Raw genomic sequence first — 70,499 nt, forward strand, 5'->3', positions numbered from 1 at the left:
GAACAGGAGGATAGTATGGATTAGTAGTTGCTCCTGCTGCTAAGTCGCTTCAGTCATGTCTGACTCTCTGATGCCATAGACTGCAGCCCACCAGGCTCCCCCATCTCTCAGATTCTCCAGGCAAGAATACTGGAATGGGTTGCCATTTCCTTCTCCAATGCATGAATGTGAAAAGTGAAAGTGAAGTCACTCAGTTGTTTCCAGCTCTTAGCAACCCCATGGACTGCAGCCCACCAGGCTCTTCCATCCATGGGATTTTCCAGGCGAGAGTACTGGAGTGGGGTGCCATTGCCTTCTCTGGGATTAGTAGTTGGGAGGTTGCAATGTTAAATTGGTGGCCCAGATAGGGCTTCATGACAGGGTGACAACTGAGTTAAAGAAGTGGAGGTGAGGAAGTGAGCCACTTGGGTATCTCTCAAGAGCATTCCAGAGAGAGGACAGCAAAGGGGAAATTGGAATCCTCACTCATTGCTGATGTAACGCAAAATGATTTGGGCAGTTTGGTGGTTTCTCAAAAAGCTAAACAGAATTACCGTACAACCTAGTAATTCCATTCCTAGGTGTGTATCCGAAAGACTCAAAAGCAGTGACTCAGTAGTACATGCATGTTCATAGCACTATGAGAAATAGATGGGGAAACAGTGGAAACAGTGTCAGACTATTTTTTTGGGCTCCAAAATCACTGCAGATGGTGATTGCAGCCATGAAATTAAGACACTTACTCCTTGGAAGAAAAGTTATGAGCAACCTAGATAGCATATTCAAAAGCAGAGACATTACTTTGCCAACTAAGGTCCGTCTGGTCAAGGCTATGGTTTTCCCAGTGGTCATGTATGGATGTGAGAGTTGGACTGTGAAGAAGGCAGAGTGCCGAAGAATTGATGCTTTTGAACTGTGGTTTTGGAGAAGCCTCTTGAGAGTCCCTTGGACTGCAAGGAGATCCAACCAGTCCATTCTGAAGGAGATCAGCCCTGGGATTTCTTTGGAAGGAATGATGCTAAAGCTGAAACTCCAGTACTTTGGCCACCTCATGCGAAGAGTGGACTCATTGGAAAAGACTCTGATGCTGGGAGGGATTGGGGGCAGGAGGAGAAGGGGACGACCGAGGATTAGATGGCTGGATGGCATCACTGACTCGATGGACATGAGTCTGAGTGAAGTCTGGGAGTTGGTGATGGACAGGGAGGCCTGGCATGCTGTGATTCATGGGGTCGCAAAGAGTCGGACACGACTGAGCGACTGAATCGAACCGAAAGAGGGAAACCGGCAAAATGTCATCAGGTGAAAGGATAAATTCTAATATATTCATAGTGGTGGTTTAGTTGCTAAGTTCTGTCCAACTCTGTAACCCCCAGGCTCCTCTGTCCATGGGATTCTTCAGGCAAGAATACTAGAGTGGGTTGCCATTTGCTTCTCCAGGGGATCTTCCTGACCCAGGAATCCAACTTGTGTCTCCTGCATTGGAGGCAGATTCTTTACTGACTGAGCTACGAGGGAAGATTAGTTCGAGATTAAAAAAAAGTGATGGATATGTTTATTACCTTGATTGTGATGATGGTTTCACTGAGTATGTGCATATGTCCAAACTCATCAAATTGTATAAAGTCAATATGTTCAGTTTTTATGTATCATCATTACACCTCAAATTTTTCTTTTAGTAGCCTTTCTAGTTCCAGGTGTCCAAGTGCCCACACTGGGACCAGGATTCACTCCTTCTGTATGGGCTTCCACACCAGGACATGGTCAGCACCCATCAGACATTAAAGAATACGCCTGCAATGCATGGGACCTGGGTTGGAAAGATTCCCTGAAGGGAGGCATGGCAACCCATTCCAGTATTCTTGCCTGGAGAATCCCATGGACAGAGGAGCCTGGCTGGGTCCAATACACAGGGTTGCAAAGAGTTAGACACGACTGAATGACTAAGCACAGCACAGCAAGCACTTTCCAGCCTTCACTAATTTTACCAGCAGAGGGCACACAGCAGACATGCAATCTCTATTGAATTATCAGTCTTGCTTCCAGAGTGGTCCTCATAGCGTTGAGCTGTTAATGCTCCGAATTAGTTCTTCACTTTCCTCTCATGGTTAAGAGGCTCTTGTCTTCTATTTCAGACGAACAGCCCAAGGATATTCGCTATGTCTGGAACAGTTTCATTTATGCTAGGAAAGGATCACCAGGCTGGATTCTGTGGTTACCTAGATCACTAATTTTGAAGGCATGGCTCAGGAAAGGTAGTTGTAGACTAGGGTTTATCAGGATGCCTGCGGGGGTGGAGGGGGCGAGAGACACAGAGACCTGGAGGTACATCAGAATCAACTGCATATTTTTTAAAAATTCTTGGGTGTGGCTTGCAGATCTAATACATCAGAATGTCTAAGCTGGTGCCCCAGGAATCCATACTGTAACATGTTGCCAAGGGATTTCATGCAGTCAGCTCTGAACCAGCACTGGGGACTTACTAATCCAGGGCAATCTCTGGTGGTCCCATCTCAGTCCTGCTACTGCGGCAACAGCCCGTAGGGCCATGAGCAGTCATGGAGTCAGAAGTAGGTGTAAAGCACTGGGGCCTGGACCAGCCCTTCCTAAGGGAGCAAGGCCCCTCCCACTGAGGGGATGTGGAGGGTAGCTTCTAAGGTTAAGGTAGCAACTCTGTCCCCTCTGAGGGATTTTTTAATATTTATTTATTTGCACCGAGTCAGTTACTGCATGCGAGATCTTTAATCTTTGTTGCAGCATGCAGGATCTGTTAGTCACGGAATTCAAACCCTTAGTTGTGGCTGCTGCTGCTAAGTCGTTTCAGTCGTGTCCGACTGTGTGCGACCCCATAGACGGCAGCCCACCAGGCTTCCCCGTCCCTGGGATTCTCCAGGCAAGAATACTGGAGTGGGTTGCCATTTCAAATCCCCTGACCAGGGATTGAACCTGGGCCCCCTGCATTGGGAGCGTGGAGTCTTAGCCACTGGACCAGCAGGAATGTCTCCTGTACTCTCAGATGTGATCAGAGAATAGCCACTGCATTTGCCACTCAGTGACAGGAGAAGCTGAACCTTGCTTCCCAGGGAGCTCTCAGCTTGTCTCCAAGCCCTCCATCCCCACTCTACATACAGGCAGGGTGGGCTGCAGGCAGCTACACTTGGGGACCCGGTCTCCTCCCCAGCATGGCTCCAGATGGCGGTGCTTAGAGCAGCTTCTATCTCTCTGACTGAAGGGTCTTCCTGACAGAGTTCTCAGTCACACTGAGCTCAGCCAGAGCCCGTCATCAGGCTGAGTCGGGAGCTGAGCACATGCTCAGATATTGGTGGGGAGTGGTCCTAGGGGTCCCAGTGACAAGATTCTACAGACCCAAAGGCTGAGCTGCAGAGTCCAGGCCAGCTGTGTGGTTCCCAGTTACTGTCCAAGCCAAAGGCATCTTAGAGACTCCTTTGGCCCGGAGCTGATGCTTCTGTCTGGCACTAGGATTTCCTGGAGCATCTGGTCAGGGCTGTCTCACTCAGGGAGGGAAGTCTCTCTCTGGCCTCCTGGATACTGAATGGCCTCCTGTTCAGGCCTCTCTGGGTTGGGGGACTGACCAGAGGGAAGCTGCCCATCCCCACAAGGGGAGAAATCCTGGAGCTTGGAAGGGACTTCAAAGATGGTGTAACATCATAGAGGCTAGACATGAAGTAAGACAATACTACCTCAGACAGGTCAGCACCCATATTCTTATCTGTAAAATGGAAGGTATTATCCCTATCTCATAGGGTTGAAGGAACATTAAATGAGCTACTGAAAGAATATAAAGTGTTTCAGCACAGCGCCTGGTATCTAGTCAGTATTGGAATGTTGGCAGTGACTTTTCCAGGTCCTGTCTCTGTAGCACAGGTGAAGACTCAAGGGTACAGTTCTGGAAAATGAAGGGGAACTGTAGAGGGGAGATGCTGGCCGTCATGGATTGTTTCAGACCCTCACTGGGGCTGAACGAGAAGCCTGCATCCCTTGAAGCCCCCTGTTCCTTATCACCCTCACAGCAACAAGGGTGTCACCATTCTCTGGATTCCTGTGTCCCCTTTCCTCTGGGTGCACCCTGGTAACACCCATTCACACGTCCTCTTGCTCAATCTGTGGGAGACCTGGGGACCACCAGGCCGGCCTGCTGCTGCCAGCAGGAAGTTCTGAGGCTGGAAGACTGGGTGGAGCCTGGGGCTTCTCAGGATTCCTGGGGCCACTGTGGGGAGCCCCTGGACTTCTTGGCTGTCTCCAGGTCTCCAGGCCGGAGCAACATCATTCTGTGTGAAGGGCTGGGATGGGGCAGGTGAGCTGCAGAGGATACAGGCAAGTAGGAGTGGAGAGGGCCTGCTTTGGGCAGCAAAACTCTCAGAGCCTTGGAAGGACCAAAAAGTAAATGGGGGCAGTTTTCAGAGTCTGACTTTTAAGTTCAGGCCCAACCAGTGTGAAAGTGGCAGCCACACCCTCCTCCTTTTTGTTCCTCAAATGCACAAAGTAACTCAGACAGTAAAGAATCTGCCTGCAATGCAGGAGACCCAGGTTTGATCACTGGGTTGGGAAGATCCCCCTGGAGAAGGGAATGGCTACCCACTTCACTATTCTTGCCTGGAGAATCCCATGGACAGAGGAGCCTGGCAGGCTACAGTCCATGGGGTTGCAAAGTCAGAAACGACTGAGCAACTAACACTTTCACTTTCACTAACTCCTGCCTCAGGGCCTTGGCATTCATTAGCTTCTTTCTCCGGTTGAGGTTCTCTTCACTCATGGCTGGTTGCTTTCTTTCATTTAGGTTTCATCTCAGGTGCCCTCTCTTCAAAGATGCCTCTTGTAAGCACTCTAATATGTCGCTCTCCCCCAACTCCCACACTTTCTGTCCATTTACCCCGTTTTATTGCCCTTAGAGTCCTTATCACTCTGTCAAACGATCTCACTTATATATCTCATTTCTTGTTTAGTGTCTGTCTCCTTTATGAAAGTAGGATTTTATTTCGTTCACCTATCTATCCCCAGGGCTAAGAACAGAAGCACATAGTAGGTACTCAGTAAACGTTTGTTGAGTGCTGGAAAGGTGTTGGGTCTAAGAGAGGCAATCCTGACGGTGAGAGAGGTTTTGGAATATTCTCATCTTGACCTTGCTAAAGCAGAAAGGGGCGTGATCGAGGTGGGCCAGGACTCAGACTAAAATGCACCCATTAGGGTGAATGGATAAGTGTCCTCGCAGCCACTGAGAGGTGGCCTGTCTCTGCAGCCAGGTCACAAGAGCCAAAAGACATCAGAGCAGTCGTCCCTTGCTGGGAGCCAGCACGGGAGATCCCACCCATGACAAGGTCACGCAGGACTCGAGGGACTCCCTGGGCCATCCCACCCATGACAAGGTCATGCAGAAGAGTCCTGGTAAGCAAGGCCTCAGGACTCGACAGACTCCCCTGGACCTGCTCAAGCATCTACCCCAAAACCAGAATCTTACTATTTTATGTCTTTCACCAACTCTTCTGACATTAACAGGGGGCTGTCCCTGACCACCTTTCTCTGGAAAGAGTTAACTTAGGGCTCTAGTTGATAAATCTGGGCATGAAAGGAGTGTTTCAAACCCCCTGTTAGCATTCTAGCTTACTTGGCAGGTTTATCCAGACTCTTGCAACACTGTTGAGCCAATGCTTGCTGCCAAGTTCTCACATCCCTTATCCATTGTGTTCCTGGGAGTGCATATAGTTAAGATATAGAAATAACAAGCAGTAGTTTTAGCATTAGCAACATTAGACTGAGTTAATAAGTTCTTTCTTTGCTGTAACCCGCTGAATCTTTGCTCCATAAAAGTGTAACTCTCTACTTTAAGGGTGATGCAGGCTAGGAATTTAAGAAGAAACACTTTAAGGGAAAATTATTGTTCCGGCTGACCATTATCAAAAAGAGGTCATAAAATATCAACAGGCCTCCAGGCCAGAAGATGATGTACAAAAAATAAGACTCTTGCAGGAAGGAACCTGATATCAATAAGTTTTTACTGATGGAATGTTGAGTTGACTCTGTATTTTTCACCTTGCTGTATGTATAACTCAGGGTATAAAAGCCCTAAGGAAAATAAACGGGCCTCGCTCACCGAAGAAGCTTGGTCACCCCGTGTCATTCTTTCCTTATCTCTTTCTCTATCTTCATTCACCGACGTCGTCCATCCTGAGGATATCTCTGGACTCTGCTGAGGCTGGACCTCGGTAGTCCCTATCATGGATGAGGAATTGGCGTCTGAAGTCTGAGACAAGGTCCTGGGGTGTTCCACTGGGGAGAAGCACAGTGACGAGGGTTCAGCAGGCAGTTCACCCATAGACAACAGGACCCCAGCTCCTCAGGTGAGATTCAGGGGCAAAATGTTAGGTAGCAACAACTGGACAGAAAACACAACCTTAACCAAGGTTACTAGGAAGACTCCAAAAACCAGAATCCAGGCAGAAACCAAGTCATGAGAACCAGAGTGGGAGCTGGGCTGAGCCTGAGGTCAAGTGGGAATTGGGCTAGCTGGGGAATTAGCCAGTGAAAGAGGAAGGACCGGACAGGCAGTTTGGTTGGGAAACACATCTGTGGCCCTTTGCTGTCGGGGCAGGGGGCAGAGCTGCATTTGCCTACCAAAGACAGTGCTCAGCGGCTGTCTGTCTTCAACCCTCTCCCCTCCTCTTGGGCTTCCAACAAGAGAGCTGCCTTCAGCAGCACCCCTAAGCCAGAAAATCTCCCTGGGGCTGTTGTGGATATGCCTTCAGAGAGACTTTTATTTTAGCCATTGAACGAGGAGCTGTCATATCCACAGGACCAGACAAGAAATACCTATAGGACTTCTGCTGGAGAGTGACCAAAAGTTCCCATTGGCTCAAAAAGCAATAAACTGCCCTGCCTGGGGCGTGGGCCTCTCCAACCCTGGCTCCCCATGAGGGCTGCTCAGCTGTCAGTAGGCCAGACTCCTAGTTGCCCTCCTGCTCAAGCCACAGGCTCACTCCTGCCTCCCTACTTCTGCCCACTCCCCTCTTCTTTACCAATCCAAACATTACACTTTCTTCAACAACCAAAATAAGTTCAGTGATTTTTTTTTTTTGGTGACCCCTCCATGATGTTGAATACATAATGCTGTCAATTTCCATAGCACAGTCTTACACTTGGTAATACTCTGGACTAATTTTTGTTCCCAAGTAGTTTCAGCATGTACCTTGTTCTCCTAACTAGATCAGAGGGTTCTTGAACATAGAGGATGGATCCTCCTGCTATATTTCTTCCAGAGCACCCAGCAAAGAGCTGGGGTGGGGGCATCATAGATCAATGTTAACTTGAACCCTGCCTTCTTCAAGAAAGGGCAGGGGGAAAGAAATATTTTTGGTACCTGGGGCTGCTTGGTGAAAAATGGAGAGCAGGAGCTAAGGGCATGGGAAAGAACTGGGCCTACTGGGTAACCTACACTTTGTAGTTTTAAATTTTGGAAATAAAAGGAGAGCAGCCTAGTCTCAACATCCAGGGAACCTAGGAAGTAATAATGAGTCAATGTCTCCTTTTAGAACTTCTCTATCCCTCCCCCTGCATTGGCTCTCAAGAACCACATACCTAGCCTGTATTCCACCCACTCTGGGTGCTTCTGCCCACTGATGACACCATATGAGAGAATGAATTAGTCCTGAAGAAGTGACTCAAAGGATGAGCATTTCAGGTGGCATAGAAAGGGTGCCTATCTAGTAGGGTGAGCTGCCTCTTCTGCTCATCACAGTCAGAAATGTCTTCACGGAAGAAAGCAAGACATGAAGGCATGTGATAATCTATACAAATTTTATTTTAGTATCAATTTGTATGGAAACGAGCAGGTGTCAGTGTTACGCAGGCATGGAAAAAAGGGAAAGAAAAAACCCTCCAGTGATAATTGCTCTTATATTTATACCATTTGGCTTCAACAGGGACAGGAAGTTTTACTGTTAGCTTCCTGTGGGAACTCCAGTTTCTGCACCTTTCCCTGCTGCCTCTCAGCATCACGATAGAGCAGGGATTTCTGAGCCTTCAATCGGCAAGCCAGGCACATGAAAATTGACTCCACATTCTGGCTCTCTTTGGGGTCCTTGGCTGACGTCTCAAATAAGAGCATGTTGTGGGCATCAGCAAATTTCAGGGCTAAGTTGGAGGGCACCTGGATCTGTTCCCTCAAGTCACACTTGTTGCCCACAAGCACTTTCGGGACTAGTGGGGGCACAGCATGCCCATTGCATTCTTGGATCCACATTTTGAGGTTGGTGAAGGAGGTCATCTTCGTGACGTCGTAGACAAAGACCACAGCATGCACGTTGCGGTAGTAGTGCTCCACCATGCTCTTCCGGAAGCGTTCCTGGCCCGCTGTGTCCCACACCTGAACCTGGAAGATACAAAAGACCGATATTTGGAGTCAGAAAAGGAAACATGAAATAGAGATAGGAGAAAACATGGTTCTGTGGCATTATAAAAATGAGGTGACAAGCCCTGACACAGGAAGTGGTTCTTTGACAAATTGGCAGAATGGGCTTTTCCAAAGTAGAGAAGTTTCTTCCAGCATTTATTAAGTCTTTCTTAAGATTTTGAGTTGAAAATCTTAAAGTTTTTTAGTTGAAAATCTGGAGTGTAAATTGGTCAACTTTCCTGGGGGGCAATTTGGCAATATTATCAAAAGCTTAAAGGTGCAAAATTTTTAGAGCCTAGAATCCCATCCAGAAATCTATACAAAAGAAATAGCAGATAATGTAAATAAGTAGTTGAGATATAATATACAGCATGATGCCCATATTTACCACTGCTGTATGATATATATGGAAGTTGTTAAGAGAATAAACCTGAAAATTCTCATCACAAGGAAAAACTTTCTCTTTTCTTGCTTTTTCTTTTTATTGTATTTGTATAAGATGATGGGTGTTCACTAAAGTTACTGCGATAATCATTTCACAACATATGTAACTAAAACTATTATGCTGTATACCTTAACCTTATACAGTGATGTACATCAATTACATCTCAATAAAACTAGAGGGGGAAGCAAAAAGAGAAAGATGTGGTCAAAATTCTGTACAAAGATCTTAATCAATTTTTACAAAACAGGAAATAACCTAAATGTTCACCAGGAGATAAACAGCTAAAAGGCATGTGTGCGTCTATACAGGTGGGCTCTTCACCAGCTGAGCCACAAGGGAAACCCGTCTACACAATGGGCTATTATGCAGCCATTAAAATACTCTTTGCAAAGAATAAATTGTGTGTGGGAATTCCCTGGCAGTCCAGTGGTGAGGACTGTGCTCTTTCACTGCCAAGCCCCCAGGTTTGATTCCTGGTCAGGGAACTAAGATCTCACAAGCTGCACAGCATAGCCAAAAAAAAAAAAAGAATTAAATGGTGCAAAAATGCTCACAAAACACGAGCTTAAAAAGGAGGATACAAAGTATTTTGTACACTATGGTCCCAATATTAAAAAAAAAAAATTAAACATAGACACAGACATAGGAAAGATCAGAAGTGTACAAAACTATAATATTAATGGTTATTTATGAACAGTGGGATTTTAGGTGATATTTATTTCCTTTTTTGTATTTTCCAAATTTTCTACTGTAAGCATACATCACTTCGGGGTTTAAAATTTTTTTTGTATGACTGTTTAAAGAAAATAAAGTCAGTGTTAAAATCTCACTTTGTGGCTCAATTTATTTTAAATTCACTTTCTTATGTAAAAGGTAAATTAGCTCATTGGAATTTTCTTCTGCATCTTAGCTTTTGGGATAAAGGACAACTAGCAACATACATATAGTTCCCAGGGGATGCTCCAGAGTCTACACACATTCAGCCCAATCTAGTTTCCTTTATATATCCAAAGTCTTGGACAAGGGAAATCATGCTGAGAGCAATTGTCCCAAGGCCGTGTACAATTCTAAGTTATGAAAGAGAATGTGGTTATAGTCACTAATTGACTACTACAGTTCTTAAAATGAAGTATAGCCTTTATTTGGAATTAGCAGTCAGTAAGTATAATCTGAGGGCTTCCCTGCTGGTGCAGAGGTTAAAGTGTCTGCCTGCAATGTGGGAAACCTGGGTTCGATCCCTGGGTCGGGAAGATCCTCTGGAGAAGGAAATGGCAAGCCACTCCAGTATTCTTGCCTGGAGAATGCCATGGACGGAGGAGCTTCGTGGGCTATAGTCCACGGGTCGCAAACAGTCAGACACGACTGAGCGACTTCACTTCACTTTAAGTATAATCTAGTAAATACAATTAAATCTTTTTGCTGGATAAACACCTTACAGGGCACTAGAGTCATCATTCTGAGCATCAATTTTCATCATCCAGGCTTTCCTTCATCTCCTTTATGGAGATGGGTGCCATGTTCCTTTGGCACGATCTTAAGTCATCGTCTTCTTCTATTCAGATTTCCATGTATTTTGGTCAGATTCTCCTCTCCTCACTTCTGGACTACAGCAAAGGCTTTTGGATTCTAGATGCCTTCACCCCAGTGGCTCTTGCATACTGCTTTCAAATCAGCCTTCCTAAATCCCTGCTTGTATCAGCGTGTCGTCCTCCTCTTCAGCCAATTCCAACAGCCCTCTATTGCATATGGCATCAAAATAGAAACATTTCTGTCTGCCATAATTCGACCCCACCCAACCTAGTTTCCAGCTACTCAGCTACACCTGGTTCATTCTGTCCTTTGTACCTTTGGTCCTACTAGTCCACCCTCCCCTATATAAGTGGATGCCCCCAAACTGCTCTATCCAAATCCTACCCATTCTTCCAGGCTCAGCTCATATTCCACCTTCTTCCTAAAACCTTCTCCAGTTTTTCAGTTCTCTTTCCTTAGGAATGTTTATTGTACTTTGAGTCTCTACCACACCATTTAGAATATATTTATTTGTTCTCTGGGCTTCCCAGATGGCTCAGTGGTAAAGAATGCAGGAGGCTTGATTGGGTTCAGTCCCTGGGTCGGGAAGATCCCCTGGAGAAGGAAAAGGCAACACATTCCAGTATTCTTGCCTGGAGGATTCCATGGACAGAGGAGCCTGGCAGGGTGCAATCTGTGGGATCACAGAGTCGGACATGACTGAAGTGACTGAGCACACACGCCTGCTTGTTCTCTAGTCGGTTCATCAGTGTTCTTGGCATCCCTCCAGATGGACTGTAAGCAGTCTTTTTCTGCGTCAGGTCCCTCATCATCAAGCTTGTCATTAATATTGTCGTCTTGATCAAAAAGCAGTATTGGCCTGAGTCAGCAAAACTACAATCCATCTGACATCCTAGGTATCTGCCAAGGATTTCAGAGACAACATTCAACTTTGGTTACCCAGAAAAACGTAAGTCCTCAAAGGCTGATTTGCTTTGGCAAGCAGAGACAGAAGGGATTCTCATTTCTTCCACCTCTCTGGTGCTCTGAGCAGGAAGACAGAGGAGAGCAGGCCGGGAGAGGAATGGAGGTCAGTGGAAAGAGGGCAAGTATCGCCAGAGAATATCCTTACCACTTGGCTCCTGGTTTCCCCATCCCTACCCTCTGGTAGTCATAACTCTTGCCTCTGAATAAGGCTGAATCCCTACCAGCTCTCAGGCGTGTGGCAGATGCTTTAACACCATGAGCTCAGGACTCTAAAAATACCTGCCACTAGCAGGAACACGGGTGGGAGTGTGTGAGGTGTTTGGGGCTGAGTAGGTTGGCTGTTTGGCTTTTCTAAGGTAGGGCTTCAGAATGATGCACGCCACCCAAGCCTGTGGAGACTTGAACCTTTGATTTGGGGGGCTTGGAATTTCAACTTCTCTCTGTGGTGAGAGGGGAGCCAGGAAGCAGACTGCTCACAGCAGAAAATCACAAGAACCAGTGCTGTGGCTTCAAAAGCCATCACAAAGGGAGAGTGCGACAGTCAGGCTCTCTGAAACAGGAATGACCTTGTTTTGTTTCAGGGTTTGGTGTCCCAGTCCTTCTCGGCACCCTCATAAACCCCCGGCCTCTGTTGGACAGTGAAAGCAGCTCCTCCCCCTTTGGCAGCTGGCATTCCCTCACTCAGTCCCCCTCTCCCACCGTGGGCACAGCATCCATACGGTAGCCAGCACTGGTGCCTGCCCCTAAGCCACACACATGCCCCCAGGACCTTTTTTTCTCTCCAAGGACCAGTGGGGTTTAGTGGAGTCAAACAAACAAAGGTGCAAATCCCAGCCCAATCACATCCTACTAGTTAGGTGTCCTCAGGCAAGTTACTTTATCTTCAGTGTCCTCCTCTGGAGACTAAGGATAAACACAGCAATCCTGTAGGGATGCTATGAGGATTAGCATCCTCATAAGTATAGGACACACTGCCCAATACAGTCCCCCTTCATCCCTGGCCCGAAACCACCACCACCAAGTCTGGCCAGACAGCTCATTGAGCGGGCACCCTTGGAAATGCAGCAGTGGATATGGAATTGGGAGACACGGGTTCCAGTCCCTCCTTTCACTAACTGAGTCAATGACTAGGCAAAGGAAATTACATGCGAGAAAGATCTTTGCACAATACAAAGTGTTCTGCAAATATTAGTTGTTGCCATTGTCTCAGGGGGCCCATAAGCCCTGTCCTAGTAGCATTGCTCCTTTAATCCATTGGTTCTCATCTTGGAAAGCAAGATGAGATAGCTTGGCTTCTTCTTCTTCTTCTTCTTCTTCTTTTTTTTAGCTTGGCTTCTTGATGATGAGCTAGAGCCAAGGCAGAGGCAACCAGTGAGGAGGGGGAAGAGAGAGGAAGGCCAGCAACATGTCCTGGTGGCTGGGGTCGGGCCCAAAGTGACGGGGACACTGGAGGAGCATCAAGGGGCACAGGGGAACTGCCAAAGATACCTCTAGCCTTGTAAACCATTTTCCTGGGGCTACGGCTGCCTGAGCAAGTCCCTCACCCCCTGCACGTGCTCTTAGGTGACTCAGGTATTTCTTCTCCCTAGAGAAGATATCTGGTATCTTTCTACACATGAGGTATGAGGTTTGAATATCCTTCTGTTGGAGGCCGGTGGGGGAGGGTAGAAATGGAGAAAGGGAAAAAGTATATATCTGTAATCTTTGGAGGATGCCCGAGGGGGTCACGGGGAAAGTTTAAGACAAGTCTTTCTTCAGTGAGCTGCTGCTGCTGCTAAGCTGGACCATCCCATCTGCCTGTAAGATACAACCAGCTTCACACGCCAGGCTGACACAGAGAATGGCAAAGGAGGACGGAGAGACAAAGAGAAACTCACACACAGCAAGAGAAGCAGCAGTGGAGACAGAGAAACAACCAAACTAATGGCTAATTAACCATTAAGCTAACTGGCAGAAGATGGAAGCTCAGAAGCCCTAAGGAAGACATGATGTCATTCTGACTGCAGGCAGCTTCTGAGGGAACACTTAGTTCAGCCTCCATCCACTCGGTAATGTAACACACATGAGGGTGTTTTTCCAAGTGAGTGCAGAGGAAGAGAAATCCACAGTCTTGAGCGACACCTGCCCCCAGCCACGGCTGACCGCAGGATGCCTGGTCCAGAGGCTAGGGCAGAGGGTGTGCCTGGGGTGTAGGAGGAACCCAACTGGACAGGAGAAGATGCTTCCATGAAAATCTACAAAGAGGGGCTCAAAAATTAGAACTGAGCCCCCCTTCTACTACCTCCCCACCCCCAAACACCCAGTCCTGTTCGGCATTTTCCGATACTTTGAGACTGAGACAGGCGCGATATGATTTAGCTAAACCTGTAAGATGACAGACACTTAATGTTCTTTCAAGGAAGTTCCACCCTTCCCTTGGGGGTTGGGGGAGGCCTCCATCCTTCCTAGGCTGATGTCAAGAAGGCCTGTCAGTTTTCCCCTATGATGTCTCACCGTATCCCTGTCCCAGGTAACTTTGTGGGTTGGATGGACCACAGGGCTGGCCCAGTGTGGGGATTTACAGACTCTTCTAAGCCAGGCAGCACAGTGTGTGGAAAGAGCACCAACAAGGGAATTAGGAGACCTGAGTTGTAGGCCGGGGCCTGGGTGATCTTGGGCAAGTCACTTTCCCTCTCTCAGTCTGAGTTTCCTCTCTGTAAAACAAGGAAGTTGGACTAGAGATGCTCTAAGGTCTCTTCCATCTCTGAATATTCTCTGATTCTTACACTCAAGGTAAGACAGTCCAGGGACAGAAAGGAAAACCTAGGTACTCAGCACAACATCTGCAGTGCAGCTGAAGGGGGCATTCTTGAAGGCTCATGAGTCCAGGGGCTGAAACCCTGGGCCCCCGGGATCCCATAAGGCTGGCTGCCTGGCATGCCACCTCCCCCCGTGCACAATCCCTCCCAGCCAGATATTGCCCGACTGGAGGAGAGAGCAGTGACAAAACGCGTGGGCTCTGAATTGAGGCTGAATGCTGGCCCTATCTCAGGGAAGGCAGGACAGTGAGATGGGGCAGTGCTGGGGCTCCAGGGTTGAAGACCGAAGCTCAGATCCATGTGCCTTGGGGCAAATTATTTCATCTCTCTAACTTTGGTCTCCTTATCTATAAAACAAGAACAGTAATAATAGTCCTAATTTCATAGGGCTGCTGAGAAGATCAAATAAGATAGTGCATGGAAAGCGCCTAGCCTGGGCTCTTTGTTTCTTCAATAAATAGAAGTTGCTGTTGTTGTTATTATGATTATTGCTGACTCGCTGCAGGCTTTTCTTGATGTTCTTGTGAATCAGGAAATACTGGATTATAAATGTCGTGAGGGGGTGGCAGACACATAGATTGCCGACACCAAATGGGGCTTCAAGGCCCTACAGATGGCACTGGCATTTTGTTTGGTGTTGTAGTTTGTTTGTTTTTTGGCCATGCCTTATGCCATGCAGGATCTTAGTTCCCCCACCAGGGACTGAGCCTGGGCCCCCTGCATTGCGAGCAGAGTCTTAACCATTGGACCACCAGGGAAGTCCCAGCACTGCCATTTTAGAGCCTGACAGCCTTCTCCTGCTGAAACTGTCGTCTAGGGCTGCCTCAGTTTGGGGACTTTTCTCTCTCTCCCCAAAAGAGAAGCCTTTGACAGTCACCTCCTAGCATGGGTTTGGTACTCGTTCCTTGAGACATTTCAGGCCAGCCAGAGAATGGGGCAAAACTGCCTCCCCTGGAGTGCCTGCGCTAGCTGCTGTGCTCTGCCATCTCCTCAAAGACACGCTGGTCTCACCTGCCAGCTTGGGCTCTGGGCTTGCAGCAGCCTTGCTGGAGGCAGGGCCCCCATCCCGCTGCTCCCACACCCTACCCTGAGCCCCTGCAGAATCTGTACTCAGAGGGCTCGCCCGTGAGCAGTGTCACAAGATTTTGTCCTCTTGAAAATATCATCTTCCCAAAAAAGCCTGTATTAAGCACTTATGTGCACGTGGTGCTGTGCTGGGCTCCATCTCTTGTGAGTCACACTGTCACAGGCTCTGCCCTCTGGGAAAAGGTCCAGAATCTTTGGTGGACACTGTAAAATCCAGTTTGACTAAGTACTGGATGTTAGAAGGGAAGGAATCTTTGCAAAATTTTCCCCAAGGCCATTGGGCAGTGACCCTCTTCCACTCGTTTTCACCTTCCACTTTTGGCTTCCTCCTCTCCTCTCCCCCTCTTCTCCTTTCCTAGACTCCCAAACATTTCCTTTTTCTTTCATCTAAATTTCAAGTGGACTTCTTTCCCCCTCTCTTAAATGTAAACGACTCTTTGGCTCAATGTGACATGATGTTAAACAAGCGATAGCATTAAATTCGAAAGGTTTTGAGGGTTTAAGAACACATTCATAAGTATATTTCTATTTTGGATTTTAAAAGGCATGTTTTAGAAATTCCAGTCTTACAACCTTACATTAAAGAAGTCCTAGCCAAACAGACATTGAAATAAGAGCCCTAGGAAAAGATGGAGACAGATACCTACTTTGACATTTAAAAGGAAATGTAGCAATGCCCCCCCGCCCCCCGCCCCCACCACCGCCTGGCAAAATGAGAGGGGCAAAAAAGATCACTATTTCCAAACAGTACCCTATGTTCCTGATCCTGGGGTCAGTTGTTCTCAAGAGCACTCCCTTATCGGTACTGAGCTCCCCATCTTCCTGACATCAAGTGCCTTGGACCAGTCTCTGAAGCCATTTTAAAACCTGTTCATTTTAATAACGAAGGAGTCAGGAATCTTGCACAGTTTAGAGCATTTCATCACCCTCCCCAGTTACTCAGCCCTTCTCTCTACATCACTCAGAAGAGAGGTCCTGTGGTCATTTGGGCTGTTTGCCCAATGGAAAGGGAGGGTTAACTTCACCTGACAGTGTCTGACCACAGGCTTGAGAAAAGGCCAGCTGTGGCTCTAGAGGAGTTGGTCTTTAGTGCCCAGTGCCTTTTGAGGTGTCTTTTCTGCCCATAACCCTGCCCCCTCTGCTCCCCCAGCACATAAAGCTGCCCTTGCCAGGTCCTCCCTCCCCGCATCTTCTGCACATTGAAATATTCCTGTCCTCTTGAGTTTCTGCCTTTTCTGATCTGAAAGTGAGCACAAATGGTCAGACAAGAATATCTGTACTTATTGACAAACTAATGAGAGGAGGGCACCAAGACACTTTCCTTAGGCCTCAAACAAGTTGCTCTGCATCTTTACAAAGGCCCACTGAAGACAATACCAACAGAATGAGTAACAGGCATTAGGTACACCAGACAAATAAAGAAGCTATCATTTGAGGGGTGCTATTCCAAAAGAACTAGTTTTATCTGTTATGAAGTGCTGGCAGGTAACCCTATGTCAATTTCTTTAAAGGGGCTAATGGCTTTGTGCCAGAACTACTGCACACCACTCCTATTCCAAACCAGCCCTAATCTCAACTATACATTTTAATTTAAAATACAGCACTTTTCATTCTCTATGGATTTCCGTCCTCCCCCCACCACCCCGCCTGCCCACTGTCAAGGCCTGAGGGCTTAGCCAAAGCAGGTTTGTGCAACCTATTGGCACTCACGAGGTAGAAGAGACCTCAAGATACGTGAAGTGCTTTGGGATCCATTCCACAGACCAGGACGGAGATCCCTCATACCTCCCTCTGCCCACAGGTGCCGCTGCTCCCGGCTCAGGGTCGAGGATGGGTTTGAACCGGCTTTTCCTGGCAGGAGCTGTCAGGCAAGGGCAAAGGGCATGAATGCAACCACTCCCTCCAGCCCTCAAAAAAAAAAGTGGGGTGGTTGAGGTTGGAACTGGGCCACTGAGAGAGGCGAAAGGGGATGAGGACTTGCGGAGGGTCTTGGGCTCAGCAAGCGACGACACAGCCACACGCTGGACATTTACAACCACAGGAGAGATACCTCTGGCAAGACCCCCTCCCAGATCCCTCCCTTTCTGGACCTGACCGTCTGAATCACCTTGATCTTCTCGCCCTCGATTTCCACCGTCTTCTCCCTGAAGTCAACGCCGATGGTGGCTTCAGTCTTGTCCGGGAAGGTACCCCCGCAGAAGCGGAAGGTCAGGCAGGTTTTGCCCACGTTGGAGTCCCCGATCACGATGATTTTGAAGATGCGAATCTGCACGTACTGGTCCAGCGACGAGTCCAGCTCCAGGGAGGCCAGGCCAGCGGCCGAGGCGGGCTGCAGATTCCCATGGCCCAGGATGGGCTGCGCCATCTCCCCCGGACCAGACCGGGGCCCCAACCCCCCTCGAGGGCTCCACACAAAGAAAACGGCCACGTTAGTGCGCTCGAGGCGAGCGAGCTTTGTGCGTGTGTATGTGTGTGCGTACGTGTCTGTGAGTGTGTACCCGCGCGTGTATGCGTGCGCCGGCAACGTGTGTGCGCGCGCGCGCGCGTGAAGGGGGTGCCTCTCACCCCAGCCCCCCTCCTCCAGCGCACCCTCCTAGCAGCTCAGAGACAGCGACACAAAAGCCAGGGAGGGGAGGAGAGATGGAGGAGAGCCGGCAAACCTTCTCCTTGGGCCTGTGCCCTCGGGCTTGGGATCCTACGGCGCTCCCCAGGCCGCCTCTGCCGCCACCGCGCCTTTGCATAAACCCTCCCCTGCCGGGACCCCAGGGACACACCGGAGGGAAGAAGCCTAAGGAGGATAGGGTGGGTGGGGAGATCCGCACACGCCAGCTCGGGATGGCCTTCCTTTTTCCTTGCACCCATTTATTTTATAGCTTTCGGGCTCCCCACTCCCACTTTCTCAGAGCGCTCGGGGTCAGCGGGCTGGGAGCACAACTGGGGAGGACAAAGAAAGCTGCACCCTCGGGCGTCTCTAGAGCACTTTGGCCCTGGAGCGACACTACTCGGCGGGGGTGGGATGTGGGGCGGAGACACCTCTTTCACCTCTCCTGCGGCGGGCAGCTGCGCCCCGCCTCCGCGGCCCCCTCCCAAGCCTTAAGATAAAGGGATGCTCTGTCTTATTGAGAAAGCAGGTGCGCTCGCGCGCCCCAGGGAGCCGGGGAGGGCGCTGCCAAGACACGCCACGGGTTGTGGGGCCCGCGCAGCTGAGAGGAGGAAGGCAGGGGCACGGGTGTGCGTGTGTAGGGCGAGTTACTGTTTCTGTCACAGACTTGCCAGATGTAGGGGGGCGCGTGCCAGGCGCCAACCGCCCCTCATCACACCACGAGCACCCATCCTCTGAATGTTCAGGAGAGTGGCTCCCATTGGCTGCTGCAGTCGGTTGTGTTTGGCTGGCCAATGGGGAAGGCCCGCCGCGGCAGAGGGCCGGTGTGTGGGCTAAGAGAAGGGGGAAGCTAGTGCTGGCAGCTTCAGCAAAAGGGGACTTTGTTTCCGGGGCTAACCGTGACAGGTCCAGGTGGAGGGATCCTGAGACATGGCGTAAACCTCACAGTGTCTTGCACTTCTGGGCTCTCCATACAATCACAAATCCTTGCAGAATGGTGGAGTTTCAAAAGGAAGTGGAAACCCCTAGGAGCGTTCACCCCTCTGCAACTGAATGTAGAACAAAGTGGTTGGGTCTAATTTGCCAGAAGCCTAGATTATGCTTGGAAGATGATAAATGAACAGAACTTTTCTTACGGTATTAGGGGACAGCTTCCCAAGGCTTAATAAGCACTACACATCTCGGTCAAGACCAATTCCTTCTGCCAAAAGTGATTTGCAGGTTCAGAATTTGTTCGAAATCAACTCTACTGAGGTACAACTTACATACAATAAAATGTGCCCATTTACATTTCCTTTTAAGACTTTATCCCTCCTCCTAAATATTTCATATGCTGAGATATTAATGACACATACCAAGAGCACTGACTTTCGAGTTATTTGCTAATGCCATCAAGGTCAGGGATTCCAGCAGCACACGTGAGTTATCATCTTATTTGGGTGTGAGGTTGAGCTGCAGAAGAGACAACAGGACTAAATCCATTCCCATCATAAGGAAAACAATTCAGAGCATCAGTGACAGATCTGTAAGCAAATTGGAATGTGACTGCTCAGCCATTTCCACGTTACTCAAAATGGCTGGGAAAATGGAGTCTTCTAGTTAGTAAACTTTTTAAGCTGAGTTAGCAGATATATTTATAGCTAACTCTTTTAGCACATATGTAGGTCACCCATTTCTAAAACCCTAGATTATACTATTCAATGTTAAAACCATTTCGAGAAAGACTTAATCTTCATTGACTAATCCAAGGTCATCATTATGAATACCTATTATCATTGTATCGTGTGAATAGCAATCCTCATTATATTTTGTTTTTGATTGGTTGATGTCTAAATAGCTTGCCAGATAATTCTCCTCTGTATTTGAAGCTAATGCTCCTGGTGATTATTATCTACAGAAGAGTAGCTATTTTAAAAAAGAGAGAGAGATAACTATTAACTAGGCTTCCCAGGTGGTACAGTGGTAAAAGAATCCACCTGCCAATGCAGGAGACCTGGCATCCATCCCTGGGTCAGGAAGATCCCCTGGAGAAAGAAATGGCAACCCATTCCAGTATTCTTGCCTGGAAAATCCCATGGACAGAAAAGCCTAACGGGGTGCAGTCCATGGGGTCGCAAAGAGTCAGACACAACTGAGGATGCACGCGCGCACACACACACAAATATGCAGGAGGTAAGAGTGAAAGTAAGTTTTGCTCATTATAGCCATAATTAATGCTATCTTTCTGAGAGATATAAAAAATATTACATCCACATAAGCTTATTTAGACGCATGCTTCCAGCAAAAACTTGTCACTGAGTCTGAGAGCTCTCATTATATTTGTAAGGTAGAAACATTGATTTCTGGGAATGTGGTATATCAAAATGGGCCCATGCCCTGATAAAAAGTCTGTGGAGTGAGATTTTGAGGAACTTTCACTCGTATTTTTGGAGTTACTCATATGTGTACATTGTTTTTGCCCCCCACCAAAATGATAAAATATCATTTTTTATTAAGAGACCAAGAAAAGTACCTCATTGCACTTATTGCAAAAGTATGAATAACTATGCTGTACAATGCCTTTTTAAAGATAATTTTATTTATTTTTGGCTGTGCTGGGCCTTCCTTGCTTCCTGGGCTTTTCTCTAGTTGTTGTGAGTGGAGGCTATGCTCTAGTTGTGGTGCACAGGCTTCTTATGGCTGTGGCTTCTCTTGTTGCAGAGCACGGCTCTAGGGCACGTGGACTTCAGCAGTTGCAGCACAAGGGCTCAGTGGTTGTGGCTCGTGGGCTCTAGAGCACAGGCTCAACAGTTGTGGCACACGGCTTAGTTGCTCCCGGCATGTGGGCTCTTCCTGGATCAGGGATCAAACCCCTGTCTGCTGCATTGGCAGGCAGACTCTACCACTGAGCCACCAGGGAAGCCTTGTACAATGTCTTTTTTGTGTTAATGTTGCATCATTAAATGACTGTCTTTCAAATACACTCAATTGTTTTCATAGATACCTGATTGTCAAGATTTTGAGTGTTTTCCAAAGTTTCTTTCACCACCAGATAGGATTAACTTTGTATTTAATCAATCCTTGTTCATTACTGACTTTTAGAAATAGTAATAAATGTCAATGTCTGCAAGGCCTTTAAATATGAAATAAATAGAAATTTTTTACCTTATTGTGGAATTGATATTTTCAATATTTATCCCTCTCAAACAGCCCTACTTTAAAAGAAAACTATTACCTGCACTTCTGGACATTAATCTATTCTTAATGAGTATGGGGACCCTGAATCATTTTCTCCCAATAAATATTGTTTCCTGGGTTAAATTTCCTAAAACGACATTGTAATTTCATTCTCGATCCCTAATTCCACTAAAAGTAATAACTTCATCACCTACAATATTAGGGCCAAACTTTTTTGCCTGTTTGAATCTGGCCCCACCACATTCACCTATCCTTATTTACTTCCTAGTATGTACTCAAGCCATTGTCCCATGAAAATGTGGTGGGTTTTGTTTGTTTTATTCTTCCAAGCATTTTAAACAACATGGTGCTTCCTCTAAGATACTTTACAAATATTAGCTCATTTAATCTTCACAACAACCCTATGGGATTGGTAGATGAGGAAAGGGAGGCATAAGTGACTTGCCCCAAGTGGCAGAGCCAGGATTCAGCCTGGAGCAGACTGGATCCAAATTCAATGATGCTTAACCACTGAAAATATTACTTTTGGTCCAAAGTATTCACCATCTGAAACATCATTTCTTCTCCTCCACTGTCTATGTTAATTTTACTATTCATTCTTCAAGACAGAGCTCAAGTAACACTTTTTACATGAAGTCCTTCCTTAGCTATTCCATCCCATACTATTTTCTCTTGCTCTGGCACTACATCAGATGTTATTATTTAAATGACCAATATCTCTCATCTCCCAACTAGACAGTGACCACTTCCTATACTTTTCATATCCCCCAGAGCTCCTTTCATGGCACAGTCCAAGTGGCAAGTGCTCAATAAATACTTGTTAAATGAACATGTAACTCAAGGGAGTGGGGAGGGAGGCTCAAGAGGTCAGGAAGATATATATATAGAGAGAGAGCTGATTTAAGTTGTACAGCAGAAACTAACAACACTGTAAAGCAATATTTGCAGCACATTATATTCCAATGTTATATTTATATAATAAATTTAATTTATTATATTTAATTATTTATAATATTTCATTATTAAATTCATTATATTTATTTATATCATAAAGCAATTATATTTCCAATTATATGCCAATTAAAAATATGTAACTCAAAACTTTGAAAAAGGCGTATGTTTTGCATACTGCTAAAAATATATTTTTACATTTGGTGGAGTCAAAAACACCTATTTACACTCAGTCCCTCATCCTACTCCTCCCATAATTCTTAAAATCCTGCTTAGGATTTCTCTCACAGAAAGTTTGTGAAACACGAACTCTTTGCCAGCATCCTGCTCTCAAGCACGGAAGCCATAAGAGCAGGAGACTATCCGCAGCACCTGGGACAGCGTCTAAGACACAGAACTGCACGACGACAGATTTGGGAAAGAGAGCCCGTAATGATTCCTCCTCCAGGAAACAGGGGCTGGGTGGGAAAGCGCCAGCAACTTGTAAAAGAAGGAAGTCCCCTCCGAATCTGCATAGCCAGGTGCCCCGGCCGGACCTCCGGAAAAACTGGAAGTGGACTACCGTCAGAGAATCCGGAAGGAGTAGGACCTAGTAATCAGTGGCTTAAACATAAGAACAAACTGTGCTGGGGCCACGCTTTGTGAGGTGCCGTTACAGGTTCCCGCCATCGACGCAGCGGCAGCACCGGCCACCACCTCCCAGCAAAGCGGCTTCACCGGTCCCTCCTCAGACAGCTTTCTGAGCTCGCTTAGCGGAACACGGTGCCCCCAGCCCTTGGAAACTTGCAAGCAACTCCGCCTGGGGACTTGCCAAGTGTTCGGACAGCTGGACGCCTGCGCCCAGCTTCTCCCCGTGCGGGCCAATTGCAATGCTGCGCCGAGCGCCACGCCTGCGCAGTAAGCCTCCAGTCGCGCGTCCCCTTCTCCAGCTCTGGCAGGCCGGCTTAGCTGTCCAATGCACACCCGGGGCTGGGAGGAGGAGCCTGCGTAGAGTGCGTGTGAAGGGAGCTGGGGGAGCGGGTCAGGGCCCAGGGTGTTTGACCCGTTGGTACGTGCGTAAGAAGAAAGGAGAGGAGGAGGAGGTCCAGGGTAGCGGTTGCCGAAATGTTCCGGTGTGGAGGCCTGGCAGCGGGTGCTTTGAAGCAGAAGCTGGCGCCCTTGGTGCGGACAGTGTGCGTCCGAGGCCCGAGGCAGAGGAACCGTCTCCCAGGTGACTGACCCATCCCGGGCAACCCCCACCTTGAAGAAGGGCCTGGGTTCCACAGGCTCCCTATGCCGCTCAGGGCTCCCCCCACCCTACCCTCATCCCTGGGGAAAAAAACTAAACACCCTCACGATCGATCCTGTGAATTCCGAATTGGCGGGATCCAAACTGTGAGTTTCGCAAGCCGTGCCGACCTGACCTTCAAAGGATCTGAGCCCGGTAGTCGGCTTGAGGCCTCTTCCTGTGAGGGTTTGCTGTTCAGGGATAACAGAAGAGCTGGCTGTCTTGTATTGTCCAGTGCCACCTCCTGGCCACCCCCAGTTCGCCTTTTTAGAGCAATGAGGTCAAGTAGACTTTGTCATTTATTGATTGTGAGACTTGAAGCAGGACACAAGCCCTACGCCTCAGTTCTTTCTGTAAATGAGCATGTAACCTGCTTACCTTCCAAACCCCAGATGAGATTCACAGATTTGAGTCCCTTGGGAAACAGAAATAGTGCAATGCAAGTAAGAAGTCTGTCCGCTGTGCGCCAGCCACCAGAAAGAGTTGGCCCAGAATTAATTTGAGTTGAGTTGGCCTGGTCAGTGTAATTCTTGATGGTCCCTAATGTTTCAAAGAAACAGTTTGCAGAACACATTGTATTTGCCCCCCGCCCATGAACTTGTTTTAGCAAATTTTAGAGCTGTAAGGGATTTCATGGTAAAATTCAACCCGCTCATTTTATAGATAATAAACCGAGGCACAGAGAGGTGAAATTACTTGCTCAAGGTCATATTCCTAATTAATAGGTAGAGCAGAGGATAGTTTGCCTGTCTCTAGGTCCCTAATCCTCTCGCCCCAACTCCACACTGTTTGCTAAAGTTTGATCTCAAAAGGTTAAGGATAAATCTGGTTCCCCTTTAAGCCCATTGGGCATCAGATATCCTTGAATTTATCTAAACATGTCTTGAACCTGCCAGTTTTCAGCCTGCACAACTTCAAGGGGGTAAAGAATTATCCACCAGTACAGGGTGCTTGGTTTTGTTGGGGTTTTTTTTTTAATCAATAATCTTTGAATGGTCACCCAAGAATATTCATATTAGCAGTGTCAATATAGAACTGCCTTGAGGCCTTTTCAACGTGGAACTGCTTGCTGGGTGCTTTTTAAAAAGTGGAAAATATTTCCCTTAGATTGTGAGAGCTTTATAAATGTACATTTGAATAGTTTTTCCAGTTGCTATCCCTCAAGAAATTATTTCCTGATGGGTGTACCTTAGGTATGTCGTAAGGTGTGTTGCTCTTGAAACTTAACACTTCTGCCTTTGCAGAAGTTTGAAAAACTAGATTAGGTTTGAAAAACTAACATCCTGTCTATGATGTCATCTGTATGGGTTTTGTGCATTGAATTGAGGATGCTGTATGTAAGTTGGACAGAAATTTACACAGAAATTTAGGTAAGCTGACAATTTTCATCCACACTGGGCTTTCAAACTTTGTGTACTTACTTTGCCTAAAACTCACAACTTTTGCCAGCATTCTGAAGTCTAAACAAACGTTCTCATCAATTAAGTGTGGATTTGCAAAGGTGAATTGATTTAAGAGACGTTTGAGATGGTTGGTGATATTAGAACTACTGAAATATACTCACTAAAAGTGTTCTTTTCCATTGTATGACTTTGTTTTAAGGCAGTCTGCTGTAGAGTATATACTGACTTCTTGACAGATCCATCCATCTCTTTGTATACAGTTATTTGTCCTTTGGCCAAGCACCAGAGGATAACCTTATTATCTTTAGCAATGGGTGGGGGTGGGGTTACAATTTCAAAAATAAATGATTCTGTCGTTTTAGGAACCAACCTTGTTTTGTGGCTTGATGACTAATTGTTCTTAATCTGAATTATTTCGCCCATAGTATCCATAGTTCACCATATGTTTTTACATACATCAGGGAGAGGCATGTTTGTAGATAGGCCATTTCCCCTTCCTGTTTTCCCCTCCCTCCCCACTAGTTCTTTGCCAGGATTATAGCAAACTTTAAACCTACTTTGGAACATCTCATCCATACCTGTCACTATTGTAGAGTTCATTTGCATTATATGTTGCCTTTTGCCTTAAAACGATAATTGCTACTATCTGGTTATTTACTATATTTGGATGCTCTGCCTCTTTCCAGAAATGATTGAAGGTAATTTATAGTAACCATTTTGTGTCGGCATTCAGAATTGAGGAGCATATGGGTTAGATAGGTAATAGATGTTTTCTGTTCTGTAGTTTTTTATTTCGTTATCAAACATTGTGCTACCGATGTGATCAAACTCGTCACTGACCCCTGACCTGAGGGTCAGATGTTTGAACATTTTGCTCTGTTCAGAACCTTTTTCACTGTCTTAAAAAAGAAACTGAATTCCTTGTGGGCAACGATCCAGACTTCCTGGACACTGCCAAATGACACTTTCTTGAAGCTTAGAAGACAAGCCTTTACCCACTCCTTTTGCTGGGACAGAACTTTCCAGAAGAAAATTTTAGCAAGTCAACCTTTTTTTCTAGATGTTTGCTAATATTTTAAGGGAGTTGCTGTATATTGTAACTTTTGTGTTTCCAAAACTTGCCTGGTCGAATAAGTTAAAGTAGAGGGCCAGCCAACCCCAACTGTACCAAATGAGAATCTTTGGAAGAGAGTCGTGGGAATTTATATTTAACAAGGCTGCTGATGTAATTCGAATGATAGGGAAAGTTTGGAAGCTGCTATTCTGAATGAATAATGACTCCCTTCTGTGCCACTGACCTAAAGATTAAAAAGCCAAACTGAGCAACCTTGAATCTCTTGTGATTTGCGTCAAGCCCATTTTTCTGATATTCAGAATAGTTACAGCCATTCTCCCCTCCTAAACTAGGCACTACCCGAGGACACAAATTGTGTCACATTTAGTTTTGTGTCCTCAGCATTTTGTACAGTCTGGTACATGGTAAATTCTCAGTGACTGAACCCTAGTACTATGAAGGACTTAACTTTGCAGAATACAGTTAGATTTTTTGTGTGTCACCAAAATCATTTTTCTTCACCTTTCTTCGGAGTGTTTCATTTAGCTGCAATGGACACATCACCTAGGCTTGTCCGATCTTGTGTTTTAGACATGTCAGAAGAATAAGTTTGATGTTCAGAAAACAAGATTCAAGACAATATTAGACCTCCTAACCACTTGAAATTTCTGGGTGCCTCAATTGTATGGATGTATTTGTGGAAAAGGGTTTCTGGGTGTATGGAAAAATAGGAGATTATGAAACCTACAGCAGTGAATTTGTTGATTTAGGTACTATTCTAACGCTAGCCTGTGGTATTCAAAACTTCTTTGCAAAAATTTCTTCAAAATGTTCAGTCCTTATCAGTAGAACTGGGATGAATTTCTATTTCTTTATCTTATTCATTAATTCATGAAACATTTATTGAGCAAACTCCTACAGGAATTGAATCCTTGCATGATATAATGAATATAGATTATAATATTGTATTATAGTATCAGACTTGCTAAGAAACTAGATCTTAATTATTCCAACAACTACAAAGAAATGATAATTATATGACATGGTAGAGGGTCTAATTATCGCCAAAATGGCAATCATATTATTATGTATAAATGATCAGTTTAAAAAAATCATAAGTGTGAGGAAGAACGCTCTACTTTGGTACATGTGGTCTGACTGCAGAAAATTTAAAATAAGTAGATTGGTGCAATGAGAAGGCTAGTAGTAAAGGGGCTTTCCCACATTAGTAAGACAAGTGAAAAGGCATATTTCAGTCTTTATATAAGATTTCCTAAAATTCTGAGGCTGTGGTAGGAAAGGTGTGGGAATAATTTTATAGGTAAAAGAAAATTGGAGGGAAATATGAATATCCATAACATTATCACCTTTTACAAAATTAAAGTCACTAGATATATAAAAAGTTGGTTTGTTAATGACTGTATTGTGTTATATTTCTTTTCAAGCAGTAGTGTAATTGTAAACCCATTTCCTTTTTGTAAAAGTCAATTTGCTTTTAAATGTCTTTTTTTTTTTTCAAATTGAGGCAAAAACTGCTGAACTTAAATTATTATATTAAAGTTGTTATGGTTTTTAGATTTAGGATCTTCTAGAGGAATAAATGGAATTGTAAAAACATTTATTTTCAGTTAAAAAAAAAACTTGGGATGGAGGTAAGAGACAACTAAATTCATTGTACTGTATCTAACCATGTGGGACTTTTTCTACCCAGTTTCATTTTCTAAGCCCTGAGATTTGTCAGTTTCTATTTCTGATGCTTCATCATTTTTATGGACTCTGAAAATCAAAAGCTTGCCCAGTTTGAGATAAGCTTCTCAACCCTTGCCCATGGTTTTATTTTCATGATTTGTTGTTGTTCCCAAATATAAGCCATTTTATTTCATTCAGTGATGAAAGATTCTAAAACAGGTAAGAAATAAAAACAGTAGAGAAAAAGACATTTCCAGTTCTAAGAATATAGATCCATAGTTTCTTATCTATAACTTAGAAATGAAAATAGGACTAAAAAACTCAAGTTTTTAGAACTCATTTGTCAAGTTTTTGTAACCTGAACTGGAAAGAAGTTAATTTAGAATCTTTTGTTTATTCTCTTAATTGTGATCAGTCATAGAAACATTAATGCATGTGACTGGGTTGCTGCCCCTTATTGTGCTGGGTGTTACTTACTATATGGTATATGCATTATATACTTACCACCTAATAATTCTAAGTTCTGGGATGCCCATGTTCCCAAGGATTTCAGGTAAGAGAATGCAGCTGCGTTTTGGACATGTTTATACCCCTCTGAGCCCTGTAATTGTGAAAGCTGGGGAAAAGCTCCCTATTTTGAATTTCTGCAAGTACATATGGACCAGCTACCGGCGCTGTTCTGTTTTTTAAAGCTTGGTCAGATCAGAACATAGCTACTTGCCTCTAGACCAGTGATTCTCAAAGTGTAGACTGGCAGCATCAGTATCACCTGGGAACTCATTAGAAATGCTATTTCTTGAGCCCTATCCCAGATCCTCCAGCTCAGAGACTCTGGGGTGGGGGTGGTGTAGGTCTGGCCTTCCATGCTTTAATAAACCCTCTGGGGGACTCTGATGCCCACCCACTCAAGTTTTAGAACCACTGCTGTAGATTAGGATTGGCAAACTACAGCCCACAGGCCAAACCCACATGCTTTCCTATGCCCCTTGAGCTAAAATTGGTTTTTACATTTTTAAGATGGCTCAAGAAAATTTTTAATAGATGATTTTTTGAAAATTATTTAAAATTCACACTTCAGTGTCCACTAACAAAGTTTCGTTGGGACACAATCACACCCATTTATTTTTATGTTGTGGTTGGTTTGGCACAACATCAGCAGAATTAAGTAGTTATAGCAGAGACTGTGTGGCCTGCAAAGCTGAAAATAGTTTCTATCTGGTTCTTTACAGAAAAAATTTGCAAACCCCTGTTCTAGGTCAGTAGTCAACATGAAGACTGTCACAAGCAGGGAAGGTGCTGGGACCTTCTTCCTTCATTTGAAAATGCCAGCATCCTCCTGGATAAAGACTATGAAACTCTGACATTTCCATGTGTGAGCATTGTTATGATCCTCAGATTCTTAATAGCCATTCCGAGTTTCTACATCAACATTATCTTTGTATTATTTTGGAGGACTAAGAGCCAAGTAGCCAGTGGATATTTTAAATTTTGTCATTCTAAAAAATATAATCCAAAATTCTTCAGTTCTTTGGGGGAGATAAATTTACCTAATTTTTTTTCTGGTTTTCTTCTGAGATTTAGCATTTCAGTCTTCCAGGACACATTACCTTTCCCACAAGGCTAAAGTCTATTCTGGTTAGATTGTGTTGCTGGAGTCTATTTGTGCAAGGTTTGAGCCAGCCATTTAAATTACTCCTTAAATGATTGTTAGAGTGTCCCAGATAGCCTGTAGTTAACTTGTTATATCTGTCTATTCAGTCATCTCTCCATGTTTGCTTCATTTATGGTGAAGATGTGAAGAGAGAAGTATTTGATGAACTGCCCGTGTTTTTCATTACCTATTCTGGAAGCAATAAATTCCTCCCTGGACAGCATTAAATTATACTTGTAGAACTCCAACAACTTTAGAGTGTACATTCTGATATCTGTTGTATTTGTGTGTACAGTTTTAAGTTTTTTTTTTCCCCTTGGCCATTTAACAGTGAATATGACACAGCCCAATGTGCATTTAAGTCTTTACTTGTGCAATGCATTGACGTTTAGTCATAAACATGTATTAACTATTTTATTTTTGTATGTGTGTGTGTCTTAATAAATTGTGTTCCTTAGGCAACTTGTTCCAGCGATGGCATGTTCCTCTAGAACTCCAGATGACAAGACAAATGGCTAGCTCTGGTCCATCAGGGGGCAAAATCGATAATTCTGTATTAGTCCTTATTGTGGGCTTATCAACAATAGGAGCTGGTGCATATGTAAGTAGAAAAGCAGCTTGTGTAAAGAAGCTGCCAAACAGCTCCCATTAATAGACTCAGTACTACTCTGCTTTAAGACTTTTACAACTAATTTTCCTTTCTCTTTTTGGAAGAATTTCCAAAGAGCCTTCTTTAGAGTGCCTACTGTCTAATAGTCTGTGAGAACCAATTTGGGAATGACTGAAATTTCATCTCTCGTTGATCTTTGCTCTTTGCACTTGTCTTTTTTACTCTTTACTTGAAAGCTTCTGCGTTTCCTTAGATTTGACTAATCTACGAAATTGTACATTTTCTCTTGGATATAATGCACTAACCTATGAATAAGGTCAAAATTCATTGCAGCTCCTTAGCACAATATTTGATTTTGACCCATTTGCCAAATATTGTATTTTTCCTTGGTTTGGGATAATAACCATTTAAAAACAATAACTTTCAGTTCAGCATTCCTGAAAGGAAAACTTATCCAGGAACCTCATCCAAAGACTAAATTATAGAATTAAGTCTAGTATCTCCAGGTTTAGGATGGAGTTTGTGTGAGGTGAAAAATGTGCTTTAAACTGTTATGTAGTACTACCACAATAATATCCCCTTAAATGAACTGTGATCAGCTTAGCTGGTGACAGAGGAATTATTCTGTGGGCATTTTTTTTTAACTTGGCAGAGTTTACTGTGACTAAGCAGATCAGTCTAAAGCTGGATCATGTAAGGTTGAGTGAACCAACTTAGATAACACCTAGTAATGCCCTTGATTGAAAGAAGCTGTTTATTTTACTTATTGAGAGCAAATGGTTGGACAACATTACAATTTTAGTTCTTTCTACATTGGTAAGAGGGTGAACTTATCTTTGTTATTCAATCACTGCGTTAAAAAAAGGAGGGGACATGAAAATTATTTGAAGTCACTTAGATGATCATTCTCTGACCTAACTCCAAATGCACAAGGAAAGTAGATAGCTCTTGCCAGCTGTGAGTTGAATCAGAGTAAGAACTAGGTGAGCTCTGTCTGGTGACAGACTTTGAGGAAATATACATTCTCCTCCAATCCTGGAACAGCATTTGTTTTTCTTTTTAGCACAGGGTAACCAAAAACACTTCCCTGCCTTTATATTGAATGTTTCTTCATTAATACTTAGTGCTTTTTCTATTTTCCTTTGTTTCTTTCTTGGCCTTATCTTTGCCTACAGTTGTGCAGTGTCATCATCTAGGACCCCCTTCTAGATCACTAGCGTCTACAGGTGCTTCTGGGAAAGATGGCAGCAGCCTAGTATACTTCTTAATTGTAGGAGCAACAGTCACTGGGGCAGGAGTTTATTATGTAAGATACTTACACTCAAATATATTTTGGGGGTAGGGTGGGTGAAACCATGGCACTAATGAAAACTTGATCCATTAGAACATGATGAAACATTCACGGCATGTGCTTTCTAGGTATTTATTAAAGGGACATTGTCAGTCACTAAGGAGTCCTCAAATCTCATTCTTCAAACTCTTAAAGTCTTACTGGAAATATCTAATTTAATGATTGCTATAAATCCTCGTCATCAACCCTGTCTTTGAAACTTTTGCCAATTTCATAATTCTTTTTTTATGATGCTAAATTATATTGTGCTTTAGTGCTGCATATCTAACAAGATAGTCTCAAAGAGTAAACATTGAGTAAGCAAGTAAAGGTGACTTGAACACCATCCATTTTGAATTATTTTAGGTAAAATATAATTTCTGTGTTTTGTGGGAAACAGCAAATTAACCCTACTTTTGTTGTGAAAGGGCATTTTATTGAATGCTTCTGAGGAGGTCCAAAAAGCCATAGAAGTTACAGTGTTCTCTACACTCACCGCCAGCCTCTATTTCAACTAAATTCATTTGGCAGTGTCCCTTTTGTAATCTGTATGTAATTTGGTCAAACTAGTGGCTGAAGTGCTATAAGCTAGTGCATTTGTGTCAACTGCTTTCTTAAATGCCTCTCCTTCATTACTTAGACACTACCCTCTAAACCTTAACTTTTCCATTTCATAGCTCTCTCAACTTTTCCCATCAGTTCCACCCCATTCATTCAGAAACAGATGTAAAGTGTTCGTATCTGATATGTTTGTAACATTTGAAACCCATTAAACCTCTGGTTCATGTTGCTGTACCAGAGTTGGATGGCCTCCACAGAGCTGGCCAGGCGAATCTCTTAATGCCAGGCCACAGAACAGGGCCACTCATACTGTTGCTTCCTCTTGTCTTAGAAATGTCTGTGAAGCACAAGTTCCTCTCAAGCAATTCAGTTAAATGCCTCATTGCCCTCTGTGTTTATCCAACACTGGTAATAATAAAGCTGCTGTATTATGGTGCTTTTAGGTTAAATGATAAGCTTTTGTCTACCTACAACTTATCAAACTATTGTGTTTTGTTTTAGATTACATTTTAAATCATTTAAAACATGATCTGAGGTGACTTAGATTTGTCAGTGAGCAGAGAAGCCTGGTGGGCTACATACAGTCCATGGGGTTGCAAAGAGGCGGACACTGCTGAGTGTGCATGCACACACACACACACACACACACACAGAGCCAAAGTGGCCTTTAGAATATTTGATGAGATTTAATATTTGAGCCAGTGTTCAACTGATAGGACCACATTGCCTCACTCAGAAAATGAACTGTTACCTTTCATATTCCTTTAAGTGGAATAGATGCCATTATATTCATCTGTTTAGAACAGTTGTCTGCTAACGTATTTCAGAATTTTGTAGTTTTTTTTAACCTGATGTATATTCATGTCACTGACTGGAAATCTGCAAACTGGGGAGAGAGAGACACTTGGGGGAAAAGTTAATTTTTATATAATAGGTCTGTAATTTATTTTTATATCAGAGCATTTACTTAAAAGCTAAATATATAAATATATGACAAACCTCTTTCTTGTTCTTTCCCCAGTAAACCTCAAGGTATTTCTTGGTCTCCTCTTCCCTGATGTGTGAAGCCAATAGGAGGTGTGAGAGGGCCTAGGCTATTATTGGATATCTGTCTCAGTGTGAACATGACCCCAGTTTATTTCTCTGTTCACTCACAGTGATCAGCTTAAGCCATCTTTTTAGGTAGAAATCCCTTTCTTAAAATAAATATTTTTTCAAGGAATGAGTAAATGCTGGACTTGTATATAATATCTTCTGTCAAGATTAAAAAAAAACCTCTTCCTGAAATTAGTGTTACTTGAATTCAGCTTATGAATTTAGTGGTAAATTCAAGGAATAACCATTATCTTTTAACATACAGCACTTAATTTTCTAATCCATTCATGTTGTATATTAGATGTTTCCAGGCTGATAAATGTCAAGTGCAAATCTGAGTTCAGGTTCCTTAATGCAGTTCATTGCCTAGTGGATTGCTCTGTAAGAGGCTCATATTATTCTTAAAACATGTTTTTATGCTACTTCCTCTGATTATCCTTACTTTTTCCTCCAATTAATTAATAATGTGGGATTTCAGCTGACATATGGTCACTTAAATTTCTGTCTTGTTGACCCTGTGGGTTACAAAAAGAGCAAGTGTTATAATGAAAACAAGTTGTTCTTCCCTACTGCTTTTAAAAAGATCTTCAATAAATTCTGATGCTGAATTAAAAAAAGAAAACTAGTCAATTCTAATGCTGTGTAAAAAAAGCCTAGCCCTTCAGTTTGAAAGGATAGAGAAGATAGTATATTTTAAATACAGTAGTTGTTTAAGTGAGATGTTTGCCCATTAAGTATCTGAGTGTCATTAAAGAATAGGCCTTTGAGGAAAAGATGAGTTACTCTATGAGACTAGGCTTACTGGTGGTCATGCTTCAGGATGTCATCTAAGTTCTGTGATACTTACATAACTTGGGACATCTTCCAAGAGAACTTATGGCCCAGCTTCCTACCCAGGACCCTATAGGTTGGTTTCACAGCTAGTATCCAGCAGAGTCTAAAACCTCTTTTATAAAGTTTAGGTCTTCCTAGCACTTTATTCTTTCAGTATAAAGTACTTTTCTTTTTTCTTCAGCTGTACCTTCAGAATTAAATGTAAGGACAATTCTTCACATAGAGCCTAAGGAAATCTGAAACTGGAACATTTTCATCTGCTTACCTGTATTCTTTCCACACCAAGTGTGTACACACTAAATTTTTTTTTTATTTCTTAAGAAAATATTTTTGCCTTAGTGATTCTAACACAGAAGAACTAACTTCATATAGACAAAAGCTTCTCATTTAATTGAAAGATAATGAATGTTACTTATGATGTGTGCTAGCTAGCTCTATGATGAAATAAATTTTCTCCGTGTTTGGGTCTACAGGCCTACAAGACAATAAAAGATGACAAAAAAAGATACAATGAAAGAATTTCAGGGTTAGGGCTGACACCAGAAGAGAAACAGAAAAGAGCCACATCATCTGGTGAGTATGATTTGAGACTCAATATATAAAGCGAAAATTATAGACAATTTGCTGTGTTTTGCAGGTATCTTGTTGACATGATGATACTGTGAAATTGTAAACTTCCAGAAACTATGGTATTACAAGTGTTTGACTGTAATTTAGGTTTGAGAATAAACTTTGTGATTAGTGATTGGTTGTTTTTCTTTATATTAAACTCTTAAAAGGCAAGCTTTAAATTAAAAAATACAAGCTTGGCAAAGATACTTTTTGGAAAAGAGATGAAAGCCTTTTTTTCCCCCAGTGAGGATATTCTTTTGGTCTGTTTTGTTCCCCTTGTGAGTCTTTGGAGTTCGGAGTTGTTCACGATGTGTGTGTTTGCCTAAAGCATGTAGCGCTAGCCATCGTTTCCATCCCACACTTCTGGCTTGATTTCTCAGGAATGTTTTAATCCTTTAATAAACCCCACAATTCCAGGTAGGCCATTTCCACTGCTTTCCTCCATAACACCTCCGTTTTCTTGAACATTGTTTAGTAATCCCCAATTGATCTGCTCAGTTTTCCCCCATTATTACTAACAAAAGGTGAAACTGAACTTGATATTTTCCTGTTGGCCATTAAGAAATTAAATGGGCAGGGCAGAAGCCTTCAAATCTATACTTTCTAGTATATTTGAGAAATAGCTAAGCATTGAAGCTAGGTTCTAGTTCTGAGAGGCTTAGTGAGTCAATGACCTTGGCCACATCATTCACCTCTTTTTTTGAATATTCTTCACTTATCAAAGGGATGCTTCCTGTTGCTGTCATTTCAGAAGATGTGACGTTTGTTAAGATTAATGTAATTGCAGTGTTTTGCTAGCTTTTTATATAAAGGATTGAGTCAAGTTCAAGGTGATTTTTTTTTAATAGTGGCAAGGAGTCATCTGAGACTTAAAAAATATTCTCCTTGTCTGATCTTTTGCTTATAGCTCTGGAAGGAGAGCCACAATCCCAAGTTAGGATACCAAGTCATGTTCCATTCCTGCTCATCGGTGGAGGCACTGCTGCTTTTGCTGCAGCCAGATCCATCCGGGCTCGGGATCCTGGAGCCAGGGTAAGGCACACACTGTCTTGCTTGACATGTCTTGCTTGACTGTCTTGCTTGTGTGGTCCACAAACACTTAGCCAACATGAGCACTTTGACATTTGCCTCTTAAACAACTTGGCTGTGATAAGTATCATTATTTTGTGTCCAAAGGTACTGATTGTATCTGAAGATCCTGAGCTGCCTTACATGAGACCTCCTCTTTCAAAAGAACTATGGTTTTCAGATGACCCGAATGTCACAAAGACACTACGATTCAAACAATGGAATGGAAAAGAGCGAAGGTCTGTTCACTTATGTAAAATGGGCCCAACCAGCAACTTCAGCTGGTTGTACTGTCTCTTCAGCACAGAGAGTAAGACAGGATTTAGCAGGAACTGCACACAGCACATAAGACAGGTGACTTGGCAACACTCCAGAGTCCACTGTAGTACACACTTAGAGCGAGTGTATAGCTTAGAGTGAACACCAGGCTGTAGTGGCAAGAGTCCTGGATTCTGTTAACCAGTGCTATCAATAACTGAAGTTATAATGTTGGCCTCTGAAGTACTCATGCCTCTGTTCCCAGGACCTTGTGTTAGACTTCGAAGAGCAGCTCAGCCTGTGTTGTCATGTCTTCACACTTGCCTAGGTATGTCCCATAAAAGCAGAACAAAAGACACTGTTCTATGGCACTTTCTTTGATGCCCCAGGAGACATTCAGAATTGCAGGGATACAGTGGGAACGCTAAGGAAGAAACTCTTTATTAAAATCTTTGCATGAGAGACTTAGGAACAGATCAAGAAGCCCTTTCCTTTAAAAGGCTCCTTGGATCTCCTGAGTCCAGTACCATGTTCTTGGGTATCAGTTTTTTTCCTCGTTAATGGATCCCTTTGACACTGGACTAAATTTTATAGATCTACCTGCCTCCCTCACTCATATCATGTCTGTTATCAAGCAGGATGCATACTTCCAATTACGTGTGTATGCTTAATCACTTAGTTGTGTCCAACTCTTTGCAACCCCTTGGACTACAGTCCCCTCTGTCCATGGGATTCTCCAGGCAAGAATACTGGAGTGGGTTGCCATTTACTCCTCTAGGGGATCTTCTTGACCCAGGGATTGAACCCACGTTTCTTGCATCTCCTGCACTGGGAGGTGGATTCTTTACCACTGAGCCACCTGGGAAGCCCTCCAATTAGGTTGTTGTGCTCAGTCACATCTGACTCTGTACGATCCCACAAACTGTAGCACCCCCCTCAGCTCCTCTGTCCATGGGATTCTCCAGGTTACCCATCCCTTAATTAATCCCTCATAGACGGTATCTGCTGTTTGGGGTGAGATCATCTCAGGAGCTAGACCAAGTTGTCCAGTGATCAGTGCCATCCTGGACAGCTTATGTGGGTGGATGTGAGTACCAGCTCCTCAGCCACTCCTCTAGTCCTGACTTTGAAAGGAACCTAAATGCAAAGCACGATTTCTCAACCTCGGCACTATTGACATTAAGGGTTGGATAATTCTTTGCTTTAGGGGCCTGGTCTGCATACTGTTCATGTTTCACAGCATCCCTGGCTTCTACCCCCTAGATACCAGAACCATCCCTCCTGCAAAGCTGGTGGAGCCAAGAATGTATCCAGATTGTTCCCATGACCCAGATTTAGTACCCTTGGGCACCTGCTTGAGAAAATATTCCTGAAAGCTTTCCGTGGTGGAACCAATTTTTTCTGAACCTCTGGGGGAAGTTGATAGCCATTCCATGTACTTACAACCATTTCTCTCTTTTCTCTCTACAGCATATATTTCCAGCCACCTTCTTTTTACGTCTCTGCTCAGGACCTGCCTCATGTTGAAAATGGTGGTGTGGCCGTCCTCACTGGGAAGAAGGTAAGCTAGTAGGCTGCTTTCTTAGTCAAGCTCCACCTATGTGCCCACAGGGACAGCAAGGATGGTGACTTGCATTCCCACTATCCCTTCCATCTGTCTGTCACTGTAGTTCATCAAAGAAAGAGCAAGTCATTTTAAGGTTTAATATTGCCAGTCTGTACTAATTAGTGTGTCTCCCTGGGGAAAGCACTGTCTCTAGCCTAGAGTAGCAGGCTAGCTAAACCTTCCCAGGAAGTCAGGTCATTGGGGATCATGACTCTGAGGTCGTTCCTTCTCCTGATTGGCTCCTCTGCCTTTCCTCCTTCTTTCTGTTTTTCCACACTAACATTTCTTTGGGATTATTGATGGCAGGAGATTGACAAATGTATATTATTCAGGATAGTAAAAATAATTCAGGCATGACATCAGCATGGAAAATATTGTTGGACTTTACAAAGGTGAGTGCCTGAATACGGGGGTGGTCAGTGACTGGAGGGCGTTTAGGGTTCAGGGAGGGTTTTGTTTGCTTGCATTTTGTTTTGTGTTTGTTAACAGGAAGGAGGTCTAGAGTGTGTCTATAAACTACTGGCAATGTTCCAGTAGAGAGGGAAGGGCTATCAGGAGGAGAAAGGCCCAGAAGAGATGGGATCCAGAACTTGAGTGGAGGCACTGACCTTTGATAAGGACAGGTTCATTTCTCCTATATGGGGATGTTAGGCAGAGAAGATGGATATGGGTTGGTGGATAAGCTGGTAAGAAGACTGTATTAAGTATCCCCTATGTGTAGCACACAGGCCCTGCCTTCTAGGGGCTAACAGTATTAGGCAAAAATGTGAGCAGATAATCATAACATCGATTTGGAATAAGAAAGAAATGCGATATATTGTGGGAATTACTAGGAAGTGTGCCCAGTATAATGATGGAAAAGCTTCCTGGAGAAGGCAGTCTCCTTCCATAGAATGGGGAATATGATGGAATGAAGTAGCATTCACCAGCTTAGAGAAAAGTGTAGAGCATTTAAGTGAAAAAGAATAACATAAGCAGGCTTAAGAAAAAGACTTAAGAAAAGGCACAAGGGGGTGAAAAAGCATGTTTGGTGCAGGGAAACACAAGCAGCTCAAGACTGATAGAGCAGAAAGTTAAGGAGTGACAGGAGATGAGAAAGCAGGAAGTTAGGCAGTGGCCTGATGGTCGAGCTCTGTCATGTGAAAGATCTTGAGTTTTATGGCATTGACCCTGAGGAGCTGTTGAGTTTTAGACAAGAATATAAAGCAGTTGGGTTGAATTTTAAGTAATCACTCGGTTGGCTGTGAAGAGAATGGATTTCAGGGAAACAGGACTAGAAAGAGACCATTTCAAAGATTTTTTTTAATAATCCATGTGAGAGATGGTGGGCGTCCACATAAGGGCAGGAGTGCTGATGGTGATTAAGAAGAAGTAAGCACAGTATGAAAATGCCTTATGTGCGTTTAATTACATCGTGGTGCCCTGCACAATCATCTTAGGAGGTGGGCACTATTAGCATTTCCGTTTTACAGAGAAAGAAATGGAGATTTAAAAGAGGTGAAGTATCTTGCTTGAGATTACATAGTTAATAAGTAGTAGAGGCAGAATTTGAGCCCCAGCTCTCTCTGATTGGAGAATTCTGATTCCGGAGCCCAAGCTCCTAATACCATCATTGTATAGCTTCCTAACAGAAAGGTGATGAAGAGTAGGGAACAGACTAAAAGCATAAAGTCAAACTTGGCGGGGTGTGGTGGTGACCAGTTGGAGGAAGAACATGAGAGAAGAGAGAGGCGAAGATGACTTTCTGATTTTCAGCTTGTGTGGTAGATGGTAGTACACCCCCATGTGAGAGAGACATTGCAAGAGGAAGACCTAGTTTAAGGGGGACATGACATTTCATTTTGAACTAAGTATGAACTAGAATATCTGCGTGGACATGCCCTAAGGGCATGTTGGATACATGACTGTAATGTTCAGAGTAGAATTCTGGGCTCAGTTGTGGATGCGGGATCATCTGCATACGAGTCAGAATTGAGACCAGGAGAGTAGGTGTGAGGCCCTCCCCCATGGAGAACTGAGGCAGTCATGCAGAAGAGGAGTGAAGCAAAGATGGAGCCCTGCGGAACCCAAATTTCAGGAAACAGGCTTAAGAAAAAGTCTCCTAAAAGGAGACTAGGAAAGAAGTATTAAAAGGGCAGGATGAGGCGAGCCCAGGGCCGGGGCCAGGGTTGGAGAGAGTTTCAAGAAGGAGGATGTGAGCCAGAGTATTACCACAGCAAAAGAATCTGCTAACAAAGGAATTCTAAAATGACCCATTACATTTAGCTGTTCAGATATCATTGTGAAGTTAGAAAAGTGGAGAAACTACTCGTTCAGAAAGTTTAAATGACAAAAGGGAGATGGCATTGGGCAACAGCTGGAGGAGGACATACATTGAATCAAAAGTATTCATTTAGGATGGGGCAGACTTAAACATGTCAGTGGGCTAAGGTAGAAGATGTCACAAGAGAGATGGGGGAGTGAGCGGCTGACTAACAGGAGAGAGAGGAAGGGGTAAGAGTCAGGCATAGAAACGAGACAGAAAGGCCACCTCATCCCAGTAACTGGAAGAGAGGATGTGAAGTCTGTATTCAGGGGTTAGGAGGTGGGAACCGTTATGAGAAGCTGAGGAAGCTCACATCTAATGGCTTCACTTGTGTTTGCAGTAAACTAGGATACCAGGTGGGTTACCTGAGAGGTTTGAGTCGACGGGTTGGATTGAGGAGGGAGCTTACCCAGGACAAATCAAAGGTGGCTAAAGTAGCTACTCACCCATCCCATCTGTTTATATCATGGCCCCCCGGACAGCTTGACTCGGTGCACCTGTCATATGTTTCTAGCACTACCTGCACTGTCCTTATTAGAGCATTTCTCACGCTTAATTATAGTGTTTATTAAATTTATCTGTCTTGGCTGCTACACTCTGAAGGCAGCAAGATATCTGTTTTTCTCAACATTGTGTCCCCAGCACTTAGCACAGCACTTGACACGTGAAAGTGCTAGTTACTCAGTCATGTCCAACTCTTCATGACACCATGATTGTATAGCCAAGCAGGCTCCTCTGTCCATGGAATTCTCCAGGCAAGAATACTGGAGTGGGTTGCCATTCTCTTTTCCAGGGGAACTTCCCGGCCCAGGGATTGAACCCACGTCTCCCATATTGCAGACAGATTCCTTAGCATCTGAGCCACACCAGGGAAGCCCAACACATACTAGGTGTTTAATAAATATGTCTTGAATGAATGGTCTCACTGCTCATAAGGAGTAGAGCGGAGCCAGAAACCCCAGTCTCCCTGACTGCAAAACTCAAGCTCTTCATCATAAGGAGCAGGGTACATGGAAATGAGGGATGCTGGCAAGAGCACATTTTGAGAGATCTACCATTGGCCCAGATTAGATGGAATGGAACAGCCCACTGGGTAAATGGAGAAAATCAGAAACAAGGAAAGGTGCCAGTGAGACTGAGGGAAAGCTAGAAGGATGGCAGACTGTGACCAAAGAGTGAGATATTTTATGTAGAAGTTTAAGAGAGAGCATTTGGATGTGGCATAGAGGAAAAATATGAGCCAGGTGCCAAGGACTTCAGTGACTGAGGGGTGACCAAGAGCAGGCCGGATAACACTTGAGTTGTAGGGGATATAGGTCAGTGTCCTTCAGAGGGGATGAGGGCGCAAGAGTACCTTGGAACCATCAGCAGCTATAATCCTTTCCTCGTGATGGGGAGGAATGTGAGTGAGTGAGCAATCTCTACATATGAGCTGTCCTGTGTGGGCGGGGGGAGCTCAGGTTTAGTGAAAGCTAGAAATTGGGAGAAAGCATCCTACAAGAATGTTAAGGATACGAGAGAGTTGTTAACAAAGGAGTAAGGGTCCGTGGACTTCGCTGGTGCTCCAGTGGCTAAGACCGTGCTCCCAATGCAAGGGGCCTGGGTTCAATCCCTGGTCAGGAAACTAGATCCTACGTGCCACAACTAAGAGTTTGGAGGCCACAGCTAGGACCCAGCGCTGCCACTTTTTTTTTTAAAGAAGGGTTCCAAAGAGCCAGGCAGAAAAGTCTGTCCCTATTCTCCATTCCCACAAATTTGGGCATGAGCTTTGGGACACTAGGAACTTACTGTGATGTTGGCCACTTAGGAAATTATGACTCCTTGAAGAAATTGGTACCAGTGATTAGGTTTCTTAAGGATCACCTTAGGTCAAGAAGTAACTGTTCTCATTGGGCTGATGACTGCCAGGTACAGGTTTTTTTGGAGGGTGATGGAAGTGTTCCAGAATTATATAGTGATGATGATGGCCACACAACTTGTGAATATACTAAAACCCACTGAATTGTACACTTAAAAATGCTGAATTGTATGTTGTATGAGTGATATCTCAATAAAAATATTTTAAAGTGAATTTATCCCTCTCTGTGTGTGTATGTTTGGCGGGACCAGGTAGTACAGCTGGATGTGAGAGGCAATGTGGCAAAACTTAATGATGGCTCTCAAATAACCTATGAAAAGTGCTTGATTGCAACAGGTGAGTACTTCTGGAGATAGCTTCATTCCCCAATAGAGCTCCCTCGAGTTTTAGTGTAAAGATGTTTCTAAGAAAACTGAAACCCAGACTCTGAAGTGGATGTCTTCCCTTAGTGCAAAGCGTGGCTAGCTAACTACAAGCATCTGAGCAATAGCCCCTCTGGACAGTCCTTACTGTTCCCTCTGCTAAAGGCAGGGATGGCTATTGAAAAGGATTGCCTTTCCCTTGTTAGCCTTGGCCCTCTGCCCTGAAAGTGATATAACCTCATGGCTTCATTGCCACTTTCAACCAGAAATCAAGAGAGGGGTTTGAAGCAGTTGCTTCAACAAACATGACTGTGCTTTCTGGTGAATCCTCATGAAAAAGTAGAAGAGAATGGGAGCAAAAAGTGAGGCCTTCTGGCCATCTACAGGGAGGGTGGGCCCTTTGAGGAGAGACTCTAAAATCAATTTCTCGAAGGAAATTGATAAAAGCCTGCTGCAGGGATGAGTGGAAGGAAAACAAAACCTTGTAGCGAGTTGATGCTTCTGTTGGGCCAGCTTCTGCTTGTTGGGCTAAAGGGTTTTTCTCCTCTGATTTCCAGGAGGCACTCCAAGAAGTCTCTCTGCCATTGATAGGGCTGGAGCAGAGGTGAAGAGTAGAACAACACTTTTCAGAAAGGTAATTGTCAGCTCTAGTGCTTTTGTCGGTTTTGAAGAGGTAGCATAATCTTGTGGCCCCAAGTACCCACCTGGGAATTGGGAGATCTGGGTTCTATCTGTGGCTCTTCTACAGACTTATTATCTGGCCTTGAGCAAATCACTTCCTCTCTCTGCACCTCAAATACCTCACTCAAGAGTTTTGAGCTCCTGGGTGAAAAAGACATTTAGTGTTTTTTTATTGCTTGTTATAGTTCCTTCCGATTTCCCTTCCACAGTTGTTTTGTTTTTTTTTTTTCTTTTTTTCTGATGCATTTGAGTCATTGGAACTCCTTAGAACCTCTTGGCATTTTTCACTGCAAATGCTATTGTGGAGACTTTGGGGAAAAAAGTTAAGAGTACCTAAGTGAAAAAGAGGAAGGAGTTGCTTCTTAACACCATGTTCTACTTATGAAAACTGAAAATTTTCAGCCACTTCTATAGGTATTTGAAAAGATTTTTACTATCCTTTAAATTCTTAGTACAACAAGGTTTGTCAGCCTTGGCACTCTTGGCATTTTGGACTGGATAACTGTTTGTGGTGAGGGGATGTCTTGTGCATTGTAGGGTGTTTAGCAGTGTCCATGGACTCCACTCACTAGCTTCAAGTAGTATCTCACCACCCTAACTGTGACAGCCAAAAATGCCACAGACAATGTCAGATGTTCCCTGGGGCAGAGGGGGCATGCCTGTCGCCAGTTGAGAACTAGTTAATAGAGTGTTACATTGGAGAAAGAAATTTGCATCAATAAAATAGAAGCTGTAATTGAGCCACTTCATACAAGGAGAAGATTTTATGTGCAAATTACTGTTGTCAAAGATTTATCAGAAAATATTTCCTAGTATTATCATTGTATACCCCTTTGGGAAATCAATGGATTAAACTGGTGTGATTCTACAGATCGAAGACTTTAGAACCTTAGAGAAGATTTCCCGAGAAGTCAAGTCGATTACGATTATTGGTGGGGGCTTTCTTGGTAGCGAACTGGCCTGTGCTCTTGGCAGAAAGGGTGAGTATTGGGGAGTGACCTCCATTTTCTTTCTCTGACCTTATAGCACATGCTTTTCAGAGATACATTTGCCAGCATCAGTAGAAAGGGGTCGATTAAGGTTTACATGATGAAAAACTAATCACGGAGCTTAGCTCTGATGTGGGTCACCTTAGTGATTGAAAGGCTGTCATCCAAGCAGCTGAGCAGTGCCGCTTTCTTTCCTTTTCCTCTCACCTCTAGGCCAGAACTCCTGAGAAATAAAATATTAAGGGAAGTGAGTTATTAAGATGGTAGGGGCAATGTAGAATAAAGAACTGCATGTATCTTTGAACTGCTGCTCCCCGTAAAAGTCAAAGACTTCTTTCCGACACATGATGGTTCGCAGCTTGACTGATCTGTGAGTTCCAGTTCGAATATTTCACAGCAATCATTTTTTTTTCTTAGCATGATTTGTCAGCTGTGTGATATCAGAGCATCTTCTCAGGAACGTACATACTATTCAGAGCTTGGAAGGCACTTGTGTAAGCCTAGGTGTAAGTGCACTGAGTTCACTGTATGTTCCTGAATCCAGGGACAAGTTCTGGCACCTGTTGTGTTTGCCATGTGGATGGATGCCCTTGTGCCCTAGTGGCCCAGAAATGGGTGCTCCAGCCCAGGTCGCGGCCTTGCCCTGTGTGCAGTAGATGGCTATTGCTGGCCCCTTTACTTCTCTTCCTGGGATTGGCCTTTGCCTCCCGCTTTACCTACTCTGTTTCTTCTTCCCAGCTCGAGCCTCAGGCACAGAAGTGATTCAGCTTTTCCCTGAGAAAGGAAATATGGGGAAGGTCCTCCCCGAATACCTCAGCAACTGGACCATGGAAAAAGTCCGACGAGGTAGAGACACTCTTTCCATATGCTCCCACTCTTGCCTGGAGTTAGTTAGAACTGGCAGAGTTTGCTTCTTTGGGAACCCCCTGTACATATGCTTTACCAGCTGCCAGGTAAAAAGTTTCCACCATTCTCCTGTCAGCTGGCTTCATGTAGGTGTTATGAATCTGATGCAGGATTCCTGAAAGTGCCAGAAGTGAACTGTGGGTGTGGGTGCCTGTGGCTCTCCAAGGCCACCTGTGTGCTGACGAGTCCTGGTTTTGTGGGGGATGCCTCTCGTCTGTTGTTGTGAAGGTGGTGGGCTCACAGGCTCAGCCTCAGGTCTCATTTGCCTTCACAGAGGGGGTTAAGGTGCTGCCCAGTGCTATTGTGCAATCAGTTGGAGTCAGCAGTGGCAGGTTACTCATCAAGCTGAAAGATGGCCGGAAGGTAAGGAGGGGAAGACAGGCCGCCAGAAGACCTTCCAACCCTGCTCTGCCCTGCCCTGCCCTGTTTCCTCATTCTTACTCCTTCATTTGATACCCATAGATTAGTTGTCTTGGCAGTTGCCATTGACCTGTCATAATTTTCTGAATGAACTGTCCTCTACTAAAATAAGAATGATGGGATCCAGCATAGACACCTGGGAACCATTTCCCATAGCCCCTTCCTGTGTGTGTCACACACTTTTGAGACCTAGGGTGGCAGATTTCTGTTCGGATGGAAGGGGGTATGTATGTGTGCAGGGGTGACACTTTATAAAATGGAACTTAGAACCTTTTTATCAGAGTTAATCAGTGATTTTTTGGTAAAGCCCCAATTTTTAATGACGTGATATACAGTTGCTCCAACCATAGGTATACGAGGAAACTGTGATCATTGACTGAATTCTTTCTGTCCTCAGGTAGAAACTGACCACATAGTGGCAGCCGTGGGCCTGGAGCCCAATGTTGAGTTGGCTAAGACTGGTGGATTAGAGATAGACTCTGATTTTGGCGGCTTCCGGGTAAACGCAGAGCTCCAGGCCCGCTCTAACATCTGGGTGGTAAGTGTGAGGGGATGGCCTGACCAGATGCAGTGCGTTGGCTCGGGCCTGGGCGCAAGTCTGCCTGGTGTTGCTCAGAGATTCAGCAGCAGCTTGCTCAAAAAGGGTCTCTGTGTTTGGAAGCTGAGGGTAGACAGCAGAAGCTTGTGAACTGTTCGGTTTACAGGATCAGGTCTGGCCTCAGGCCACAGGCTTCTGGAAAAGGAAGTGAATGGCACACATGGCCACAGAAGCAGGCCTCTCCCGGTTCCGCTGTTGGCAGCAGCCATCAGCATCCCCTTGACGGGCGTGTGTGCAGCTTTCAGACTGATCTGCTGTTCCTTTTGCCTGAACACGAGTCCAGTTTTGTAACATTCTCTGGAAAGGAAAATTACTCCGTTTTCATTTTCCTTGAGTACTATTTTTAGGTGTTTTTAAAAATCTGTTACAACACAAACAAGACTATAGTATGTAGGAACCATGAGGTAATTTCCCTATTGTTAGATCATAACAAGTGTATTGTGTTTGATTATGGACTCTGCAACCAAGGACGTAGGAATTTTGAAGGGTGTTTTTCCCTTAAAGCTCTATTTTTTTTTTAAAGATACATTGTACTGGATTTTTTACAATTGTTATAAAAGCCCTACATACTCTGTATGGAAAACGCAGCCAAAAAGGAGAAAGGGCGTCCTCGGCAGCAATCACGGATATTTGGGTGTATTTCCTTCCCTTCGTTTCCTAGCACATAGGTATTTTTCTTCGTTGTAGACAGTCATGGCAAGTGTACTATATATAAACCTTTGTATTCTTTTCTCTTTCACGTAACGTTCAAATGTAAGTTTTTTCCACATTGCTTCCAATTCTGTGAACAGTGTGATGACTATATAATACTCCATTTGGTGGATCATAGAGTTTATCTCGCCACTGCTCATGTGTTGGATTTTTAGGTTGCTTTGGGGGTATCTGAATAGCCACAAAGATGAATAAAGAGTGAGAGAGCTAACATGCCACCACATTCTCCGTGAAGCTTGCCTTGTTCACCTCCAGCCAGCAGGGGGTTCTCTCTCTGCTTGCAACCCTGAGCTCACTCACTGCGTTCCTCCTGTGTGGCACACCATCAGTGCAACAGTGCCACACCTTCCTCAGTGCTTGTACACTCCACGTGGGCAGGGTCTGTGTCAGGCATGTCATGTCTCTGCAGCCCAGACAGTATGATGCTCTGTACAGAGAAAATACTCTGGAAATACTTGCTGAATGAATGAATAAATATTGAATGATAAAAAAAAAATCTCACCTTGGAAAAGATTTCTAGGTAAGAGGCAGTCACATCTAAAAACTGGTTTCCACACAGGAAAAAATATTCTGCAAATCCTGGTTATTAAATACCCTGTTTCTGCTAAAGGGCAGACCGAGAAGAAATAAGTGCAAGCTGGAGCATGCAGAACTGAGGTTAGCTTTGGGGAAGCATCTGATGTTTTTTTAAAAAATGGAAGCTTACCTGTTTTTGATACCGTAGGTATGTTTCCGACCTGTGGATGGAAAATGTTAGTTAACATCACAAGCTTTTTTTTGAACCCCCAAAGTTTATGTTCTGTCCTTAACTTGCTTTTTTTTAAAATCATGTGCTCATGTAACATATTTGTCTCCAAAGGCAGGAGATGCCGCATGTTTCTACGATATAAAGTTGGGTAGGAGGCGGGTAGAGCACCATGATCACGCTGTTGTGAGCGGAAGATTGGCTGGAGAGAATATGACTGGAGCTGCTAAGCCATACTGGCATCAGTCAATGTTCTGGTAATAGTTTTGTGCCTTGAAAACTCAATCGGTTAGAACACAGAATTAATGGAGCCAGAATCATATGGTTTGGTTTCCTGGTGGGCCAGTTAGCTTCATACAGAGGGTAAAAAAATTGCATCTCATGTCCCTGCATTCTACCCCTGAGCCATCTTCTGGTAAAAGGGTTCCATTCGACCTAAGTTTGAACAGGTGAATGGATGGAGATGGCACTAGAACTTCTGCTAAAATAGCTCAGAGTTGGAGCTACAGTAGGTAGGGCAGAAGTGTGCTCTTAGATACAGACAGAAGTATATTTTCTTTGTTCTTTGCTGCTGACTCTCAGGAGCCCAACCCACTGACAAAGACAGCCCACTCATGTAACCCTTAAAATAAGCAATTCAGAGTCAGACAAATATAGGCAGCTTTCTGGATAATGAAAAGTTAGCAATGGATATTTCTGAGTACTGTAGCTGGCCCTGTTTGGCCCATTCTCATCTTGTTGATTTGAAAGATGGGATACATTAAAAAAAAAAATTTCAAGGTTTCAGAAACCTCTAAGCCATTTCTGTTGAGAAAATTCTCAGCTGATGGGAGTACATTTCATGATGATCACACAGTTTCATGAGTGGGCAGCAAAACAAATAATAGATGGATCTCGGGGCCAACATGTATAAGATAATACACTTAGGAAAAGAATAGCTCTACAATTATCAGTTTCCATGAACAGAATCCAAGAAGTCATTGTAGACTGTTCCCTGAAGACACCAGTCCAGTGAGCTTCTGTGGCCAAGAAGATAACAAAATATAGGGCCCCAGAAACAAAACAGCTCAAGTCGCTGAGATGATTACGAAACCATGGCGTGCCTCTGCCACCAATATTCCATGAACTTCCTAGCATGATGATGATAGGAAAAGTTTCCAAGAAGAACAAAGAAAATAAAATGACCAAGTGAGCCAAGGTGCCTCTGTATAGAAAGCATTTCAGCTTTGAAAAAATGAAAGCTAAGAGGAAATAATATGATACAAAGTAAAGTAAGGAAGTTTATCAGTTAATAAAACCACAAAATATCTCACATTCTGAGTTCCATAAACTTGGAGCACTCTTTAAAGTTTCAAAAAGGCAGCTTTGAAAAGAGGTAAAGGGAAGTAGTGAATAGTAAATGTGGGGATGCCATTCTGCCCCAGATGTGGTGTATGGTATAAACACATGATAAATTTTTAAAACATATAGATTGCAGTATGGATATGCGATATGCATAGTGGCTTGTTAAGGAAAAATAAAAACTGTTTGGGATAGTCGTGCTTTCTCACAGTTGTCCCCAGATGCCCCAGCAGGCGAGAGATCACTTTGAGATTTCTCTTGCCACCAGGTTCTTTGGTTGGCACAAAAGCATGGTTGCTGTCTTAGAGAAAACATTCTGCCACACCACTCTTGACAGTCCTCTGACAGAATACCTTCTCTCCTTTCTCAGGAGTGATTTGGGCCCCGATGTTGGCTATGAAGCGATTGGTCTGGTGGACAGTAGCTTGCCCACAGTCGGTGTTTTTGCAAAAGCAACTGCACAGGACAACCCCAAATCTGCCACAGAGCAGTCAGGTAAGGAAGCCCAGCCTCGTCTCGTGAAGAGTATTGAGAAGCCATGGTCCAAATCCTCCCGAACAAGGGCTTTCTGTATTGGCCGGGGGAACCTGTGAAAGCCGCTCTTCATGGTGTGCTTTAAAATACAGCAGACCCAAAGTCCTTACTCTTTAGTGGTCTGAGAGCTGGTGAAAACAGGTGTCCTGGTCAGAGCATAGATGGATACAGTGGGTGTTATCCTAGACTCTGGACGGTAGGTAACTCAATGACTCTGGAAGTCTAGTTTTTCTGGATGGACCAGGAAGACTGGTGTGATGAAGAAAACTTGTACTTTTTCAGTGCCCCCCCTTTTTTTTTGCTTCCTGCTGATCCCAAGAACGAGGCCCAAGAACCTTAGTATGGGACCTGCTCCGTACATTGTGCCTTGGACAGTGAAGAACTGGGCTGAGTAGTTCTTCCATACTCAGTCATGTCTGATTCTTCACGACCCCATGGACTGTAGCCCGCCAGGCTCCTGGGATTTCCCAGGCAAGAATATCGGAGTAGGTTGCCATGCCCTCCTCCAAGGGATCTTCTGACCCGGGGATTGAACCCATATCTCCTGTATGGGCAGACAGATTCTTTACAGGGCCACCTGGGAAGCCTAGGTAGTCCTTAAGCTACCTCTAGTTCCAGTTGTCAGATTGAAACACCCTGTTTCCTTTAGACAGGAGGCAAAGAACATCTCTCTTGAAATGAATGTCTCTCCCACACACATCTCTTTCATTAACTCCCAGGCCTCTTCTCTCTCCCTTCGTGACCTTGGCTGAAGTTATTTAACCTCTGTGTCCTCCTATTAGAGGCATTTTAAGGACAAATTGCTCTTTAAGAAGGAGAAAGCAAGATATTATATGGATATAAGGGTCTTGTTCATGTATAATCTAAGTGGATTACGTTATTACTCCTTAATTTGGACCTCTCCTGGGAAGTGGATCCCCGGAGGAGGACCCAGGGACTTATAAACTGCAGGTCACTGCTCTGTCCACTGGGCAGTATTACCTGAAGCCTGGTTCTCAGAAGACAAAGTACCCTCTCCCCAGGCTGCTGCTACCACCCCACCCAGGAGGAAACACTTGCACCACTGTTTTTCCCTTTGGAAGTGCCTTCTGCTTTGGCCAGAGTGTCTCTAGTGGTGCTAAGAGAACTTTCTGCCATAGTGGCAGTGTTCTGTCTCTGTCCGAAACATTAGCCACTCAGTATGACTCTTCAGCACTTGAAATGTGGTTAGTGCAAACGTGCTACGTTGCTTCAGTCACATCCTAGAATTTCCCAGGCCAGAATACTGGAGTGGATTGCCATTTCCCTCCTCCAGGGGATCTTCGCAACCCAGGGATCAAGTCCACATGTCTATGACCCTGGCACTGGCAGGCGGGTTCTTTACCACTAGCGCCACCTGGGAAGCTCAAGAAGAAAGGCTTCCCTGACTGGGAATCAAACCCGAGCCTCAGTGGTGAGAGCAGCGAATCCTAACCACTAGACCACCAGGGAGTGTTGGGTTTCACAAATGAACTGGTTTGGCAAATGAGGAACTGGATTTTACATTTTTTGTTCAATTTTAATGAAAATTAAACTTCAATTGTGAATTAATTTTAATTAGGATAACTATATGTTCCTAGTGGCTATTGTACTGACCATAGCTCTAGGATGTTTCTCAGAGGACAAGAACAAGTCTTCTGTAATTTGAAAAAGATAGCAGGAAATATCCGTAGAGTCAATTTAAAATGAGATAGAAAGTTTGGGGTCAGACTGACCCAGTGCCCAGCAGCTGGCAAGGAAGAGCTTTTGTTGGCTCTGTCAGTGGAGAGGAGCTGGAGAAGACCAGTGTTTACTGAGGCGGCATAGAAAAACAAATCGTCTAGAAGCAGCCTGAAGCAGGTGTTGAAAGATACTTGCCTTCTAGAATTTCCAAGCGCATAATAAGTGACTTTGTTTTACTTTGACTTTGCTTGTTTGTTTGGGGGGTTGGCCACAGGCACTGGTATCCGATCAGAGAGTGAGACAGAATCTGAGGCCTCGGACATCCCTGTTCCTCCCAGCAACCCTGCAGTCCCCCAGGTCCCCACCCAAGGGGAGGACTACGGCAAAGGTGTCATCTTCTACCTCAGGGACAAAGTGGTGGTGGGGATCGTGCTGTGGAACATCTTCAACCGGATGCCGATAGCACGGAAGGTAGGTATCGGCACAGCTCTGAGAGGAAGATAAGGGTGTGGGCGGAAGTCCCTCCTGTGACTTCATCAGCTGTCCTGCCATGCACTGTCCTCCCAGGTCAGATTGAGCCTGAGCAGAACAAGATGTCATCTTGGCTCAGGAATGTTTCTTTCTTTCTTTTTTTTTTTTAAAAAAAAAGGAATGTTTCTTTTTCACTCAGGACACGGTTGGGTGGCCTGGGCATTAGCATGTCCTCACTTGGGCTTTGCAGAAAGCCCTTCCCACAACTCCCTCCTGGTATGGAGTGGGGGCTTGCCTGGCCTGCACACACACAGGGTGAGTTACACTCCTTGTTCCTCTGTCCCTCAGATTATTAAGGACGGTGAGCAACATGAAGATCTCAATGAAGTAGCCAAGCTCTTCAACATTCATGAAGACTGAAGCCCTCACCCTGGGTAGCAGGCAGGCCCTTGGCTGTCCCTGAGGACAGCTTAGATGAGTAAAGGAGCATTTTTTTTTTATTCAGCAGACTTCCTCTGAATGTATGGGTATGAATTATCAAGTCCTTTGTGAATATTTCAACCATGTAGGCAAATTCTTAATGTTCACATCATTAAATAAAACCTGATTCTTCTAAATTAAATTCTCTTCTCTTTGAAAGGGGGTGAGTGGGTGAAAGGAGGAAAGCTGTGCGAATGAGAGAGCAGGCCAGTTGGAGCCATTCCCAAATAGACCATCTTTCTCGGCCTCCTCCCTGCTTCACACTCTCAGCTTCTTTCAGTTTCCTGAACTCCCTCGCCCTCCAGACTCTGTACAGACCTGCTATGGCCTCTTCCCGCAGAACTTGAGCCCTCTCCCCTCCTCTGGGGAAAATCGCCATCTCTGAAGACTTTCCTGATCCTCCCAAGCCTGTTCCTTGCTTACATGTCTCCCTGCTGCTCTGCAGCTCCCTGGAAGCCAGAAGTCAGGCTTTCCTGTCTTCTCACGGTTCTCTCTCCAGAGCTGGGCACAGGGCTCATAGTAGGTGCTCAGTGAAACACTGAATGAGCACACACATAAACATGTGGACTCAACTCTGCTCTACCTGGGACACCTCCCCTGTGTACCCCCCAGCCCAGAACTGAATTGGTCGTGGGAGGGGAGGACAGAAAAGACATTTACTGCAAACGGAAACAGAGGTTCGGAGACTGGTGCTTCAGGGCTAAGCTTGGAGTCTGACTCATGGAGGGATCTTGGTCTCTTCAGCTCCTCCACTCACTGTCCCCCAAACTAGAAATTGCCCTCCCCTATCCCCTTTTATCTCAAATAGGCTTATAGGCATGCCTCACCTTATAGATGATTTCCTGGGAAGAGCAGTCAAAGTTTCAGAAATCAACTCATCTTTTACATTTCAAATTACTTAACTTTTAAAAATCAAATCTTAATTTCTATTAAGAGGAAAGTTTTACTACTTTCAAGAGTCCTATTGGGAATCTTTCTCTAAAGAGAAAATAATTACCAGGCTGGATTTTGTTGTCAATATTGGGTTTGTTTAAAGGGAGTAGCAGCTATAATGAAATCCCTTCTGGACACTAGAACGGGACACATGTGCACTTTAAGAGTTAGCTGCACTAGAACAGCTTCTTGCCATATATATACACGTTTAGTGAAATATGATCTGAGGTATGATATACCTAAATCCATAGGTAGAAAACTCATCTCGTATTCTGTGAAACGGGACTTATTATATAGTAATTGCTGCTTACAGAGATGGTACCAAAACACTGTAAGATCCTGAAGCATTTCACAAATCATTTTTTAAAAGATCAAATTGTGATTTGCCTTGTTTCACTGTTAGATGCAGTTTAGTCTAATTCTTTGACAGTTGCCATCCTTGCATGGAATGTCATAATAATCCAGTTAACTAAAATGAAAGGACCTGTTCTTCTATTCAGTGTTCACTGAATACCTACTAGGAGCCATGTAGATGGCAGAATAGGAAGATGGAGAAAACATGGCTGCTTCTCTTAAGGAGCTGCTGGTGGCAGTGAGGAAAGCAGACACATGAACCCAGAAGCATAATATAGTCAGTTGTGTCCACAGGAAGATACAAAAAGCCCTGTAGACACGCCAAGAATGGAGATCAGCCAGAGCACCCGTCCTTTGTCAATCGCTGCTGCTGGATCACTTCCTAAAGCATCACTTGGTCCACGTCCCCCCACCCTACAGCCTGTGGACCAACATACACTGTCTTCCTGTCATTAGTCATATCAAGTCCTGACCTCGGCCCCCTCTGCCCTGCGGACCATCTTTGCACATGCATGCGCGCACACACATAAACATCTGGTTTATCTCCACTTTTAAACTTTTGTTTGTCCTCTTCACATCTGAAACACCGCCCCTGTTCCTTTCTACATATCTAAATCCCGCTCATCTTTCAAGGCCCGGATGAAATCCCACCATGGTGACGTAGTACCAGCTGGACTAGTGCCCACACATGATTTCATCTCTGAACTTCAGTTGCACTTACTGCCTTTGAACTTGATTGTCCTTTAAGTAGTCTCCTCATTATTAGTGTTCACTCCCTAAATTGGCTGTAAGCTCTCCTAGAGCAGATTTTTTCCTCAGGATGGAGACAACGTTCCCTATCCCCCCCGAAAACCCTGGCAAAGTGCTGACCAAGTCCTTGGTTGCTGGATGATGCTAGATAATGAGGCTTATTGTAAAAGTGAGCCTCTGCCTTGGGGCCTCAGTTCTCTGTAATCCAGGTTATCAGACCTCTGTTACTTCACCCACTGCTACTTAGCCCAGGATGTGTTTCATCTGTCTGGGTCTCCAAGGATCACAAGGAACAAATCCAAGGACCAGTTTCTGACTACAGACAAGCAGTGCCAGCTGAGGTTTGGCCCTTGATAGCTGGCCTGTGATTAGCTGGGCCACGGCACAGCGCAGAACAGGGCTGGTCACACCCTGTGAAGTTGGGGCTCTGCCAAAATATCAAGCTTTTGGGGCTCACCCACTTGACCTCAGCCTCGCTTCTCTTTGCCATTTTACAAATGATACCTGGTGGTACCTCGGCCCCACTTCAGGATGGTGCTGACACTTCCCTGGCCACCTGTACAACACACATGGTGAGAGATGTCCTCATACTTGAGCTGGAAAGATGGACCTGAGGGGAGGGAGTGTGTTTGATTGGAAAGGGGTCAGAGTAAGCCTCTTAGTGGAGGATGAGGTCAACATGTGGGACTTTCTTCTTGTTCTAATCAACAGGGCCTGTTTTGGAGACAAGAGGCTTAGGGCAGAAAGGGATGGGGGTAGGGAACCCACAGTGATCTAGCACAGGCTGCTTCCTTGAAGGAAAACCAGCAGCTCCTCTAGAGACCCGTTTATACAAAGGAACTCTCCCCTCCCTTCCACTACTGCCCCTTCCCATTCCCTCTCCTCACTCCTCACAAGTTTGGCTGCCACAATATCCCCTCTGCCTTTCCCTGACTCCACCTGAAGCCTGGCACTCTTGCTGCCCAAGAGATTGCTGGGGCTCCATCCCAGTGCCCTGTGCTCTGGGCAGAGGAAAAGTCCTGCCAGCCCCAGAGGTGAAGTAAGACCGCCTCTGGCCTCTTTCCCATCTTATCAGGGAATTTCTGGCGGGCACCGACACATGTAAACAAAACCACACACGGAGATACACAGCCCAGGCCAGTGATGACGTTCCCCTGCCTGGCTGGTTCTACAGATGGGTGTGACTGGGTCAGAGTACAGGGAGGGTCTGAATATTTAAATACTGGACTGCCAATTCCTGGTTGGAAAACAGGGATCATCTCAAAATGAGCATTTTGAGAAAGAGAAACACAGCCCCTGATACCTGGAAGCTGGCCTGGGACTGTCAGCAAGGCCTTGGTGTTGCTAAAAACTCCCCACTGGGCCTGGGTGTGCTGTTGAATGTAAACAGGCTCACGAGACATTAGCAGCATACGAGGCCACCCTGACTATGGTGGATGGAGCTGAAAACAAGACTATTCCAGAATCATGTGTGAACAGGGGCAAAAAAAAAAAAAAAAAGCCAAACACTGCCCAAACCACAGAAATGAGCAAACACCAACCTCCATCCTGGCTAATCCAAGTGACGACTGCTTCCCTTACCAATTACAGATTGAGCCGCACTCCAGTCTGCCCTCCTATTGGACATGATTTATTCAGTAAGACACTTCCTGACAGCATCCAATTCAGAGTAAAGCCTGGCTTCCTTAACCCCTCCCCCAAATCACCCAGCCTGGCCTGAATTCTACAAGTCCTTCCCAGCACCCTCTTCCTGAGACACCCCACGGGTCCCCAGGGCTCACACCCTCCCTCACTGCAGCCTTTGGCTGGTAGGTGTTGACAATTTCGTGGTAGCCAAAATACCTTCAGGAGGCCCACTGTGAGTTTTGCCTAGTCTCATACTTTCTTGAAGATGTTTCCTGGTCCCAGTGGAGTCTCCAAGGTCTGTGTCAGTTGGAAAAGCCCAGGAGTCACATCTGGTGTGTGGACAGAGCTGCCTGGCTCCCGGGCAGGTTCCCGCCTGTGCTCTCGTGGCATTTGCAGTGTAACACAGAAATGCTTCTGAAGGAGCACCCAATGTGGGTGTTGAATTTATGAATACATGCATACATACATTTGTAAATGGATTTATTGGTCAGCTAGCAAACATATGGCATAACTTACTGCATGCTGTGGGACAACAGGCCCCAGAGATAAGATGATGACTAATATACAGTCCCTGCCCTCAGTGGCTTTATAACCTAGTGGCAGACAGACTGGTCATCGGGAACCATCAGTGCAACAGAGGTGCTGGGAGTGCAACGTGTGAGTTCACATCAGATCTTCATCACTCCTCAGATTACTGTTCTGCTTCCATCTACTCCAAGCTTTTCCTCTACTGACCGAATCATGGTTCTTCCTCCATTCTCTTCTTGTATCTTCTCTCATCTCTAGGAATAGAACATGAGTCTGTTTACTTAAACTCTCGGCAGCCTCATCTGTAAAATGAAGGGAAACAGATCATCCCTCCACCCTCAGCTCTAACCTCCTGTGTATGGAAAAGTCTCTCAGATGCTCACCCAGGACTTCCTTCAGCTCTCCACAGACTCACTTGCCTTTCATCTCTAGGGTCTACAGCAGATGCTAATGGGACCCCAAACCCTTGGCAAATGTTTCTCCACATTGCTTCTGCTATCCCTTTGACTCAACAGATTGTTTTTGTGGTTGTTCTAGGTTGAGGCTTATGACTTAGCAAGTTACATGTAATCGACATAGCAAGTTACACCTAGACCTAGGCCCCTAGAAATTGCTCCTTGCCTGATTTGCTCTCCATGGAGTCTGACAGCCTTAAAACTGCTTCATGAAAGGTGGCATCCTTTAGCCCCTAAAAAAGGCTGGCTTCAAGCCCAAAACTGCCCCAGGAAGGCTTTATGGTGAGACTGTTCTCAGCCATGATCCTAGCACTATGTTCCTACCCAACCATTCAGCGGCTCCCCATCCCCAACAAACACACCCTGAAGAGCTGGCTCTTAAAGAGCCACCTTAACCAAGCAGCATTCAACTTGAGGCTGAGATAATGAGCGCAGAAAACCCCCTTCATGCCACATAAACTTCAAGTCTCAAGACTAGTTTGCAGGCCCCCTTTGCTCGTTAGTACATTGCCATTTCCACATCAGCCATGGCCTTGGCAGAGCCCTGCCCCCAAATGCAGTGACAAGTGGGCCAGGAAGCTTGCAAGCTTCACCACCCAACCCTTACTGTAGAGACAAAAGGAAACTGCATACAGGGTAAGAAAGAAAATCAGCACTGTGATTTTCTGGGTGGGAAAGGATGCTTAGGGCTTCCCAGTTGGTGCTAGTAGTAAAGAACCCGCCTGCCAATGCTGTAGACTTAAGAGATGCAGGTTCAATTCCTGGGTTGGGAAGATCCCCTGGAGGAGGGCACAGCTACCCACTCCAGTATTCTTGCCTGGAGAATCCCATGGATAGAGGAGCCTGGCGGCCTATAGTCCACTAGGGTCGCAAAGAGTCGGGCACAACTGAGGCAACTTAGCAAGTACCTAGGTACACAGGCAAATAATGCTTAAGGATCTCTGTCTCTCCAGAGGGAAAGGGGAGCTTTAGGTGTTTCAGAGCAGGCTGCAGAGCCCTGCCAACTTGAAGCCTTCCCTGGCCCAGGCCTGAGGTCCTCTGCCACCTTCGTTGAAACTAATTTCTGGTCTCCCACTCCAGTGGGAGTCCTCAAACTAGTGGCACAGTGCAGGGGCAAAGACTGGTGGTGAAAACAGGAATCCTTGGCCTCAAAGTCACCCCCAACTCAGCCTGGCCTGCGCCAGTACCAAGTCATAGGAGGAAGGCCACAGCGACCTCTCAGGCATTTGATCAGCTTAATGGACGAAGAAACCTGGCAGGCTATACAGTCCATGGGGTCATGAAGAGAGGGACACGACTGAGCGACTTCACTAATGCCCGGGTCGAGGGCAGCTCAAGGCTCAGAGCACTCCGCGTTTGTCCCCTTGGTGGCGCCAGCCCTTGTGCTGGTTGTTCACGGGAACAGGAGGTTCCAAAGAGATTTCAGCCTCCAAGCGAACACCCCAGCCTGTCCTGAAGCCCCGAGGCCTCCTGCGTGAGGTGAATAATTGCAAAAGGATACCCGGATGGGAGTTTTGCCCATAGTTGCAAAAGCGCACTTCCCTCCGGGGCAGCCCCCGTGCGCCCCAGAAGAGCGGGGTGGGCCAGGAGGAGCAGAGCGCGGAGGTCTTCACGCGTACTCCCGCCCGCCCTTCCTCTCGCAGCTACCCCAACAGGCCCCTCCCTGGGAGTCCGGAGCCGCCCCCGCTCGCCCGACTGGGCGCAAGGAAGGGAGGGAGTTGCGGGAAAGAAGGGATGGCGGGGAAATTTCAAGGGGTGTGCCGGGGACGGGGGAGGATTTTCATGAGTCAGCGGATCGAGCTCGGTGTGACTTCACTGCTTCGCGAGAAGAGGTGCCTGGGGCAGGAGGCCGCAGGAGTGGAAGGTCCGAGCGCCGGGCGGGGCGCGGGACGGGGCTAGGCGCTGGCCAGGCCGCTCGAGGCCGGGCGGCGCCAGGAGGCAGCGGGCGAGCGAGGAGCGCTCGGGGCCGCGGAACCGACCTCTCCCCTCTCCTCCTCCGCCCGCTCGGCCTCCTGTTCCCGCCTCGGCTCAAGACGTGGCGCGCGTTCCGCCTGCAGGTGGCGCTGCAGAGGCTCCCTGGGCGCACTGCTGGGGTCGGGGTGAAGAGCTCGGGCCGCCACGGGGAGCCCAGGGGTGCGGGGCGAGGGGAAGGCTGAAAGGGCCGCCACGACCCCACTGTCCCTCGGGCCTGGCGCTCCCACCCGAGCGGCGGCAGAGTCCAGAGAGCCGACCAGCAGCGCTAGCGTCCAGGCGTGGGGCTGTCTGGTGCGCGCTTCTTCAGGGTCCCTCGGGCCACCTCCTGGGCCCTGCAGAGCTTGGGGAGACTCGCCTCCAGCCAAGAGACCGCGGTTTAGGGGCAGCGTTTGCTCTCCAGGGACGGCGCTCTTGACCCGCGGGCAGTAGAATGGAAACTCTGAGTCGCGTCTCGGGCGTTAGGAGTGGGTTTCCCTGAGCAGCCATCCTCCAGCCTGGCTCCCATGAGACCAAGGATGCGTCTTCTGCAGAAGGACAGGCTGTGGCCGGGGCTGGGGAGCAGTCTGAGACAGGGCTCGTGCTGGAGGAGGGACACGGGCTCGGCCTTGGGCTGGATGGAGGGCGACGGTTAGGGATTCCGTGCTTGTCAATCCGGAATTCAGCAGCTATGTAAGAAAACCGGCCAAGAGGCCCATCTGGAGCTCAGACTTGCAGCCTCGACCTCGGTTGATCGAGCTTTGTGCCCTACCTCTGTGCAGGCCCTGAGCTCTAGAAGTCATGATGCCGCTGACCTTCCCGTGTTGGCTCATGGTTATGTGGTGGCTGGTTAGTTAACATATTGAGAGTATCAGGGCACAAAAATAACCTGTGGCCAGACACCTTTAAGCTAAAAAAAAAAAAAAAAAAAAGCTGTTGTGGGGCGCAAGCCTTACCCTTTCCAGAGGCTCCAATGGCTGACTTTTCCCATGATACAACTTTACATTTAAATGCCTGGGTAGAGTATGTCTCCCTTATCAGTACAAAGATGTACACACTGTGCCCTGAGCTAGGGGTCTGGGTGGGTCTTGTCCTCTGTCTATCAGTACAGCTCCCCTGCTTTCAGGATGTCCAAAACCATCTGAGAAAGTTATCTAAGGATTTTCCATAAAGAAAAGGAAAGGGAGAAAAAAAAGAAAAAACCCCAAAGGATCCTAAACGTTCCCAGGTTTCAATGTGTGCCAGGAGAAATACCGTCTGTCTCCCGCCCAGACCTCAGAGCCCGGGCCTCCTTCCTACAGGGCGGTGCCCAGCTATTCCTGGAAACCCCCTCCTTTCTACCAACCCCCTCCCCAAGGTGTCTCCTCCCAGAGCACGACCTAGGAAAATGATTGTATTGTCCAAGCTTGATGTCCCCTGTCCCTCTGTCTGACCTGCTGCAGTCCTCAGCCTACCCCCTCCCTTGATGCCCGCATACTGGCTTCTCCTCCCCGAGCTAGTGGGGCCTCTCCCTCCAGCCTGGCCGTGAGCCCCACTAGGTGACTGGGAGAGGATCTGATATACTAATTTGTGTTAATGTGATAATGGGTGCTAATGGGGTCACGTGCTAACCACGGCCTCAACCCCAAGCCGGGGCTGCAGGAATGGGAATTCCAGGCTGACTAATCTCCACGGCTGGCTGGAGAAGGGGGAGCCTGGGACCCGGGACCATCCCAGCGTGCTGCCGCTTCGAGCTGCCGCCTCGGTTTCAGTTTCATCCTTGGCTGACACTTTCCTCCGACGAGAGGAATTGCTTTGGTTTCCCTCCAACCCCTCTCCCCTCCGCACCTCCCCCCCTTCCCTTCAACTGCTAGCTTCCCTCGGCCAGCCCTTCGCTTCGTGAGGGGAGAGATGGGAAGATAATTTGGCAGCGATGAGGAAAAAATGTACACGTGGACACCCTCAGATGCACAGGCTCACACACCACACTGTCTTGCAGACACACACAGGCACACTCCCTCCACAAACACACACGCGTGCGCGAGGGGACTTGACACACCCAAGAGTTGAGCACATGTGTATGTACATGTGTGTGTGCGCACACACGCACATCAGCCCCACTTCCACCCTCACTCTGAGGGACACACGGACTCACACATAGGCAGGCAAGGCCCTCCAGAGACCCATCCCACATACAGACCCACACACACACTCACACACTCTCACACAGAAACCAGCAGCAGCAGCCCAGTTGGATGGCTTCCTCAAAAGAGGGCTGGAAAGTTTGTTTGCTGCCAGCGAAGGGGCCTAGACATTCCGTGAAATGACTCATACTGCACCTTTATAGACATTAAATGTTGTATTTTTCTGAATTCAACAACAACAACAACAACCCTCGCCCCCTGTCCTGGGGGCAGGGTGGGTGAACTGAGGAGTGCCTGCAGGCCTCACGGGCCTCCATCTAGTGTCCAGCCTGTGGCTCAGGCTTGTCCTCGCCTCCCTGTGGGATGTGGAGACCTTGAAAGGGCAGAATCCTCTACATCCTGTTACAAGCCTCAGCCCAGAACCGCCCTTTGGCAGGATGTGCAGTGGGTGACATTGGGAGCTAAACCCCCCTCATAGCATCTCCCCACCACTCTCCAGCATGTCCAGTTCTGAGGACCTGGAGTCAGGCCCAGTGTCCCCACTTGGTGTTCCAGAACAAGGCTTTCCTTTTCTCTCCCCCGCATTCAAGCACCCCTGCCCTGTGCTCGCCTGTGTCGGTCCTTACTGCCCTCTCCCTGCACAACTCCAGGGGGCGCCATTCGCCGTATATAATACCAATACCCCATGTAACGTGACTGGGGCTCCCTCCTCTCTCCTGAGCCTCCTTTCCATCTGAGGAAGGAATGCCCAGCTCTGTGGCTGCTTGTGACCCTGTCTCCCCCCCACACCCCACACACTCAAGGGCCACAGAAATCACTTGGTGCTCTCTCCGGCAAGGCCTCCACAGGCTGGCGTCCATCTGCACCTCTGTTTCACTCCCTGGTCCCTAGCAGCAGCTCCTTGGGCCAAGGCCTCCCTAGGCCCACTGGTGTTTCCTGCAGCTTTGAGGGGTGGCACCTTCAGAGTGTAACTTGGAATCTCCGCAGGGCTGTGGGCACAGCAAGGTGGCCCGCCACAAAAGATGGGTGCTGGGGCAGCAGACGCCGGGGGTTGAGGGGTTAACTCTGGTTCCACTGGATGATTGCCAAAAAATTCTGGATACTGCGCTGCTTCTGATAGGTGCCCCAGAGCAGGCGCCTGTTCTCGGCTTTTCTCCAAGGGACTTTTCCAGGCTGAGCCTAGGCCCCAAGATAGGGGCTAGGGACCAGTGGGATTAGAGACTCCAGAGGCCTTGCCCTCAGTTACTGAACTCTGCCTGAAGCCAGTTCTTCCTTGTTTTTTTTGCAAATGAACCAACAGGATAGGGTTCCTCCCCCTCCACCCACCCTCCAGATCTCCGCCAACCCAGAGGCACAGAATCTGTTTTCCCCAATACTAGGCCGGCTCCCAGAGGCACAGAATCTGTTTTCCCCAATACTAGGCCGGCTCCCCTTGCTGTGCGAGCAGTGGGGACAGCGCCTCTCAACAGCCCCTGGGCCCAGAGAGGACACACAGAGCACTCGCTCAGGGCCCATGGCACCTTCTATATGGGGCTGTCATCTTCTTCCAGGCATGCCCCTGAGCTGCTGTCTGGCCTAAGAAGTGAAACCCAGCACTCCTCTGAACTGTTGTAGGGGCTCTCAGGATGCCAGGGCCTGTCCCAGTAAACGTCTGGAGGGGAAAGGTAAAGCTCTCCATTTTAATGAGGGCAGGGGTCGGGGAGGAGTAGGACTGAGAGAGGCTTTCCCAGAGCCCCAGCCAAGGAAGGTGGCTGGCCAGAACATGATCTGTGAAGTTGCTCCCAACTATATCCTCCCACCTGCATGCCTGTGCTTGGACCTAGGCCCCTCAGCCCGGTTGCCCCCCAGTATGAGCCAGACAGGGAGCAATTTGGTATAACCTATCCCAAGGAATTCTTCTCTTTTACAGCTACTCAACAATCTTTTGAGAACAAAAACTCCTTATGAGACCCAACCACAATCTGTCCGTCATTTGCATCTAAGGCCTCATCAGGTCAATCCAATAGAGGTGAGTCTGAAGTTAATGAACAGAGGAACGACTGCTGGCTGTATAGAAAGGATTAGAGGGGACATCTCAGCTTTACAGGGGAGACGGTTCCTCTTAAACCATAACTTCTCTCCTGCCTTTTGAATATGATTTACATTCTGACAGTCTGATGGACAGGCAACCTTCCTAGCATGTGTCTGTGATGGAAAGTAAGGGCTATGGCCACAGAGGCTGCGGCACTGTGGTATTTTGTTCTGGCCACAGGTTTGGATAGAAGTTGTTGAGGCTGAGGGATTAAGGGAGGCGGGGCAGGGGGGTGGAAAGGGGGGAACTAGCCGGCCACCTTGTCCCCAGAGCACCTGGGGTGATTTGCAGGATAACATAGGCCATCACGCGTTGCTTAAAAGAGCGACATAGAGGGGCTGAGAAAGTGGCCAAGGCAGAAAGGCAAGTGGAGCACAGAAGCGGGGAGGTGGCCCTACACAGGCTCTGGGCAGCCAGGTGGTCCCACCTCTCCCCAGGGGACCCCGGTGCTGAGGCTCCAGAGGATCAAACTGGGGCTGGAGAGTGAGGGGAAACAGGGCTGGAAGGAGAGAGGCTGAGAGGGCACGCTGGATGGCACAGCCTGGGCATACACAGGGAATTCCTGCCAAGTCGGGGAATGAGCCGTTGGCAGAGACAGGGTGGCTGTCGTCAGGAGTGGTGATCTCAGCTGCTGGCCCCACCTGGCTGGGGCTCACCCGATGTCGAGGGCTGGGGTCATCGGAAAGGCAGCCTGGCTGACCTGGAGTCAGGAAGGTCATTCAGGTGGCCTAGGGCTCCCTCGGGCGAGGTCAGCACCAGGTTTCCATTAAGGGGGTGGGGTTTGCTTTGGCTGAACCTCCCAGGTCACGGGGCTGTGGTTAGTTCCTAGTGGCTGCGGATGGTGGGAACTTCTGGGATTCCCACAAGCCATGGGCTGTGGGTCATTGGGAGGCATCAGGGCTGTGAGCAGGTCTTCACGGTGCCTGTTCCATCCTCTCTCCATGCCCTTCCCAAGAGGAAGACCTCTCCTCTAGCACTTCCAAACCTTGAGGCCTCGAGCTTGGTTTAAACCACAAACACTCATAGGAGGCAGCCACCATTCTTAGCAGCTTCCAGCCCTGCACACTTTCTCCCAAGAGCTGGACTGAGAAAAATGAGATGAGACGGAGATGATGCTAAAGGCAGCTAACGTTTATTGAGGGCTTACTAAGCACCAGGCACTGCCATAGACAGACTATCTCATTCAAGCCTCCCCACAGCCTTGGGAGATAGATTCTTATTATCCTCAATTTAAAAATAAGGAAAGTCAGGCTCCGAGAGTTTAAGCAACTTGCCCAAAGACACACACAGTCAGTAAATGGTGAAGCTGGAATAGGAACCCAGGTCTGTCTGATGGTAGAGACCTCTGAACTCTTAGCAAAATGGGAAAGCCTGTGCACGCGCCCCCTCCCCCAGCACGCGCGTGTGTATATGTGTGTGTGAAGGTCAAAGTAAAGGCCCCCTAGGGATGGCTGAGACCTACCACAATTTTGAGAGGGGAGCCTCACTGGCAGGAACATTGCGTCTTCAGACCCAGAATCCCCTGGGGAAAGTGTGTTCATTTACAAGAGAAAAGGAGTGGAAATTTGCTCTGGGCACTTCTTTCAGGGACTTAGCTTTAGGTGGCCAAGAGTTCTCAAGGTGTTCGTGTGCCCCAGTCCAGCCCCTATGTCTTTCCCTGGAAACCGGTAATCCGCAGCTACCTTCGGCAGCGCCACCCACCACTCCTGTTCCCCAGCCCTGTGCCAGGGACTCTCCTTTCCCAAGGCTGGGGAAGCGGACATGCTGGTGGCTGAGCAGGCCCCTGGACCTCAGGTCCTTAGTCCACCCCCACCCCCGCAGAGGGCCCCCTCCCCTGGGGCCCTTTCTGCTTTGCTGCGCTCTGCGGAGGAGGGAGATGCCAGCTGAGGCCTAGCAGGGCCCCTCCTCCAGACTGGGTTGAGCTAGAAGTGACAATTCCCAGTCAACTCCCTCCTAGGGCCCCCTAGGTGGGGGAGGGGTGGGGTGGGGTGGGGTGGGGTGGGTGGGGGTGGCGGTGGGGCGGGGGCTGGGATGGATGCTGAGGCACATCAGAGGACAGGGTTAGGGGGAGGTAGAATGGGCTGGGATTTAAATAGATACCTCAAGCAGAGAAGCCTGGCTCTGGACAGAAGGGGGGATGAGTTTTTCTGCAGCACCCTAACTCTGGGTACATTTGCACCTGCTGCACCAGCCCTCTCCCCCCAGTCCTTCCCTGCATTCATATCCTCCTGGCCTGCCTCATCCGGAGCCCTAGGCTCGACCTCCCTAAGAAATCCCCAAAACTCTCTAGTCGCGCCAAGTGCACGAGGCATTTGGCCCGGGATTCCGCGGTGTCTGGCATACCGTCCCCGAACTGGATCCTCCGGGCATCTCCCGGCCTTACCTACCCGCTCGGCCCGCCCTCGAGCAGTTCCGCCGCACGGCAGGCGCTCAATAAGAATCGGGAGCGCGGGGCTGGGGCCAAAGCCGGTAAGCGCGAGGAACCAAGGGGGCCGGATATAGCCATCCGGAGTCCCCCGGGAATGGAGTGGTTTTGTTTTTGTTTTTGTTTTTTCTGAGACACGGTGTGGGGCATCCCGGCCGGAGCTGCGGGCCCCGGGACGCACCACGTGGGGGGCGCCGGGCGCGCGACGTGAGCTCCGCGGGAGCCGGGTTCTCGCCGTCCCCCGGGGGCCAGCGAGCCGGGAGGGGAAGGAGAGGCCGCGCGGGCCCCTGGCACGGCTCCCCCTGCCGTGCTGGCGACCGCGGCGGGCCGGGGGTGGAGGGGCGCTGTTTCCACCAAGACGCCTCGTCCCTCCCTCTCGCCCTCCTCCACCCCGCCCGCCCGCCGTCCCTCCCGTCGGTCCCTCCCTCCGGCTCTTCCCTCCCTCCCGCCCTGCCTCCTTCGCGCCCGCCCCAGCCGCCGCCTGCGGGGACGTGTGTGTCTCTAGCGCAATTTCCCCTTTCGCTCGGTTGTCTCGGCTCAGGTCTCTGTTGGCTCGCGCCCCCTCCGCGGGCGCCCCAGCCGCCCCCTCCCTCAGCCTGGCGTCTGGGCTCCCCGGGCACTCAACCCCGCCCCCCGGAGTCGTTTTATAGGGGGCACCGCTGTCTCACCTGGTATTTGCATCTCGCCCTCCAACTTGCCATTGGCGGCGCGACGTGTGGGAGAGCCCTGTGCCTCGCCCGCCCGGACCAGCCTGCCCCGGCGCCGAGGTGAGTCACGGGCGCGGGGCCGCGGGGGCCCGCGGGCAGGGAGGAGAGGAGGGAGGCGAGGAGGGAGGGGAACGGTGGCCCCGGCGGCCGCGGGGACCGACCCGGCGCTGCGCTCAACTTCCACTTCTCCTTTCACCGGCGCCGAAGCCCCGGCGCCACTCGCCCGGCCCGGCTTCCGAGGGGGAGAAGGCGGGTCGGCCGGGCTGAGGACCCCGCGTCTCGGCCTTCCGAGTAGGGAGGGGACCGCGGCGGTCGACCCCGGCCCTGCGACGGAGCCCCCGCAGTCTCAGGTACGTCGATGGCGCCGGTTCTCCGAGCCTTCGGGGCCCTCGGAAAGTTTGCCAGAGAGCGGGAACAGGGACGCCGGGGCCCCGGGGCATTAGGGGCTGAGGGGCCCAGGGAAGGGTGGGAGAGCGGCGGCGTGTTGCGTCCCGCCCTTGCCTCGCCCCATCGCGTGTGCTTTGGGGAACCCGGGCTACCGGTCCCGGGTTGGAAGCCCAGTCGATTTCCCCTGTCGGGGTGGGGGCGGGTTTGCCCGCTCCCCGGGCAGTCCGTGATAGGGCCGGTTGTGACAGCCCGCCCCAGCAGCTCGGTGCCCGAGGGCAGGCGGTCGGCCTCCTTGTGGCGGGGCTGCTAGATTGATCTGGCGGCCCCTAGGGCTTCTGGGACCAGGCGCCTTAGGGTAACACACACACACTCTCTTTTTCTCTCTCTCTACACACACACACAGACAGACACACACCTATGACTTGGATAATTGAATCGCCAAAATAGAGACCTCTTGGCAGGGGCTGGAGTTTCCTTGTGAGCCGGCCGCCAGCCTTCCCGCTCTCCCGCCTCTGTGTTCCCTCCTCTGCCGCCGGCTCGTGGACTCGGCAGCCGCGCAGCGCCGGGTCCCCTGCCGACCGCGCCTTGCTTTGGGAGACTGCTGAGGCGGCTGCTTTTCGGATTGCCTGTCCCTCGATCGCACCCTACCTCTGTCGCCCTGCCCTCTCTGCCCGGCCCTCCTGACCAGGGTCACCTCCTAACCCCCTAATCCCCTCCGCGCCTCGGCCAGGTTCTACCTCGCCGCCCGCGTCCCCCATCCCGACTCCCCCCCCCGCCGCCGCCCCCCGCCCCCCGCCCCGCCAACATCCCAGCCGTTGGATTTGATGGTCCTGACCCTCATCTCTGCCCGAGATAGAGGCCTGTCTGGTCCTGCAGCTTCTTCTGGTTAATGTTTGACACTTCATTGTGGCTAATCATTTTAATTAGCTCTTAAAGTGGGGAGGAACAGTTAACCTTGGACTTCTCGATTTTGGCCTGGTGGGGCCTCATAGAGGAGGAGTGCTGGGGAGGTCGGAGCGGAAGTGAAGTCACCACCCCAGGGCCTGAGCCACCACTGCTCGGCCCCAACAGCTGGTGGGCACGCCCATGAGGGACTCACCCCCAGCGAGCTGACCCCTGGCCCTAGTGCCAGGTTGGGGGGTCGGTGAAGGGATCAGATCTGGCTGTCTGCTTTGAGGAGACAGGATACACTGGGACTGAAAATACCCAGGGTCCCGTTTGCAGGACTAGAATGCAAATTCCTCCTCACAGTGAACGGTGGGGTTTTACCGGTTAGAAGGTGCTTTCTCAACCATTAATTCAGCGGACCCTTGGCAGTAACAGCCTGAAGGGGAGCTCTCTTGAGTTAAGTGAAGGACTTAACTATCCTGGAGGACTTTCTCTCTTGGTCAGTGTAGGGAAGAGGCTGCCTTGCAAGTGGTTGTCTCTGGGTTCAAAGCCGCGGAGCGGTGGGGGGTGGGCGTTGAGCAGGCTCCACGTTGCCACCCTCGCCCAGCCTCTAGCTGTGAGCCGAAGGAGTGGCTTGTTTGCAACTATGTCTGGCATTCCTCCCACTGCTGCGCTGTTTGCTGCGCCGTTGCTCAGGAACTGGCGCCCACCCCTGGACAAACTGGAGGCCTGAAAGCAGTCCTCTCCGTGCCTGGAGCTAAGTGGTGGGCTTCTGTCTCCTCTGTCCTGTATTGGAATCTCAAAATGAGGGTGCTGTGACCTCTCATTCATGGGCCTGATTAATGGGATGTCCAAAATGTTCCTAGCCTGCAAAATTCAGGGCCTCCCTGAGAGGCCCAGCCAGACACAGGCTGAGGGGATTGCTTTCCCAGGGAAATCCCTGCGCAGAAGTTTGGCCTTGGTCCTTGCCAACCCCCTTCTCTCCCCTCAACATTTTCATTTTGCCTCCAATCCCTAGAGCCAGACTGTCTGGGTCTAAATCCCAGCTCTGTTATTTACTAACTGTGTGATCCCAGTTAATTGTATGCCTCAGTTTCCTCATCTGTCAAATCAGATCTATCTCATAAGGTTTTGCCAAGGATCAAATATGTCAATACACATAAGCTGTTTATTTAGAACCATAAGCGCAAGCTAGCCTTACGGTGTTGTCTAATATGGGGCCTAAAACTCACATTTAACTCAGCAAGCATTTGCTGAGAACCAGTCCCAGCACTGAAAGTAAAAAGTAAAAGTGAAAGTCACTCAGTCATGTCCGACTTTTTGCAACCCCATGGACTATTCAGTCCATGGAATTCTCCAGGCCAGAATACTGGAGTGGTAGCCTTTCCCTTCTCCAGGGGATCTTCCCAACCCAGGGATTGAACCCAGGTCTCCCGCATTGCAGGTGGATTCTTTACTAGCTGAGCCACAAGGGAAGCCCAAGAATACTGGAGTGGGTAGCCTATCCCGTCTCCAGGGCATCTTCCCAACTCAGGAATCGAACTGGGGTCTCCTGCACTGCAGGTGGATTCTTTACCAACTGAGTTATGAGCGAGGGGAATGCAGAGGTGACGAAGACACCACTGTGAACTGTGTGTACGTTCCGGTGTGGGCCAGAGTCGGTGTGGGGGATGTGGGAGAGGACCAGAGAGGATGGCTAGGTCATCTATATAAATAACCATAATTCAAAGCCAGTGTGGGGAGCCAGGTACCCCAGTCTTGGAGGCTTCTTACAGGCTGGGCTCTGGTCAGGATTCTACCCCTGGACAGAGGCCTGCCCTGAGATTTGGGTGAACAAGAGGGACGAGGAGACCCAATTCCTGTGTGGACCACGGGTGGCAAGCATCTAGTGCTGTGATTTGCTGGGTTCCAGGATAGGATGGCATTACTTAGGGCCGCCCCCAGATGCCCCTCTAACCCCCTACTTGCTATGCCCCCAGCCCCCACCCTGAGATCCCCCACCAAGCTCAGAAGGGCCTTGGGCAGCCTTCTTCCTTCAGTCTTGGGCCTGACCCCAACCCAGGCTTGGTTCTCTCTCCAGGATTTCTAAACTGCAAAGAGGTTTCTGGCTTTACTGCCAATTTATTCCCTTTGTGGTTCTCAGACTGAAAACTAGTTCTGCAGGGGAGAAAAGAAACTCATGCAAGGTACTCAGAATCCCATGGGCGCTTTCCTAAGGGTCAGGGGCTTTTCTCATCAACACCAACCTGCCTGCAAATCTCCAGCCACTGAGTCTTGCGTGGCCTGTAATAGCGGCCTCTCTGCTCATGCCCTGTAGCTCAGACCCCAGTGCTGGTTGCCAAGGAACTGTTGGTCGGGGTGCTTATGACGGTTCTGACCTCATAGGAGCCACTGAGTTTCAATTCAACAGACATTTATTAACACCTACTGTGTGCCCAACCCTTGCTAGGCGCTGTGGGGGAGACAAGGGAAGGGGGTGGGGGGAGATGACTAAGACACTGAAAACAATCCAAGGTGAGGACAAGCTGCCAGGACTGTGGCTGGTCAGGTGCTAAATTGTGCTCCTTGGAGCAGGGGCCAGAGGCGGCCGGGCTTGGAAATCAGCAGCAGCTGGAGGAAGAGCGAGGACAGGCTTTATGCGGCCTCGACTCTGAGCTAGACCTTGAAGGGGTGGGGCAGCGTGGGGGAGATCTAGCTAGGCCAAAAAGAGAGAAGAGCCACCTTTCTCTTCCCTGGCTACATACTGACCTTCGAAGCCTCGGTAATCACTTGGGACATGTGTGTCACATAAAAGATCAGGACAGCCAGTGTGGGTGACTCAGTGCAAAGCCACTCTGGGAGATACACAAAGTGGAGGGCCCAGCGCAGATGGATGAGACACAAAGGGTGGCCAGGCTTTCCCAGGCGGAGGGGATTTCATTTTGAACTTCCCCCCGTCCCGTCCCCCCAACACACACAGGCCCTGGAGGGGAGAGAGGAGGAAAAGAGAGGCGGAGGGCAGCAAAGTGGCAGGATGACTACCCTACCACAGGTGTGCACAACCAGCGGCGACTGGTTGAGTCTCACTTGCCCCAGTGTCCTGGGATTTCTCTGGCAGCCCAGAGGTTCAGGTAGAGGATGGAGATTTTCATTTTCTCAGCCAGCCAAGAGCTAAAAGGTCTAGAGAGTCCCACATGTTTCTGTCCGGACCCCCTGGGCAAGGGCAAGGACTAGCCGTGTAGTTGTTCTGTGACTTTTGCATCTCTCCTGGCTGGACACGACGGGGAGACTTGATCCTTGTTGGATTTAACTGGATGAAATCACCTGGACACATGTATACCACCCCCCTCCCCACCCCAGGCATCAGTCTTCCTCTCTCTGCCCTCTGGGCATGCGCCCTCTCCAGCACATTGCAAAATCACAGAGACACACCAGAGTACCCTGACTTCTCAGCCGGGGAAACTGTGTCCTAAGGTGAGTTTCTTGGCAGAGACCCTAGAGGAGGGTTAAGCAGCAGGGAGCGGCACTTTCCCTGGCAGATGCAGGAGGGTCGGCCAGGGAAAGTGCCAGAACATTTCTCAGCCAGATCAACTTTCCCAGACTGAGGAAGCTTTGCCCTAGGTCCCAGTGCTGCCATTTCCCACTTCTCACTCCACCTGCCCTTCCCAAAGCTCCCTTCCTCTTCCAGTCGAGCCCTATATTCTTCTCAAGAATGCTATTGTGTGGTATTGTCCCGAGGAGGAAGAGCACAGGCTCTCTGCATTCATATCCCAGGCCTGTCACTTACTGGCTGTGTGGCTGTGGACTGATCACACAATCACTCTCCTAGGGATGGAGTGAGTGTTAAATGAAATAATGCCCGTAAAGCACTTTGCATGATGCCTGGCACACGGAAACCACCCAGTAAGTGTGAGCTGCTATTATTCTGTGGCTATTATTATTGTTGTTGTTGTTCTTATCGTTTCCTCCTCCCACACCCTTGACTTTACCAGGCTCCAGGGATCAACTGCTTCTCTGGCAGTGCTGGCAGGGAACGTGATGCTCATTCATAAAAGCAACAGGGAGATTTTCTACATCTTTCTGCTAACTTTTTGTTAATTCTGCCATCACACAAGATAAAGAGGGATGTGGAAAAAGATGTGTGTGTGTGTGTGTGTGTGTGTGTAGTAAAATCTTTCTGATTAAAAAAAATCAGAATAAAATCTTTCTCTTTACTACAGGGAGTGCTGTAGTAAAGAGCAGAAATCAAGTCTTGAACATTTTTAT

At 47.3% G+C, this 70,499-nt stretch overlaps 2 protein-coding genes across 5 annotated transcripts; one reads left to right on the plus strand and one right to left on the minus strand.

Annotated features, from left to right (window-relative positions):
• Window positions 1–7,906: 7,906 nt before the first annotated feature.
• On the minus strand, window positions 7,907–23,375 carry RAB33A (RAB33A, member RAS oncogene family). Of its 2 annotated transcripts, none has more exons than XM_068962018.1 (2): window positions 17,316–17,573; window positions 7,907–8,362 (listed from the first exon to the last, which is right to left on the minus strand). In XM_068962018.1, exons 1-2 carry the CDS (start codon window positions 17,571–17,573, stop codon window positions 7,907–7,909), a joined length of 714 nt encoding a protein of 237 aa, XP_068818119.1. The 2 variants fall into 2 exon arrangements, 1 of the variants encoding a protein (XP_068818119.1); XR_011144177.1 differs by lacking the exon at window positions 17,316–17,573 and adding an exon at window positions 23,274–23,375 and having other exon boundaries at window positions 8,238–8,362.
• On the plus strand, window positions 22,943–51,167 carry AIFM1 (apoptosis inducing factor mitochondria associated 1). Of its 3 annotated transcripts, none has more exons than XM_068962015.1 (16): window positions 22,943–23,148; window positions 29,461–29,603; window positions 33,906–34,005; window positions 34,952–35,076; window positions 35,221–35,351; window positions 36,841–36,931; window positions 41,391–41,475; window positions 42,059–42,135; window positions 43,054–43,162; window positions 43,910–44,017; window positions 44,352–44,440; window positions 44,895–45,035; window positions 46,666–46,808; window positions 48,263–48,387; window positions 50,381–50,577; window positions 50,926–51,167. In XM_068962015.1, the coding sequence occupies exons 1-16, from the start codon at window positions 23,043–23,045 to the stop codon at window positions 50,995–50,997; spliced, it is 1,842 nt and encodes a 613-aa protein (XP_068818116.1). In that variant the 5' UTR covers window positions 22,943–23,042; the 3' UTR covers window positions 50,998–51,167. The 3 variants fall into 3 exon arrangements, with proteins under 3 accessions (XP_068818116.1, XP_068818117.1, XP_068818118.1); XM_068962016.1 differs by lacking the exon at window positions 29,461–29,603 and adding an exon at window positions 30,788–30,918; XM_068962017.1 differs by lacking the exons at window positions 29,461–29,603; window positions 33,906–34,005; window positions 34,952–35,076; ... (3 more) ...; window positions 42,059–42,135; window positions 43,054–43,162.
• Window positions 51,168–70,499: the final 19,332 nt, after the last annotated feature.

This window comes from Capricornis sumatraensis, chromosome X (genome assembly GCF_032405125.1).
Source record: "Capricornis sumatraensis isolate serow.1 chromosome X, serow.2, whole genome shotgun sequence".
Lineage (NCBI taxonomy): Eukaryota > Metazoa > Chordata > Mammalia > Artiodactyla > Bovidae > Capricornis > Capricornis sumatraensis.

Bases quoted from the DNA above. Each gene is read 5' to 3' on its own strand.
- RAB33A (XM_068962018.1), bottom strand. From the start codon at position 17,573: ATGGCGCAGCCCATCCTGGGCCATGGGAATCTGCAGCCCGCCTCGGCC. The intron at 8,363-17,315 runs GTGATTCAGACG...TGTATCTTCCAG, and splicing joins TCGAGGGCGAGAAGATCAAG to GTTCAGGTGTGGGACACAGC.
- AIFM1 (XM_068962015.1), top strand. From the start codon at position 23,043: ATGTTCCGGTGTGGAGGCCTGGCAGCGGGTGCTTTGAAGCAGAAGCTG. The intron at 41,476-42,058 runs GTGAGTACTTCT...TCTGATTTCCAG, and splicing joins AAAGTGCTTGATTGCAACAG to GAGGCACTCCAAGAAGTCTC. The intron at 48,388-50,380 runs GTAAGGAAGCCC...GGTTGGCCACAG, and splicing joins ATCTGCCACAGAGCAGTCAG to GCACTGGTATCCGATCAGAG.